This window comes from Neolamprologus multifasciatus, chromosome 23 (genome assembly GCF_963576455.1).
Source record: "Neolamprologus multifasciatus chromosome 23, fNeoMul1.2, whole genome shotgun sequence".
NCBI lineage: Eukaryota > Metazoa > Chordata > Actinopteri > Cichliformes > Cichlidae > Neolamprologus > Neolamprologus multifasciatus.
The window spans coordinates 18,869,949-18,942,037 of record NC_140460.1 but is presented as its reverse complement, the minus strand read 5'-3'; the positions used below and the strand labels follow the sequence as shown (position 1 = coordinate 18,942,037).

General features: G+C 38.9%; 3 protein-coding genes across 5 annotated transcripts; all 3 read right to left on the bottom strand.

Moving 5' to 3' along the window:
* Positions 1–29,336: 29,336 nt before the first annotated feature.
* LOC146491392 (uncharacterized) lies at positions 29,337–36,686 on the bottom strand. Of its 2 annotated transcripts, XM_085152863.1 has the most exons (4): positions 36,018–36,686; positions 35,096–35,200; positions 33,532–33,629; positions 29,337–32,110 (listed from the first exon to the last, which is right to left on the bottom strand). In XM_085152863.1, the coding sequence occupies exons 1-4, from the start codon at positions 36,364–36,366 to the stop codon at positions 32,012–32,014; spliced, it is 651 nt and encodes a 216-aa protein (XP_085008989.1). In that variant the 5' UTR covers positions 36,367–36,686; the 3' UTR covers positions 29,337–32,011. The 2 variants fall into 2 exon arrangements, with proteins under 2 accessions (XP_085008989.1, XP_085008988.1); XM_085152862.1 differs by lacking the exon at positions 29,337–32,110 and having other exon boundaries at positions 33,336–33,629.
* A 2,123-nt stretch (positions 36,687–38,809) lies between these two features.
* On the bottom strand, positions 38,810–54,765 carry LOC146491391 (uncharacterized). 2 transcript variants are annotated; one of them, XR_014872583.1, is made up of 5 exons: positions 54,126–54,765; positions 50,932–51,030; positions 49,921–50,018; positions 42,324–49,825; positions 38,810–41,817 (listed from the first exon to the last, which is right to left on the bottom strand). XR_014872583.1 is itself a non-coding variant. In XM_085152864.1 (4 exons), exons 1-4 carry the CDS (start codon positions 54,472–54,474, stop codon positions 49,727–49,729), a joined length of 645 nt encoding a protein of 214 aa, XP_085008990.1. In that variant the 5' UTR covers positions 54,475–54,765; the 3' UTR covers positions 38,810–49,726. The 2 variants fall into 2 exon arrangements, 1 of the variants encoding a protein (XP_085008990.1); XM_085152864.1 differs by having other exon boundaries at positions 38,810–49,825.
* A 9,277-nt stretch (positions 54,766–64,042) lies between these two features.
* Positions 64,043–69,846, bottom strand: LOC146491390 (uncharacterized). The gene is made up of 4 exons (XM_085152869.1): positions 69,278–69,846; positions 67,956–68,054; positions 67,654–67,760; positions 64,043–67,168 (listed from the first exon to the last, which is right to left on the bottom strand). Exons 1-4 carry the CDS (start codon positions 69,639–69,641, stop codon positions 67,130–67,132), a joined length of 609 nt encoding a protein of 202 aa, XP_085008995.1. The 5' UTR covers positions 69,642–69,846; the 3' UTR covers positions 64,043–67,129.
* Positions 69,847–72,089: the final 2,243 nt, after the last annotated feature.

Sequence of the window (72,089 nt, the reverse complement as noted above, 5' to 3'; positions counted from 1 at the left end):
TGGCCTAGTTAAAAATCGCTAAACGAAATGACTACTTCACATAACTGACAAGCCACTTGTAAAGGCAACCTACGGGGAGGATCACCCAAGAAGATGCCACCAATTACTCATCTCCCTTCAACAGGAGGAAGGTTGAAAATCTGGTGTCCTGGTGCAGCCACAACAACCTGGTGCTGAATGCCCAGAAGACAGTGGAGATTATTGTGGACTTCAGGAAGCACACAGCCCCACTCCCCCCCATCATCCTGACTGACACCCTCATCACCTCTGTGGACTCATTCCGCTTCCTGGGTACCACCATCACCCAGGACCTGAAGTGGGAGCCCACCATTACCTCCGTCATTAAGAAAGCCCAGCAGAGGATGTACTTCCTGGGGCAGCTGAAGAAATTCAACCTGCCAACACGGACGATGATGCAATTCTACACAGCAATCATCGAGTCCATCCTCACCTCCTCCATCACCGTGTGGTACGCTGAAGCCACTATCAGGGACAAACAGAGACTGCAGCGTGTTGTGCGCTCTGCTGAGAAGGTGATTGGCTGCAGTCTCCCATCTCTGCAGGACCTGTACACCTCCAGGACACTGGGGTGTGCAGCTCGGATCACAGCTGACCCTTCTCACCCTGGACACAGTCTGTCTGACCTGCTCCCCTCAGGCAGGAGGCTCCAGTCCATTCGCACCAGAACCTCTCGCCATAAGAACAGTTTCTTCCCCTCTGCAGTTGGACTCATGAACAATAACCATATGACTGTTTCCACCACTAACACATGACCCTACACAGTGTTCACTGCATCATTCCATGTTTGCACTGATCACCACCTACACTCATGTACAGTGGGGCAAAAAAGTATTTAGTCAGCCACCGATTGTGCAAGTTCCCCCACTTAAAATGATGACAGAGGTCAGTAATTTGCACCAGAGGTACACTTCAACTGTGAGAGACAGAATGTGAAAAAAAAATTCATGAATTCACATGGTAGGATTTGTAAAGAATTTATTCGTAAATCAGGGTGGAAAATAAGTATTTGGTCACCTCAAACAAGGAAAATCCCTGGCTCTCACAGACCTGTAACGTCTTCTGTAAGAAGCTTTTCTGTCCCCCACTCGTTACCTGTATGAATGGCACCTGTTTGACCTCATCATCTGTATAAAAGACACCTGTCCACAGCCTCAACCAGTCAGACTCCAAACTCCGCCATGGCCAAGACCAAAGAGCTTTCGAAGGACACCAGGAAAAGAATTGTAGACCTGCACCAGACTGGGAAGAGTGAATCTACAATAGGCAAGCAGCTTGGTGTGAAAAAATCAACTGTGGGAGCAATCATCAGAAAATGGAAGACATACAAGACCACTGATAATCTCCCTCGATCTGGGGCTCCACGCAAGATCTCATCCCGTGGGGTCAAAATGATCATGAGAACGGTGAGCAAAGATCCCAGAACCACACGGGGGGACCTGGTGAATGACCTGCAGAGAGCTGGGACCAAAGTAACAAAGGTCACCATCAGTAACACACTACAACGGCAGGGAATCAAATCCCGCAGTGCCAGACGTGTTCCGCTGCTGAAGCCAGTGCATGTCCAGGCCCGTCTGAAGTTTGCCAGAGAGCACATGGATGATACAGCAGAGGATTGGGAGAATGTCATGTGGTCAGATGAAACCAAAGTAGAACTTTTTGGTATAAACTCAACTCGTCGTGTTTGGAGGAAGAAGAATACTGAGTTGCATCCCAAGAACACCATACCTACTGTGAAGCATGGGGGTGGAAACATCATGCTATGGGGCTGTTTTTCTGCCAAGGGGACAGGACGACTGATCCGTGTTAAGGACAGAATGAATGGGGCCAAGTATCGTGAGATTTTGAGCCAAAACCTCCTTCCATCAGTGAGAACTTTGAAGATGAAACAAGGCTGGGTCTTCCAACATGACAATGATCCAAAACACACCGCCCGGGCAACAAAGGAGTGACTCCGTAAGAAGCATTTGAAAGTCCTGGAGTGGCCTAGCCAGTCTCCAGACCTCAACCCCATAGAAAATCTGTGGTGGGAGTTGAAAGTCCGTGTTGCTCGGCGACAGCCCCAAAACATCACTGCTCTTGAGAAGATCTGCATGGAGGAATGGGCCAAAATACCAGCTACTGTGTGTGCAAACCTGGTAAAGACCTATAGTAAACGTTTGACCTCTGTTATTGCCAACAAAGGTTATGTTACAAAGTATTGAGTTGTATTTTTGTTATTGACCAAATACTTATTTTCCACCCTGATTTACGAATAAATTCTTTACAAATCCTACCATGTGAATTCATGGATTTTTTTTTCACATTCTGTCTCTCACAGTTGAAGTGTACCTCTGGTGCAAATTACTGACCTCTGTCATCATTTTAAGTGGGGGAACTTGCACAATCGGTGGCTGACTAAATACTTTTTTGCCCCACTGTATATATCTATCTACTTAGCACTTTTAATTTTTATTTTTATGTTTATTTAAGCGTTATCTGACAGTATGTTTGCACTAAGTACCGCATCAATTTCCTAATGTTGTAAACCTGCTCAACATTTGGCAATAAAACCCTCTCTGATTCTGATTCTGATTCTGATTCTGATCTGTGACGGTTCATTGCAGCTTCAAATGGCGCTTTACACTTGTATCCTAGTGTTTACACACATGCATAAGTGGGAACCTCACCAAACAGGCATATCTTGGCAAGAAGCAGCCGTCTCTCTACTAAAACAAAATGACGTAAAAGAACTTTAAACAACCAATAAATAAAGAAACAGGGGGACCACTCAGTGAACAATATAAAAGCCATAGTGGATAAAACAAAATTACAAGCACTGTCATGGATGCCCAAGCTGGGCATTACCAAAATTGCAGCTTAGCAGATGCTCACACACTTGTGCGCGTGCACACACACACACACACACACACACACACACACACACACACACACACACACACACAGAGAGAGAGAGAGAGAGAGCCAGGCATAACAAGACAGCAGCAGGTGAGGCCTGTAAAAACAGAAAAGAACAGTTATTTGGGGTCCTCCCTACTATAAACCAAATCGCAGAGCTCATACTGTAATCCTACTCACTGCCCTTTAACAGTGAGTTAATAGTCGCCAGGGGGAATGAATCCATTCGAAAATCTAGAAAAGGAAAATCTTCTTTTTATATCTCATCTTCACAGCAGAGGGGGTTAATTTGTCCTTGTAGATTTTGTCATATAATGTTCTGAACACTTGAACTCAGTTTATACATAGATGACACTTCTATTTTACTGAGTGTTGACATTTTTCACAAGTTTAATTTATTGTAAGACGTCACACTGAGATAAAGTGAGGGTGTCAAAGGTTATTTGAAGTGTTTTAGATTTTTGTTCACCTAGAGATGAATTTATTCCTCTCACCACCTGACAACAACACAACTAGCATCAAACATCACTTTGAGCTGCAAGTAAACCTGAGAACACCGCTGCTGTTTTGTACAAGGTGCTCATTGGCCACAGCACATGATGATCACTTCCTGCAGTGTGAGGACTCCATTTTGGAGTCTTCAGAGAGAATGAAGCCAATGCAAATAAATAAAGGAACCCTTTTACAAAAGAAATAGGGGAGGGTACTTTAAGGAACTGACATAAGGCTCAGCAAAAAGGGAAATCAGTGATACAGCCTTCTTTGAAAAAGTCATGTAGGCAGGACTGTTCACTTTAGTTGTTCTGACAGCCTTTTTGAGCAGGCTTTGTCTGCAGACATGACATCTGTTGGTTTCAAAAACTGACTCAAAGATAAACAAAAAGAGAAAAATCTTAAGAACAACAAGAGTTTTCACAGGGTCTAGCTCACAATCCGTATCCAGAACCACTTCGGGATCAGATCCATGATCACAAAAAACCAGTCTGCAGATACAGTACAGCGCAATGAACAAAATAGTTCTTAACAGTTGTTTCTAAATAAAATGAGATCTCATTAAGTTTTCAAAATCAAATACACTGTTGTTTTAACATTGTTTCTGTTTCTATGAATTAAATTTGTATTGCTTTATAGCATTACAATCAAATATATTTATACATCCCTTTTAAAGGCACGTGTAATCAAATCATGAAATGTTTGTAACTTAATTAGTTTTAAACAACTTATTTAGATGAATTAACCTATAACTGAAATGACAAAGTGCAGAAAAGGCAATGACTACTGTAACTCACTCTTATCTGGCCTGCCACAAAAATTAATCAACAAGCTTCAACTTGTCCAGAACTCTGCTGCCTGTTTTATTACTAGGACTCCCTGTACTCACCACATCACCCCTATCCTGAAGCAGCTTCACTGGCTCCCGGTTCAACTCCTCATTAATTTTAAAATACTCCTCTACACATTTAAGGCTATTCATTGTCTCTCCCTACCATATCTCTCTGACTTGGTACAGATCTCCATCCCATCCCATGCCTCAGATCCTCCTCTTCTCTTCTTCTTTCTGTTCCTTCATTTCGTCTTATTACCATGGGGGGCCGGGCTTTTAGTTGCTCTGCCCCTCGACTGTGGAATTCCCTGCCCCCTGACCTCAGAAACATCAGTTCTTTCCCTCTTTTTAAGTCCACCCTCAAAACCCACCTGTTCAAGATAGCCTACTCTGAATAACTACTCCATGCTCTTACAGTTTGTTTTATTATTTCCTGTTTTTATGCTTATTTGTTCTGTAAAGTGTCCTTGAGTGGTTTTAGCTGTTTTAGACAATACAGAGTTCAGTAGTTACCACGTGTAAAATTAGCACAGGTTTTCCTGCTAACTTATCACTTTTAGTAACTCACTGGAGTTTCCAAGAAACAAACACACGCTCCACCTGGTTTGGTCGAGAACAAAACATATAAAATGCTCTGAAAAGTACATAACTTTAACTTAGCGACTGTTAAAGATACATTTTAACACTTATTTTATATTGTGTTTTATAACATTTTACATTACTGTGTAGCTTATTAATTGTTCTCCGTGTCCTGCTCCGTTTTGTCTAGCTTAATGCAGCAGCATGCTTATGTTGCATTCACGGAACTACGAAAAATCACAGTGTGTTCAAGGGGTGTCAAAAAAACAAACAAAAAACAAACAAACAAACTAGTAACAATGTCTATAGGGGTTACATGTTCATACTAAACATTACAAATAAATACTTAATCCACATTTTCTCTTTCAAACAAATGAATCACTAATGTAAGCTTACTTTCTGGCTGTCTTATATAACTACTTTGAATGCCTAAATCAAATATGAATGCAGTAATCCAACTGAAAATGTTCACAGTGTAGTTCCACAGATCAAATAATAATGATGTCACAATAAGTAGAAATAGCTTTTACACATATGTAAGTAACATGACTCTAATCTCAAAGAGCTTGGAAGCTGTTTCAAATTTTAGTAAAATCAGAATGTAGTAATTTACAAAGTCCTTAAAGTCCAGATTTAAAAAAGCAACAGTCCACAGAGATCTGATCAAAAAGCTCTTTTAACCATCACTATGACTTGCAGAATTAAGGAGACTAGTTTGCCAGCCAAATTTTTCCCATTCTTGCTTTTAACAGACTCTTGTCATATTATGTCATATTATTGGTTTGTTTGTTTCAAGTGAGTGATTCAGGCAATTTTAGCCGATGAAATGTTTCCCTGTTGCAGAAATCTAAACACAAATAATCTGATAAAACCTTCCCTGAAACAGACATCATCTGAATTCCAGTATTTGTTACTCCTAAACCTCAAATATATTGTTTGACATTAATGGGGGTGTAACATGCCTGTGCCATGGACCCAGCTTGACATACACATACCAGCTTGCAGTCTGTTGTTGCAGAGAAGCAAATGTTTATTTACAGAGCCGTTACACATTTATGCTCTGCCCCGACAGTTTGATAGCCATCATGTCTCCACTTCTGCCCTCCCCTTCATGTCCTGGCATTACTGAAATAGGGAGAGTTTGATTAGCAGATCCACAGAACACATCCTACTGCTGGAGGACAGGATGTCAGCCACAACCACCTGTGCTATGTCTATGGACCACCTTGAACTTAAATGGCTGCAGGGATCCCGATGTTGACATCCTTCATGTGGTGGAGTCATTGCATGTTTTGAGCAGAGGGTTAACGGGAACCCTGGAGTTAATAATGGAGAGAGTAGACCACCCACCGGATTGCCAGACACTCATTCTCGATTGTGCTGTGTTGACCAGATCTGGAGCACCCTTTCGCGTGAGATCTGCCAGGGTGACTAGGCAGCTCTGCAAGGTACTAACCTGAACACACCATCACTCGAGGGTGCTTCTCAAAATGGGGCTGTATGAGATTGGTACGACTAGGTAGAGTGAAAACACTGTTGCAATGCAGCAACATCCACTCTCTGGGCCTGTGTGAGATGGTCATCACAATGGAGAGAGGTTTATGCTGCCACTGTTCTATTGAAATTTAAAGTGAATGTCCTCATATGTGGATCTCATTTCTCTCAGAAAAAAAAATCAGCTTAAAAAAAAAATCACATAATCCTTTGTTTTTACATTCATCAGGTCCCAATCAGCCCAAATAGAAAAGAGAAATGAAAAATACATGCCATGAAAGAGTTCAGGTCTTAGGAGGTTAAATTAAAGACTTTCAAAAATTAATTTTCTCACAGTCAACATTTGATATGTTGTCTTTTTCGTAGTTTCAGTTCTGTTTGGGATTTAATTGTAAATCTCTCCATTCTACCTATTTTCAGACTTTAATCATCATGTCGGCTTTTTTTCTTTTGGAAATGGGACTGTGTTTAAAATTTGTGTGTTCAGATCTGCATAAACAACTAAATAGCTCAAATATAGTAACTCAAACTGATAAAGAATACAGACAGAGAGGTGATGGGTTTGTAGCTTAAACCTATTCGCTGGAACGTTCAAGACAATTTAACTACACAGCAAAGAAAGACACGAGAAGGCAAAGTTCTTTATGTTTCTCGTGCACGGGAGAGAACTGGACAAACGGCGTTCCTTCGCTTGACCCCAGTTGCTCTCGTCTGCTCCCCCGTAACACTGCTCTTTTATTGAGGTTACATGAATATACATGGGTTCATTAACATATGACGTATACATACAAACAAAGAGTACCTTGCCTGTGTGTGTGTGTGTGTGTGTGTAGGTGTGTGTGTGTGTGTGTGTGTGTGTGTGTGTGTGTGTGTAAGTATGTGTGTGTGTGTGTGTGTGTGTGTGTGGGGGGGGGGGGGGGTGTCAGAGTGTGACCCCATAAATTACTTCCCTAAACCTGCTGGTCTGGAAGTCCAGCAGTTCATCTAAACAAAAGGCAATTAGTCTAAAACAGATATAGATATGTTTATCCTACCACAACAATAAAAGAAGGTACGACCTCTCCCATGCTCCCCGGCTGTGGGTGTGAATGCCCGAACACTCTGGAATGCACACAAAGTCTTTGCAGACTATTAAGGATTAAACCTCTACCAACATGACATTGATTATAAAACTCTAAGCATATATGAGTAGATATTTCTAAGCATAAATGACAATCCACTGTAAAAACCTGACAAGAGGATTCAAATAAATATGAAATGTTAGACTGTGTTTTTTTACAGGTTTTCACAGAAGCTTTGACTTGAGGCTTATCTGCCTTAAATCCTAAACCAACTTAAAGCAGGATAAACCTGGTTTAACCTTAAAGTTCACATTCATTTGAATCTGACTCAAATGATCTTACAGGATTTTCTTGATGTCCTGTTGTCCAAGAAACTAACACTTGACACGAAGAAAGAAATCCTCCCACGAGCAGAGGAGCAGGAAGTCCTCAGTCATCAGACTGACCTCTGTCCACAAAATCTGAATCCAGCAGGTATCATCCACCTGTACAGGTGTGTCCATCAGCTTTGAGGCAATGTGAAGGGAAGAAGCTGAACCTGAGAGTAAACACTCTCAGCAGGAGCAGATTGACGGAGGGACTGGATCTCCTCGTACTGAAACACAACAGCAGCACTGAGTACAGGACAAAGTAGCACTGAAGGAGAACAATGAACATGAGCTGCAGGGTCAACTAAACACTTTGAGTTACCTGTGGAGCCTCCAGCCTCCCACTGGTCCCAGCTGGAGGGAGGTTTGCCTGATACTTGCTGATTCTCCTCTTCAGAGACAGCGATACACAACTCAGACCTGCCAACAGACCATCAGAAGAATCACTTCACCTTAACACTCACATCAGCAATCATCACATTCGACACATTTCTCCAATGTGCAGAGAAACCTTTTAACATCTGGCACAACACCTGAACAGCAGAAGCACAGCTGAAACATCTGGCAGAACACAAAGAGAGGATAAACTGTGACTGGAAGCTGCTGCAGGTCTGAACTACACTCTGATCAGAAACAAGTATGAGCAACACTGATCTCTTTCCACACAAGCAACACCAGCTGCAACACAGCTTTGAAGGTGACACTCAAAATAAAAGACAAGAACTATATGCAAAAGTGAAACTTCACTAAAAAGATCCGGCTCCCAACCGGCTCTTCAGGTTGTTTTGTTGCTTTATTATTAACAACAATATAAAATTATGCACAAAAGGAATTACTAAAGTAAAAAAAACAACAACATGGTTTTATTCATATATATTTATATATAAATATATGCGGTGGCACCTAGAGACAAAGCACGTACAAATTCCAAAACACATTTCTAGCGTTAACTGAACTTCCAAAGCAGAGCTACCTAGATCACTTAAATTACACACTTGAAAGGATATGTGTATTGTTTGTGTATTTATACACAGGCACTCATATATATTCAAATAATAAAAAAAAAATGTTCGTTTACCTGTTACTACCACACACCAAATCCGGTAGTTGGTACTTGCTGGCTTCTGTAGCCACTAGGTAACAAAAGCTCAACACTGCCCCTAGCATCCTGGAGCACTTCTGTTGTCTTTTGTACGTGCTTTGGAGTTTGCAAGTGTTTTGGAGTTTGCAAGTGTTTTGGAGTTTGCAAGTGTTTTGGAGTTTGTATGTGTTTTGGAGTTCGTACGTGCTTTGTCTCTAGGGGCCACCATAAATATACAGGGTGGGCCATTTATATGGATACACCGTAATAAAATGGGAGTGGTTGGTGATATTAAAGTCCTGTTTGTGGCACATTGGCATATGTGAGGGGGCAAACTCCTCAAGATGGAGAAGGGTCTGGCTGCAGCCACTGGGGAGCGCCATATTGGGAACTCCACACTAACTGGAAACACGTGACCTCCACAGTAGGAGGAAATACGTTCTTCTTTTTTTTTTTGTCTCACTCCTGCATGGATCATTAACCTTGCAAATAGAAGGTTGGTACAGAGTCTTCCATGTATAAATTTGCCGTTAATAATCATATAATTCTATGAATCATCTAGTTTGCTTACACTGATTACGTTGGCACTTTGTTAGCGTTACAACAACGGTCATACCTCCGAGGTATCTAAATTTTAGTAAGGAATGTGTGTACTTTTAACACCTCTGGTTAGCATTTAGTGGTCAGTTTCAAACGTATTTGATTTTTGCTTGTTATTGAACAAATTCACTTCACTACTTTTCACTATCTGACATCAATGCACATTGTTCCATTTAGTGCATATTGCGTTTTATTCATGTCTCTCATTCCACCTGCATCAACATTGTAAAGTTTGTCAAAAAGAGGTTTATATATTTATAAATACTAATATTCTCTATTACATTATGTTCTGCTTTTTTATTGCCCACATTTTAGTCAGCAATTTTCTGTTATACATCAATAGATACGTATGTCACAAATAAAAGTGTCTTGTAAATTATGTTTTTTTAAAGGATTTTCTTCCCAAATCTCTTACATGCTAACTGTAACGTGTTATTTCTGCTAAAACCTGAATTTAAATGTGTATATGGTGTTTATCTGTTTTTCTCTCTGTTTTAGATGCACATATCAATTTGGAATTCTGCCTCCAAGCCAGAATTGCAGGAATGCAGCACGTGTTGGCTGTTTCACTGCCCTCTGTGCCCCACTTTCAGCCCTACTTTCAGGGCAAAGATTGAGGAGCATATAAATGGACACATTAAAATGCTTTGCCTTTCAAAGGTATGTTGGTATTAAATATACCTCATAGTTAAAGTTATAAATATGCACTTCTTTTCAGTACTTCTGCAGTCTCTTTGTTGACTTAAAAGTTGCTTTTCACATGGTACAGTTCAGCGTATTCATCAGCAAGAGAAAAAAGTGTGTTTTCATTAAATATTTTTTTCCTGTTCACCACATTTCTTGACAGCTCTTGTGATCTACACCATTTTGCTTTCATTATTGAGGATGGCTTGGATATTTTTGTTAATATGTACAATCTGATTGTTAGATAAACTGATTGAATTCTATACAGCTGCATTTAAATTACATGTTGTTGTTTTTTCTTTTTTTTCTCTCTTACAGACAAAATGATATGCCGGTGCACTTTCACTGCCCTGTCTGTAACATGACTGCTCACCGGTGCACTCTCCGTGGAGCCCCACCTCTCTCCCGCTGCACTCTTCGTGGAGCCCCATCTCCCTCTCGATGTCTTGTCTCCAGCATCTAAACCATTTTCTGAATCTTTGGTAGAACATTCATGTGCTCTACCATCTGTGCTAAATGAAACTGTGGCTTGTGGAAAGTCCGTGAAAATGAAATGCCCTCACTGTGGTCTTAGTCTTCTTACAAAAAACTTCAAGGCTCACACGATGAGGAGGCATTCAAACAGGTCAATAGATGTTTGCCTGCCTGTCATCTGCAGTGTTTTTGTGTAGAGGGACTTCCTCTTTGTTTTTCAGTTTGCAGAGGACATGGAGCTCTTTTTAAAAGCATGTGTTGACGAGCAGGGACTACGGGTCAATGCAATCTTTGACATTTAATGGACAGATGAAGGCACTGGCTGTTTGTTTGTGTTTTTCATGTGTTGTTGGATTTTTATTTCAGTGTAAAGAATGTTGTTCACTTGTTTCCATGTCCATACTTACAGTAAAAATTTTTAGTGTAAATGTAACAGCATTGTTTATACTTGTAACTTCAAAGTAAAAAGCTTACAGTTGCGATTAACATTAATGTATTACCCTGTAATAAATAATATTTTAATACTTTTTTTCGCATTAACCCTCTGGGCTCTATCCTGATTACTACACTGCAGTGGACCAAAAGAATGACACAGGTTTGATCTTAAGGATCTAATACTTGTGTGTGTTTGTGCATGACATTGCAATGCAAATATGTATTTGCAAGATAGACTGGAATAAATCATGATGCATCAAATATTACACAGGCTGCAGTGAATTTTTGTTGATACAGACTATTCAGCTTTGAGTTTTCCAGTCAAACTTAGCTTTGATCACATGCTAACACTGTTACTCTTCTATATATTTCATAACAAGACACCATAGCCAAAATATTAACAAAATATATATTAATAAAAGATTCAAAGCTGCAACACATACTGTTAGTAAATGTGTCCTGGACTTTATCCAGGTGCAGAAAGTGCTGCTGCTGTAAGTAAGACTAACAGCTTCCAGATCACTTATTTTTCTGGAAAGATGGCAAGAAGGGCATTACTGCTCATTTCTACAATCTCACAGATCTTAGAATACAATGCCTTTGGCCCATGAAAACCACTTCACAGTACTAGGAGTCCACTAAAACATACAAATGAAGAGAGATCCTGGATGAAATAGGGCCTACACTAGTGACAAGACAGCCTTGTCCCCGATGCTCAGATGAAAAAAAAAAATAGGAAGATTTATGAAACCATTAGGACTTTATCACCTTTTATCTGAAAAGTTACTGGTAACATATAGCCTAACTGGCATTTAAAGTGTAAAAAAAAGAATGTAGATAAAATTTTGTTTTTTTGATGAAAAGGACTGGAGCTAATTTAAAGAGTCAAGTCGGTAAAAGTAGATAAATGTTTTAATAAATATACATTTTACAGCATTTTGTGAACATACCATTTTTGGCAACGAACAAGCTGAAAGAGAGTTTTATATTTTTTGCTCTCCTTGAACAAAAATAACAGTGCATAATAATGTTGATGTTAATCAATTAGATGTCCCAGACTCTACTATTAATAATATTGTGGTCCCTCGTTTATCGCAGGAGTTACGTTCTAAAAATAACCAGTGGTAGGTGAAATACGCGAAGTAGCCAACTTTATTTTTTACAATTATTATAGATGTTTTAAGACTGTAAAACGCCTCACTTTATGCTTTATACACTTTTCTCAGACATGCATGAACATTTTCACACTTTTCTCTTTTGTTTAAACACTCTTAAAGTTCAACCCATCATAGAAACATAAGTCCAGTATTATAAAATGAAACCGTGCAAAACGTTTCGTGGGCAGATTTATATAAATTCGACAAGCTAAACGCATTCTGTACTGTATAGCAGTGGTCCCCAACCTTTTTTGCACCACGGTCCAGTTTAATGTCAGACAATATTTTCACGGACTGGCCTTTAAGGTGTTGCAGATAAATACAACAAAATAAAATGATATAAACAAAGACAAAAACGGTGGTATTTTGTAAATGCAATAATAAACGTGAATTTGGCTGTGTAATTGTGTAACTTTATGAGCAGCGTCCTCCTGAAATGCGCCAACAACATTGAGAGTAACATCCTCCTCTCAGCTTCTTGATGCTCTCTGGTCGCTATAGTAACGCGTAAATAGTTCTTTCAAAATAAGACACACGACGGGAAAAGACTCAGGGAAACCGACTCAATGGACCGGTACTGGTCCGTGGCCCTGTTGGGGGCCGCTGCTGTACAGGAGACACTGTACTAGGTTGATTGACAATGGTCTACAGCAATCACAACGCACAGCACAATGTACTGTAAAAAAAAAAAAAATAATTGAAACAGCCCACGAAAGGTGAACCGCGTTATAGCGAGGGACCACTGTACAATAATTTCCAGTAGCACTGCTGATATATGAAATGGTGAGTTTTGAGGTTGTCTTCAAACAAGTGCATTGTACTAGTAATGACGAGTTCATATATATGAAAAAACCTTTATGCAGTAAATGTAGCAAAGAAACAAAAACATAACACATGGACACTTTTGGCCACAAACAAGCTGAAGGGATGGTGATTTTTTTTAATAAACCCAGAGTGTTAAAACACTTAGAACAAAATTTATTTTGAAGTTACGTGTTTCCGGTTAGTGTGGAGGTTGCAATATGGCGCTCCCCAGTGGCTGCAGCCAGGTGCTCTTGTCAAGATGGGTGGTGACCATTTAGAAGTTGGCCATCTTGGATACAACTTTTGTTTTTTCAATAGGAAGAGGGCCATGTGACACATCAAACTTATTGGTAATGTCACAAGAAAAACAATGGTGTGCTTGGTTTCAACGTAACTTTATTCTTTCATGAGTTATTTACAAGTTTCTCTTTTTTCACAGCCATTGACATGTCGAAGAGGTTAACACGTGAGGAGCGGATCGAAATTGTGTTGATATCTGGTGAACGCAGTAACCAGGTCATTGCAGCAGATTTCAATGCAAGACACCCTACGAGACCACCCATCTCCCATGCTACAGTTAGCAAACTGCTTGCTAAGTTTCGTGAAACTGGTTCAGTGTTGGATTTGCCAAAATGTGGACGCAAGAAAACTGTCACTAATGAAGAAACATCAGTGGCTGTCCTAGCTTCATTCAGCAAGAGCCCACAGCGTAGCACTCGCTGCATGTCACTGGAGAGTGGCATTTGTCAAACATCCCTTCGGCGGATATTAGCTACTCACAAATGGCACCCTTACAAACTCCAGCTACTGCAGCATCTAAATGAGGATGACCCAGATCGGCGCACAGAATTTGCAGAATGGGCAAAACAAAAATTGGAACAGGACCCTCAGTTCACGCAGAAGATTTTGTTCAGTGATGAGGCAAACTTTTATGTGAATGGTGAAGTTAACAAACAAAACCTGACACTAACCCACATTGGATGGATCCCTCCAAGACTGTTGGAACAACAAAAGTGATGGTTTGGTGTGGTATATGGGGAACAACGATAGTGGGTCCATTCTTCATCAATGGAAACCTCAAGGCCACTGGATATTTGAAATTGCTACATGATCATGTGTTTCCCTCTTTATGCACTGAAGCTGGCACGTTCCCTGAGTTTTTCCAGCAAGATGGTGCACCACCACATTATGGCTGCCAGGTCCGAGCATTCCTAGATGAACAGTTTTCTGGAAAGTGGATTGGTCGTCGTGGGCCAGTTGAATGGCCCCCAAGGTCTCCCAATCTGACCCCCTTAGACTTTTATCTTTGGGGTTATCTGAAGGCAATTGTCTATGGTGTGAAGATACGAGATGTGCAGCACCTGAAACTACGGATACTGGATGCCTGTGCTGGCATTTCTCCTGCGGTGTTGCTATCAGTGTGTGAAGAGTGGGAGAAGAGGGTTGCATTGACAATCCAACACAATGGGCAGCACATTGAACCCATTTTATAAGTGGCCAGAAACTTGTAAATAACTCATGAAAGAATAAAGTTACGTTGAAACCAAGCACACCATTGTTTTTCTTGTGACACTACCAATAAGTTTGATGTGTCACATGGCCCTCTTCCTATTGAAAAAAGAAAAGTTGTATCCAAGATGGCCGACTTCTAAATGGCCACCATGGTCACCACCCATCTTGAGAAGTTTGCCCCTTCACATGTGCCACAAACAGAACTTTAATATCACCAACCATTCCCATTTATTACGGTGTAACCATATAAATGGCCCACCCTGTACTTTTATTTATTCACTCCACATAAAATGTAATAAATAAATCATATAATACAAACACCAACTATTTACATTTCAACTTTTAACTATTTAAATTTTCAGCTTTTTCCTTTTAAACAAATTTTAAGTGAAACAACACAAAACACTGCAAACCACAACACAATTAAATAAAAATTTAAATATGCAAAACAAAAAGAACATACATATTCTCTGTCATATGGGCCTGCATGAATAAACTTTCTGAATCCTTTATCATCTGCAACTGAAAATAGTTGTGGATGATTACTATACCTTTCTAATGTGATGTTGTTGTCCCTGACTCTCTTTCTTTCTCTTTCCCTCCTGCTCTGTTCCTGTGCTACTGCAAGTGTACCTGGCTGCTGTCATGTATTTAATATATATTAGTAATAGTTTGCAGGATTTCTATGTTATGTAAATTGTCCAAAAATAGTGTTAAGGCCGGATATATGCTACAACCAGAAAAACCAGGAGTCAATTTTTAGAGGAAACGAGTTAAACTATATAGAGACGGTTTCCCAAGATTAATAAGAGTAATATAGGACCTGTTATGAGGAAAAGTTAATTATATCTGTTTGGATTTTACCGTGACCAGTGAGGGAAGTCAGAAGTGGGTTTAAAGTGGGATTCTAGTTGAAAAGGGGGTAATACCTAAGGTAGGACAGTTCACAGCCCGGCGCAAACGTGAGGTGCTGTCTAAGAGCTTGATGTATGGGTTTGATTTATTTGTTGTGGATAGAAGTAATTATGCAAGAATAATAAGGGAACATTGAAAACATTCAAGCCGTTGAGGGGACTGATGACCTAAATGCTTGGGGAATAGAAAGGTTCTATTTTTCACAATGGTTTGTTTTGTTATATTTTAGCTATTATTGTCACATGGAAGTAAACTTAATGGGATAAATCAGGGAACTATGTCGTGTTTCCTGGGGAAACACGAAGAGGGGGAACTGTTGTGTATTTAATATATATTCTTAGTGCTTATTTGCTGATTATATTGTTTTATGTATAAGAGAGGGCCAGCGTTGAGTGTAAACTAGGTCGCAGGCTGACAGGAAATTGCATGCTTTTGCAGCGCATATGAGGTGCAGGCAGAAATTGAAACTAAGTAGAGTGTTTGATCGAAACTTAAAATGTGCGTGACGTCTAGAGGAAGTATATAAATAATCAGACTGCCTGCTGCTTCAGACTTGAGCTGATGTCTCTCTGCTCAGTCTCCGTTCCCAGGAATGTAAAATAAAGATAATTTTTTTGAGCTTTGACCACTTTGAGCCCAGTCTTTCTTTGCCGTTAAAAGAATACAAGAATTTAATACTGCTTTAATTAAAAGCAATGATTTGAAGTGCTATGGTTATGAGAAAGTTTTAGAACCTTTACTTCACAGTTCAGTGTGTGGTTGCAGTCAAGCTTGCTGCCTACAGTATTTGTAGCTTTGTAGCAAACTTCACAGGGTCATACATGTAGGTTTTGTGTTCCAGTTAAAACAGAATTCCAAACTACAGAGGTCAGAAGTGATGTATCAGAACTGAAAGCATCTGTGCAGATCATTTAAAAATTCTTGAGAAAAGTAAATTTTTACATTAATTCCATCTTTCCTTAAAATTAATGATTTTTGATCGTTAATCTTTTTTTTAGTTTGGTCTTGAAGATGTCAAAAATAGTGGCTAGTACTATTACATTACGTCTAAAAACATGTTCTGAGCAAATGTGACGATTTAGGACTGTGGATTTTCTTTTTAAGAGGAGTTGTGTTAAGTACTTGTTAATAGTCAAAATCTGACTCTAATTTGACGTTAGATCTCTGACAGGGAGACAAGCAAATCTAATGGCTACTCAGAAGGCAGCTGTAACAAAAATACATTTTTCATAGTGTAAAACAAGAGACCCCAAACATCCAGTCTGCATAACAATCTGGGATGCAATAGGTTTTGCATTCTTTAAGTGAAAGTTGTATGTCATTATGCCATAAGCATGAAAAAAAAAAAAGGTTTTTTTTTGTCATATCAGGAATACTTCCTGATTCTACACAATAACAGGTTGCTGACAGAAACTAAGTATTTATGAATACTGTTGTGGAAACTGGTGTGGAAATTTTAACAATACACCTTCAGCCCCATCCTTTCCCTTTCCCTTCTCCCTCACAGAGAGAATTTTGACCTTGTTTTCTGCTTGGCCGTCACCCAAGGACACATATACAAGAAGATACATCCCTGATAAGCAAAAGTAGTCTCACTATCTGTTTAACGTATTCCATGAACTACCAACAGCCTCACTGTGTGCGCATATATGTGTGATAGAGCATAAGGCCCATTTGTAGTGCACATGCATACGACTAAGTGAGAAAGTGATATTACTATTACTAAAGTGATTTAGCACACACATTTGAGATGATTTACATTCAAATGGGTTATTTTAGTATAGTTAGTAAGTTCGTAAAGTTTTTATTTTTTAGTATAACCTGAGTGATAATGTACATTTGGATAATTCAGTTTTTTGATTTCGAACAACTTAAAAGTTTGACTTTTAAAATTGAGTCAGAGGGATTTGAATTCTTTATTTGAAAGAAGCTGAATGATTTGAGTAAGATTGACTTAAATTTGTTAAGTCAAACAAACTTAATAATTTAACTTGGATAAACCTAATTTAATTACCTGTTACCAAATGAAGCATTAACTAATTAGTTGGATCAATTATTCTCTTTTTTCAGTGTACTAATTTTCAGAGCTGCATTTGTGAAATATTTATTTATTTATTTTAATATGAAACATACTGTAGACACCTGCATGCAGACACCACTGATTATGAGTGATGAGAAAAATAATCCAACTTAAAGTTTTGCAGATTTTTGACTTTACTTCCAAAATAGTTTTGTAACTACTCTGAAACCAATCCAATTTTTTTAGAGAGCACTTTAAAATACCCAGCACAGGACCAAAGTGCTGTACAAAAAATAAGTTAAAAACAATAGAATAACAGAAAAGAGCAAAAAAAATAAATAAATAAAACACATAATACATAAAAATTGTGTCAAAGGCCAGGGTAAAGAGATGGGTTTTCAAGAGTGACTTAAAAACAAGTAGGGAAGTGGCCTGTCTTATCTCTAAAGGAAGATCGTTCCACAGTTTTGGAGCTGCTACAGCAAAAGCACGATCTTTTACGCCCAGTCCTGAGTACATTCAGGAGCAGCTGATCTGCTGACCTGAGAGAGCGGGTGGGTGTCTAAAGCTGCACCATCAGAGAGATAAGATGGGGCTAGGCCATGGAGAGCTTTAAAAGCAAATAAAAGAATGTTAAAATGAATCCTAAAAGGAATGGGCAGCCAGTGAAGTGAAGCTAAAATAGGCGAAATGTGCTAAAACTTTCAAGTGCCAGTTAAAAGACGAGCTGCAGCAATTTGCACCATCTGTAGATGAGTAATATATGATGCGCTGACCCCAATATAAAGTGCATTACAGTAATCCAGCCGAGTGCTAACAAAGGCGTGGATCACTGTCTCAAAGTGCTGCCGTGAAAGAATTGGCTTTATTTTTGCCAGCTGCCTGAGCTGAAAGAAGCCAGATTTTACCAATGCCTTAATTTGATTATCAAACTTCAGCTCACAGTGCACTTTGACCCCCAGGTTTGTAACAGTTGGCTTAACATACTGGGCAAAGGAATCTAAATACACACTGGGGGTTTCAGTGGGGCTACCAAAAACCATCACCTAGGTCTCTTTATCATTGAATTTTACAAAGCTAACAGACATCCAAGCCTTAATGTCATCAAGACACTGAAGTAATGGCTGTGTGAGGTATGTGCCATAGATCTGTAATCAGCATAAAAGTGGAAAGCAATGCCGTGCTTTCTCAGTACAGAATCGTGATCTGATGGTTACATCTATGCACCTCTAAATGCACCACGATGCTGCACACTGTGGAGGTGTGCTGATATTAATAAAACAGCAAACCACAATGTGAAAAAAGGACAGACTCACAGATTACCACAAAAACAAGTGCAGCATTCAAGCTCAGAGAGATAGAGACGACATGATCACTCTGCTGGTTTTTGCTCTTATGTTCAGCTCTTGGATCTGAAAGAAGAAAATGGACACAGGTTGAGAAATAGGTTAAAGAGTGTTTTTAAGAAACATGTCTTACATGTTTGAGGACTTTGGGGCTGATTCGTTGAGGAAGTTTGTGATCTACATTTCAAGAAAAGTTTGAGAATGAAGTTGTGAACTGGCCCAGCCGTCAACACTTTTTAACAAACTGGTTTCTTTGAAGCCTCAAAGTGTGGACGGCTGTCTGTTTCACAAAGGTACAAAGTTACTGTAAGAAGCTGCCTTCAGTTTAAGCATCTTAGACTTTTGAAGTCTGTTTATTTTCAAAGTTTTGGACCCTTGTGAGAGTGAAAATAGTTTTAGTTATAGCTGATTTAAATAAATAAGAAAAAAAGGTTTTAAGTTGCCTGTGAAACAGCAGAGTAGGACTAGAAAGCAACACTTAAAACTCAAAACAGCTGGAGGGTTACAAAGTAAATATAACAAAGGCTGGGGACATATTACCATTGCATATGGAAATGTCCTTTAATTACTAGATTTTATAAAAAATATTGCTATAGAGCTTCGGTCAATCTTTCACCAGACGATCCCACTGAACTCTGTGCTGTTTGTTCTGGGTCTATCTATAGTAGGCCTCTCTGTCTTTGTACAAATGCTTTTGTTATGTAAACCTTTACATTTAGGGAGGCGATGTGTACTGTTTCAGTGGATTCAGAGACAGCTCCCCACTGTTACACAATGGTACAGAGAAACATTTAAGGTGTTGCCAATGGAGCGCTTTAGTGCCATTATAAAGGGCAATTGTGATGCATTCTGGTGGATAAATCGATAAATCGAAGTCGATAAATCATTGTTATAAAAAAACATGACAAAAGCAAGGAACGAATAAAGTGACGCACAGAATCTAACTAGGAACACACAAAGAGAACACACTTTTTAAAGAAACTACATGATGTTTTCAGTTTGAGTCTCAAGACTTTTATGCTGTAAGCTGTTAGTTTTAACTGTACTAAATACAGCATGAGCATGACAGGGACACCCTGCCAACGGGTCACTGGTGGAAGAAAAGATGTTGCAGATAAGTGTTCATATCCAGAAACACAACAATAAGGTGGAACTAATGGCAATATAATGTAATGTGTCCATTCAGAACAGGGAGGTATTTGGTGTAGTCTTTGGTTTCCACCAGTGTGCTAAAACTAGAAGCTGTCTTTAACCACGAGGTCCCTGCCTGACGTGAACACCTCTAACAGCAGGACTCTGAGACCACATCCTATGCCGCAGACAGTGAGCTGTTATTAATACAATGATCCTGATCTGCACCAACATTTAACGACTTCTTCCTTTGACTGAAAACAGAACTTTGATGAAGCTGAACTTGTGAGATTTAGCTTTGGACACATTGATACATATACGTTAGTGCAAGCTTTTTTCCCAGAGTGCACTTGGGACCGCCAAACAAACAAGACTGAGTGGAAAAATAACATGCAAACCCCAAGGCTTCACTGAGGATTCACAGATAAAATAACTAAGAACATTTTTAACATTCATTTATTTAAGGTGGTATGATGGCTGTGAGGGGCCATGTTTCTGTAGTTTTCAGCATTAAAGTAAAAAACTTTCGACTTACCTGAGATGACGCGGAAAGTCTCCACAAACTGAATGCTACCACCTCTCTTGATGCCACAGAAGTAAAGCCTGCAGTCCTCTGCTGTCAAGTTTTTAATCACAAGTTTGTTTCCCAGGATTGAAAATTTGGTTTCAAAACCAGGAGAGCAGTAGGTAGAGCCTGCTGAAGAAAAACTGCGACCGATACATGCTCTGAACTGACTGTGGATCTCCATGTACCAGTGTGGGTCTGATGTCTGATTGGAGCAGGTTAGAGTGACATTGGTCCCCAGCTCTCCTCTGACCTCGGTCATGTTTTCGGCCTCTGCACAGAGAAGAACCACCAACAGGATCATCCACAGGAGAACCATGATCAGCTTCATCAACCACAACAAGACGGAGTTGTCTGAAAGCAGCTCAGCTCTGATGGACTCTGATAGAGAAGTGCTCTACACTTCCTACTTCAGGTGCTGTTGCTCACAAACCACTAATACCAAGTAACTCTACAGGAAGTTAAACTTGTGGGGAAGACAAAACACAAGGGGAATAAAATGTCATTCCAGTACAGCACATTTTAATTGAAATCCTAACAAAAAACAATAACAATTATATCAAAGTAAATAAGAAACCTGCTGTTGAATTAAACTGTAAAACAGAAAAGACACAGGGGTATAGCAGAGGCTAAACACCAGCAAACCATGCAACAACACACACACGCACACACACACACATACATACACACACACACACATACATACACACATACATATATTTATATATACATAAATTCTTTGCCAACATTAAGCATAATGCTAACATATCAAGAAACACAAAATAACTGAATAATCCATCAAACCAGCTGCAATCAAAGATGAACTCGAACATTGGAAATATCACACACATACACAACACACACACATAAATAAATGCATGAATGAATAATGAAGCTGAGTTATTGAACTCTACTGGCACATCATCCAAGATGTTCTCTGCAAACTGTGAATAAAATATGTAACAATGCAGTCATTATTTGAAGTAACATTTGGTTTTCCAAAAATTGCATTCATATTAAGTTTTTGACATTCATATTAAGTGTTGAGACACTGGAGGAGACGTAGTGGAGACTACAACCAAAAGAAAGTGGTTTTATTGAGGCTGGTAAACATGAACAAAACTCCAGCAAAGACAGAACAGGAGCGACAACTAAACTGGGAAAATACGTCTGTGAAGGTTCTCAGTCATCCAGGTCATCGTAGTCAAAGGAGCTTGCAAAGAAAAGCGTCTGGACTTCTTTAAAGAAGTCCAGACGCTTTTCTTTGCAAGCTCCTAAACTGGGAAACTAATTATGAAAATGTTATGAAACTATGATAATTCTGAACCAATTAAGATGACTATCACGACTATGATGACTACAATGACTGTTTTGATGAGACGTGAAGGTAAAATACACAGATGACCTGACAGCAAACAAAGGACGACAGAGGTCTTAAATACAGACACGAGGTGATCGGGGAAAGTGGAAACACATGGGCAAACAGCTAACTTAAATGAACAAAATGACATCACAGGAGAAGAGTAAAATTAAAGACTTTGAACAAAGAAGCACAAGGTTTTCAAAATAGAACAGCAAACATGACAACATGGCATGGCATGAACTAACAAGGGAGGCTCAACAACATGAAACACACAGACAAGAAACACATATCACACTGACTCGGAGGACAAGAACTGGCTTACACAAGGGGACATAGATGAAAACCTAAAGTAAAATAACTTAGAATACCAACACAAGACTCAACATATTATCAATATAATTAGAAATCGAAAATACAAAATTAATTCAAAATTCTGGGTCACAGACACAGCCCCTGACAGAGCTATATGCTGAATGTTCACACATCATCTTAACTGACATACGTATATACAGTCACTGTACACTTTATCAGTTACACTAAAAATCTGCTTGTTAACACAAATATCTAATCATGTTCCAATCACATGGCAGACGTGCATTGCTATGTAGACAAAATGACCTTCTAAGGTTCTCACTGAGCATCAGAATGGGGAAAAAATTGATTGAATTGACTTTGTTGTTGGGGCCAGACGAGCTGGTCTGAGCATTTGTGGAACTAATGATCTACTGAGATTTTCACAGAAATATCTCATAACAGAATGGTCCCAAAGACATAAAACATTCAAAGAGTGGGAGCTGTTTGGGAAACTTCTCTTGATGATACATACCAGAGAATGCCCAGAGTGCTACAACTGACAGGAGGACTACATAAACACAACATAACTAACCATTTACAACCAGGGACGGCAAAAGAGCATCTCTCACCAAGAACTGAGGCACTTCACAAGGAAAATGGAAGTCCAGTATGTTGCTATGAAGAATTACCTCTTAAAGTGGCTGTGAGTATAGCTTATATAATGGATGACATTAATTTAAAAAACAAAACATATATTTTTTTTATATATATATATAATGATTTGGCACATCCAATTTGCTATTGTCATGGTCCAAGAGCTTGTTTTTAGTGCTGGAGATTCTAAGTGTGTTTTATTCAAATGCTTAGAATATGTTTATTTCAGTTATGCGCTCACCCACCTCCAATACATAGGCCCCACATGAAGTTGCATCCTGTTGTTTAGGATGAATCAGTGTGTCGCATACCCATCTTGAAGGATTAAGCCGTATGTGTCTCATGAAAAACCTGAGAGAGATATTGTCATGGCTGTGTGAAGGCAGGCAGGAAATGGTGGACCCAAAAGCAGGATTCACGGAGGCAGATGTAAAGTCAAAACACACGGCTTTATTGTTGGATAGCAACCGAACTAACTAAACTGAGAATACAAAACAAAACAAACCAAACAAGCGAGCTAGCAAGGTGTTCAAATTTGCTTTATGAACAATAAAAACGAAAAAAGTGGTGAAACAATACAAGTGTAAGAGGGTTTGGATGGTGAATATACTAAGCAAAGGATGATGAGGATGGAGCTGAAAGGCAGAAGAAAAAGAAAAAGATGTATGGATGTAATGATGCAGGACATGCAGAGGGTTGGTGTGAAATATGTAGGGATAAGGTGAGATATAGGCAGATGATCCAATGTGTTGACCTCCACATGAAGCAGCTGAAAGAATAACATGATATAAATTAGTGCTTTAACACATGAAATTTACTACCAAATAATATCATTAAAATGTAAAGCATCAACTGTTATATCGAATGTTGAAATACTGCAAATGTTGAAAGAAAGCATGACATTTGAGAAGAAGAAAATAACAACTTACACATGTAATTACATAAGTCATTTTTGAAATAATGTACACACAGAAGATGCAGTGCTGCGAAACAAAAAGAAAAGCTAATTTTTGTAATTGACAGATTTGTGATCTGTAAGCAAGACTGTTGGATACAGTAAAGTAACACGCATAGAAATGAATTTTTTTAAATACATTTTCTAAAATTGATTGTGTGATTGGCTTGTGAAACTCCGAAATGCCAGACGAGGATGCACAAGGTTATTCTAAATATCATTGCAACTACTACAGTTTTATGCTAACTTTAAATTTAAATGTCTGAGTTGGCAATGTTTTTGTGCTACAATGCTACAACTTTACCTTGTAATGTCCTGACAGTGTTTGATGTTCTTTTTCCTGTCACACAGTGGGTTTAGAAAAACACTTCTCTTCTCACCAGGTATGATCACCTAAATCTTGAAGTACTAGAGTTTAGAGTTACAAATAATCGTATAGGGGCCAAGGTCATTTGGATCTAACTTGCTCACTTTCCTCTGCTGGCTCCTCATGTTGAGCCTCCACACTTTTATGTCCACTTGAAAATTTGGAGTAGGTCTGCCTTTTGTTTTTTTATGATATTTTGATCGTGTTGTTTTGCTATTTGATATAGCAGCCTGAAGCACTTCATCAAGCTTCAGAATTTCCTCTGTTACCAGACGAAATTCCCTTAACTTCAACGTATGCTGCTCGGTTGTTTGTTAATTGTCCCTTGGGGATAAATAAAGTTTTCTGATTCTGATTCTGAAATGTCCTCCACACTACTGTCCACCTGTAAAATGTAGAAAATGATGAGTTATTATATGAAAACCTAAAAAAAAGTTTTCAAGGTAAGAAATTTAAAATCTTATTTATTTATCATCTTATTTATTTAATCCAACATTGGTTTTGAAAATAACTCACTCTGTATTCATCTGGAATTTGAGTGGGTTACCTCTCTACCAAACATTAAAAAAAATGGTGAATACTTCGTGGTCATATGGTGCTTGGTTCAGCATCCAAATGTTGTCCCTTTCCTCTGGCTTTTCATTCACTAACTTGGACAGTGCTCTACAAAATTAAATAACAAAGCAGTTATTAGGATATGATAGAAAAGTAAATTAAAAATATAAACATATGAAATGCTTAAATAACATTATATCTCTGTATGGTCCCATTCATCCTCTCTACCCATTTGTCTGTGGGTGGCCACAGAGACTCCTTTGAATGTTTAGGATTTTGCCAACATTTCTATTGAGCTGTATTCAGAAAAAAATAATCATGTGACACTGGTAAAACAAGATGACACTGTCAGTTAATTCAATTATACCTTAGTTACCTATACTGTAAGTAGCATATTTGCATTTTAGTAGGTTCTTACTTCATTCACAAACTCCTTCCCTTGGTCTGTCAGAATGGGCTTCAGTGCTTCAAACTGAAAGAGGAATTTCAGAATGCATTGTGTTACCTCATCAGTACACATATCTACTGGTTTCCATTTGAAGTCATTTTTAGTGGACCATTCAGATCCATCCCCAAAATCACAAATGGATGGGTGACCTTTCAAACACAGAAAGCATTAGCAATTCCTTATTATCAATATAGTATTTAAGATTTTAATAAATGTTTGTCTTATGTCAAGAAAAAAGTTACAGGAAAAAATATGTTTACTGTTTACTGTGGCGGAGGTGTGGTTCCTGGCTCGGCTGCAGGGGAGGAGTGGTGCAGTGAGCTCAATGGGGCGATGCTGGGGAAGGAGGTGAGAACACAGCTTTGGACTGATGACAGGTTTCTTTCCCCTTTTTTAGTGAGGTGGGAGTCAAGAGGGTAGGTGAAGGAAGCTGAGACAGACGCTAACCAGGCTGTGAACTGTCACACAAAAAAGTCAGATATAAACGTCACATCTATCTGCATTAAACTGTGTGTGTGTGGAGTGCATTCAACATTTAGCTGTATTGGTTTGTACTCCACCTCCTTTTTAATTATGACACTACTAGCTTGGCATGCCACACACAGTGTGAACCACCACTGCTGGCATGAAAGTCAAGGAACACGTCATTGGCTTCGTTGGGCCCACACAGCACTTTTTTCTTAATGCAGAAGCATTTGTACCTTATGTAGTACAACTCGCCATCTGTAAGAAATCAAAGAAATGCATGAGTAGTTTTAATCAGCTATAATATACTCGTAATTGTGGCATTATTCTAGCACTGTAACATGGTCAAAAACATACAATGTGTATGTTTGAATAGAAATTTTATTCCCATATAAAAGGCTCTGGAGGGTGATTGACATGACTAGGGATGGGTACCGGTATCCGGTGCCATGATGGCACCGGTTCTGACATAAACGGTAGTAACCAGACCGAAAAGCAGCGCACATTTCGGTGCTTTATTTCGGTGCTTTTTTTCCTGAGCTGTGATACACTTTCTTCTTCCTTACATTTGTATTGGTGGTTGGCAAACAACTGAAAGGTGCATTACCGCCACCAACTGGTATGGAATGATACACTTTAGATTCTAGCCAATCATTTTAAGTTTCCGAGAATAGTAGGCGGGTCCAGGTACGTACATTCTTTTAGAGCAGAGCTACAGATTAAAAATGTCCAAGGCGAAGCGGTCAAAAGTCTGGCTGTACTTCACAGCAAAAGATGCAAACTCAGCAGCTGCAACAAGTGCTTTAAGCTGATACTGTGATACTGTCAAAGAAGGTAACACCTCAAATCTGATGAAACACCTGGCGACGCATAGTGTTTTTTTTTAAAGCCGAGAAATGCGCCGTATTTGATAGCTTGCTGCGAGACCTCACACCGAGCACATCTAATGCTTGTGGGTTGCCTGTTATCGGACCCGGAATTAGCAACATCCACCAAAAATCCGAAGAGGAGAGTCCTGGCCCCTAGCCCTGCCAGTGTAGCAGAAATGATGAGGATGATGATGCAGCAGCAGCCGTTCTTCTTTGCGTGAGTAGCTTAATGTTGTTCGTGTGTAATTTACGTTGAGTAGGCTAACCACGTTATTACATTAATGCATGTAAGGTGAACAGCAAACACCATCATAGCTACATGCAGCTGTCTTCTTGTTTGATGGCAGATACTCCCTTCACCCTGGCCAAAAAGGCTAAAATGACCAAAGAAAAAGTGGAAAACAGTTAAACATGAGAGGTTTTTGGACAAAGTTTGTGTTTTTTTCCATTGTTTAAGCACTGCTTCCAGCCAAGAATGATACCATATATGCCCCATAGCTGCAGAAAAGGCTAACATTGTTATCTTTTTACAAAAAAACAGCTGAACATGAGAGGTTTTTGGACCACTTTTGTGTTTTCCATTCTTTAAGCACCGGTTTGAGCACCGTGTAAGCACCGGCACCGTTTCAAAAGTACCGGTTTGGCACCGGTATCGGATAAAACCTAAACGATACCCATCCCTAGACATGACATTGGCCAATCAGATCAAAGGAAGAAAAACAGGGTCAAAATTTGTACTTGTAACTTGAGTGCAGAGTTTCACACGTATTTTTTGGCTAAGTCCACACACAAATCTTTTTTACGCATACAAATCGTACAAATACAAATCCTGATTTACAAGTACAAAATATTTATGACCACAATTTGAGCCCATGGGCAGGCTGAACACAAAACTGAGCAGGTGACTGAGTTAAAGCCTGGGCCGGTGCCTGTAGTGACAGAAATAAAAAATATAAATAAAGTTGATGTTGAGGTTATAATTTCAGGACCATGGACAACACATGCAGGTTTCACCATGATCTCATGAGCTGTGCCTTGACAGGTTTTTAATGGTGGGCCTTCACAAAATCAGCTGCTGGCTGATTTCACCTTCAGCCAGAAATCTGCATCAGAAATTTTACACAGTAACTCTAAAAGCAGGAAGTTTGACCGTTACACTTAGACCACAGTGATGTCTTTAAAGTACAGAGGAGCAGAGAATGTACTGACTAATGATCATGTAGTACTAGTAGTAAATGTTTCAGTAGAAATAAAAAAACAGGATTCAAATAGTTGAAATAAATCAAAAGCATGACCAAAGAGCATCCTCACTTTAACATGTCTGAGCTGAAAACGTGGCTCCATCTTGTGTCTCTAACCAGTTACTGCAGAGAAAAAAAACTTCAACATGACTAGAATGCGTACTTTTATACTGCAGTCTGTACTACAGATACTTCTTATTCTCTCTCTAACAGCGGTGAAGCTTCAACTACAGTATGTAGCAGTAGCCTGTGTACTACTACATGACTGCAACATGCACTACACCCTGTACCATGACAGTACTGCTTTTATTACAACTGTTTCTCCTTCATTTGCACTACAGCTGTCATCTATATTAGTTTATACTTCTCTGTTTCCTTTTACTTTATTTTCTACTGTACGTTCTAGTTTTCTATTGTTCTACCGTAAAACAATGGGTAATAACTTTTGTTATGAGCAGAATTACTTACCCATTACTGCCCCTACTGTCAGCACTGATTCTGCAAACTTAACACTGAAACTGGGTCAGGCTGTCTGTCCTTGACTTCAGCCTGGAGATGGTTTCAGTTCTAACACTGTTAGTGAATCTCTCTGTCACCTGATCTGATGGTGTTTAATTGCTGGTTTGTGCTGCTACTCTCAGTCTGATCACTGTGGTCATTATTATTTCAAATATCTTGATAGTTCTCATGTTTTATGCTCAGTAACTTTGCTTTCTGTTGTTTGGTCACCTGCCAACTGCCTGTGTGAAACACCTGAATTATTTTTTCATGTATAATGTTATAAGTGTAATACATGTATGTGGAACAAAAGGGTAAAAAAGGAAGCAGCTTTTATTGCTGTTACACAACACTCCAAACAAAAACAGAAAAATCATAAAGAAACAAACAAAAACTAGAAACTAGGATTGGAAAACAAATGAACAAACATACTATGACGCTATGATGGAAAACATGGAAACACAGCCTATAGGGACAACACGACAACAAGCAGGGGAGATGAGGACAAAAATGCACACAGATTAACCAGAGGCTGGACAATAGGTGGGGACACAGCTGAAACTAATTACTCACAAAAGGGACAGAGGAAGCAAAAGTGAAGTCAAAGCAAACAGGACAAGAGATTTACAAAATAAAAAAGGAAGCTACACACACACACACTGAGACTCACCCCAAGACACATGAGCTTGACACAAGGACAGGGGAAACAAGACAAACTAGAGAGACAGTGGGATGAGGGACCAGACATGGACACAAGACAGACTAGGGAGACAAGGAGCAAAACACAGAGATGAACATGTGAACAGGGACAGAGACAGACACGGTATGACCGAGAGACTGAAAGAATAAGAGAAAACACAGAGATGAGGAGACGAGGACAGAGTGGACATGCAGCGACATGAACAACATATATAGAGCTAAAAATGCAAATAATAAAAAGTCAGTAGGAAATACAAAACTAAAGACCGGCTAATACAGAACTAGAATATGAAAATCTCCTAAATCCAAAAGAACGAGTCACAAAACCAAAATCAACTTTAAAACTGGATCCGAAATATTACAAAATATCTCTAATATATAAATATTGTGATATTTAACAGAAAAATAAAATATATATGAATAAAGTTGGAATTGAGGTTACAATTTCAGGACCATGGAAAGTGCATGGAGTTTTTGTCTCAAACACATTTTTAGTGTTGGACCTGCACTAATTCAGCTGCCTGCACTTTAACAATGTTTTATTTTTTAAACAAACACAGCAAAGTGCTACTGTTAACACCATCAGGCATTTTATGCCTTGCAGTCCACAAAACTAACCACACTTGCAGTCTTATTTGGACACTGCTATTTTGTCCTTTTTAGTAGATATAGTCATATTTGCATACACAAAGGAACGTAAACCTGACAGTTACAGCATTGCTAACACAGGTGAGAGTAGAAATATGTAACAACCTCTGAATTTTCTAAACCAAAAATGAATGAATCAAACTGAAAATGTGCACAAACATGGATTGCATGTACTTTAAAGGGTAGTACACGAGTACGGTTTTGCTTTACCTGCAGAAAAAATAAGACTTCCCTGAAACTGACATTTTCTGGAGGACGTGTTTCTAAACCTGTAGATGTTCAGGATTCCTCTGCTGTGTGCACTAATGTCCCACATTATTCAAGACTCTGGCTTTGAACTGTCTGCTGATAGTAACTCAGCATACAAGTGTGTGTGCCAAATGTCTTTGCCCCACATTTCATGCTGGTGCTGTGGGTCTGTCCACTGTGGGGAAACCACACGGTTTGCTGTGGACATATCCAAGAAGACACAACATCCATGACTTCCAAAGAATCTCACACTGTGATTGGCCGGAGCATTCAGGGATAGCTCAGTAGGTAGTGTGGTCGCCCCATGATCAGAAGGTTGGGGGTTTGAATCCACTGAATGGTTACCCTGAGGTACCCCTGAACAAGGTGCCATCCCTACACACTGCTCCCTGGTGCGCCTGTTTAGTGGCTGCCCACTGCTTCACTGAGTGAACGGGTCAAATGCAGAGAGAGTAATTTCAGTGAAGTATACATCATTATTATTATTCGACAGGTTTGCACTTGTACTCATCTTAACAAACTCCGGGTGCTTTGTCAGTGTTTCTGTCTCTCTGTTTGTTTTTTCATGGTAGAGTTTGAGCTTTGTGTGTGTGCAGTGATTATCCACAGAATTAGGTTTGTTTTTAATGCCGTGCTGCCTGAAAACCTCCAGCATCCAAGCTCTGCAGTCTGATGCTGATTGCACAGGTTTGTCTGGATTCTTTGAACCTTCTCATGAAATCATGAACATAGATGATGTAGTTCACTTATTTCTTTTATTATTTTTACTTCTTAAATTGTTTAAACTATTTGTTAGTGATGGGCAGTACTGTGCCGAGGCTTCAAAGCTCATAACAAGAAATCCAGAAAGTCTTTAATGAAGTGACGTCATTGATGAAACTGAAGCCTCGCTGGTTCAGAAAGTGGTTCAAGTGTTGATGTGATTTATGTGCATATACAAAACTCAATGTATGCCCACATAATTTACGTGTGTGTTGGAGACATCACGTGAAAGTTTTTTCTCCAAAGCTAGAGAGCTCATTACTAAAAATCTAACTGACCAAGTCCAAAATATTTTTAGAAAATGTAAATGAAGTCACCATCAGCTGAATATTTGTAAGCACAATCATTGTCCCATCACTGGAAAGCAGTGCAACACTTAATGTCTCATGTCCTGTTTATTTAAACACTGACTGAAATCATATTGATGAGGATTTTTCCACATTGATGGACTTTTATTATCCTTATAAAAACAGATGAAATTAATTAACTACACAAAGTCATATTAAGGTGTTTTTATGTTTTTATTTCTATTCTTTGATTATCTCCATGCTGACACTGTTGGAACACAGCCACAAGGCCATAACAAATAGTTGAAATGAGCACATGAAACCTTGAGAAAGGAACTTTTTTTTAACCCCTTGGAAGGAAAGTTTCAAGGCTTCACTACTATTTACCCTTGCAGACTTTCACAGAGCATTAAATCCTTGTATCTCTTCAAAAGAGATGATGTCACCTATTTTCTTGTAATTTCTCACGTTAACATGTTGGTTTTTTGTCGTTTCAGTTCTGTTTAAGCTCTGAATGTAAATCAGCGTATTCTGTTTTTGCACACACACATTGTCACACAGTAACAAAAGCACAACATGACACATTACGCTGTCTCGTTATTTATTTAACAAAAGCTAAACCAACTGTTAAGCCCAGCCTTACTGTTTCCGTAGGAATAAACAGGATTTGTAGCACCCAGGTGCACATCAGTAACTGATCATCAGTGAGCATGAGCAGCTCTATAAAAGCAGCATTGTTGGCAGGTTGCAGGTCTGGTGTGTTCAGGTGTTTGTTAACACAACGCAATGATCTTCTAAATTCACTCCAACGTCAGATGGTCTTGAATTGAAAAAAAGAAGAAAAAAAAGAAAAACTACATCTCACACTCTACTTGATCTATTTTTGACTTTTTGAAATGTAGTTTTCAGTCTCTGGTAGTTTTACAATTTATATTGTTTTTTTTTTTTTTTTAAATCTCAAGATTTTCAGACACGGCCTTTTTTTGTCCAACATGTTTCATTGTAACATTCACACTGTGTTCACTATAATGTGATGAATGAAAGTGAACTGTACACATATTTACAGGTTTTTACAGCAGCCTCTGGGTCTGGTTTATCCATCTGAAGTTCTGAACCACTTTAAAAAAGGTTTGGCAAAAAGTTGTGAAATCTGAATCCAGCAGGTATCATACACCTGTCCAGGTGTGTCTGTCAGCTTTGAGGCAATGTGAAGCAAGGCAGGTGAAGTTTGTAGTAAATGCCCTCTGATGGAGGAGCAGCAGATCGAGGCGGGGGCTGGATCTCCTTCTTCTGAAACACAACAGCAGCACTGAGTACAAACAAAGTAGCACAGAAGGAGAACAATGGGCATGAGCTGCAGGGTCACCTGTACACGTTAGGGCCTTTCCCACTACTAACACTCGGCTTGGCTTGACTCAACTAGGTTTTTAGGTACATAATTTTCCATTAGGTGGTAGTACCTGGTATCAGGTATCAAAAAAAGTAGCTGGTTCCAGTTCCTTGTTTTAGAACCTGCTCAGCCAGAGTTTCAAGCGATCTGAGGCGACATGCAACATCAACAGTGTTGGGGAGTAACGGAATACATGTACCGCCGTTACGTATTTAAAATACAAAATATGAGTAACTGTATTCCGTTACAGTTACCGTTTAAAAAGGTGGTATTTAGAATACAGTTACTTTGTTGAAATAAATGGATTACACGGCGGTACTTCCCTGTTTCATATTGTGGCGGGTCAGGATTGTTTGGGTTTGTTTGACAGCTACGTTCTGTTGTTCCAGGCAGCAGCGTTACGGTTGCCATGGTTACAGGGTGACGCTCTCTCTGCGTGTTTCCTGGGTGAGAGAGCGCCTTTTTGTTGTTGTTGTGCTAAGCTAATAGGCAGAATGCTACAGGTATAGCTCTAAAGAATGTAGCATCATAGGCAGTGTAGTCCGTGCTGCAGGGAGAATGGACTGCCATACCCGTTATGTGTCTGTGAGCGAGGAGGGAGAAAAAGGAAAAGTACGAGCTGTCATCGAGCAAAAACAGGAGCTGGAAGCATGTAAATATACTAATAACCACTGCAGCCAAGAAGAGTGCCTGACGAGCCCAGTTGTAAGTAAGCTATTAAGACTCGACTGTACACCGTGTTCGTGTTTTCCTCCAAAAACAATAAGTTCTGTTGGAGCAGCTTTTCAACGCCTCTCTCTGTCTCTCGCAAGCAAAGTTGACCCACACAACAAAGTAAAGCTATTTTTCGGCTACGAGCCGACACAGAACCCACCGTATTAGCCAGAGGTCCCTTTACTACGGTTCGGAGCCGCGGACCTTCAGTAACAGTAATAAATCACAGCAATAGTACATTCATGTAGTTGTAAACAGCATGATAATATATTAAGTAATCCAAAGTATTCAGAATACGTTACTCTCATTGAGTAACGTAACGGAATACGTTACAGAATACATTTTGGGGCATGTAATCTGTAATCTGTAATGGAATACATTTTAAAAGTAACCTTCCCAACACTGAACATCAATAGACTCCATGCCATCGATTGGCTAGTTAGTGGCATCATTAAACAAGTAATGAGAGTGAATTCTTCAAAAACTAAACAGCATTTTTGTGTGACTATTGCATACAAGTGATGTCACAGGATTTGCTACTCAATTGTACCAAACTGACCCAAATTGGGTCGAGTTGTGTAGATACTGGTAGAAAAGGCTGAGTTACCTGTGGAGCCTCCAGCCTCTTACTGATCCCAGCTGGAGGGAGGTTTGCCTGATACTTGCTGATTCTCCTCTTCAGAGACAACGATACACAACTCAGACCTGCCAACAGACCATCAGAGGTGTCACTTCACCTTCACACTTACATCAGCACTCATCACATACAACACATTTCAGGAAGCACAGTCAGCTGCTCCTCCCCAAATATGTGACACCAAATGAGTGCATAAAGGTTCCTTCCTCTCACTCCTTCCAGCAGAGCTTTGTATCATTCACAGTTCAAACTAATCCTTCTGTATCTCATCCTGGACAATAACGCACTCTGAAAATGTTTTTGTTTTTCCTAACAAACTGCTGACTTTAACTAATTAAATTACATGTAAATTATCTTTATAATTGTGTTATACAAGTGCAATGTAAAACATTTCATGTAATGGGAACTGGTAAAACTGATATACAGGTTTTTACAAAGCACTTTTTTCATTAAAGTCAACTATTTGAATAAATAAACCTTTGATTTGACATATGTTACTTAAACTTATTGCTTCATGTTTAGTGAAGGTGAAAAATAATTTTTCTGAGTTCAGCTTCTTAGTTTAGTTTTTGTCCTGATCCTGAGTGTGACCCAGTGTTTAATTTATATTTGGTGATTGTTGTTATTCATGGTTTTAGTTCTTTTGAGGTTATATTTTGTTGTTCTGGTTTCTATTTTCAGTTTCTTTACATTCTCTGTGTCCCACATCTGGTTACTTGTTGTCTGTGTCTCATTCCCTCGTTATCACTCTGTGTATTTAAGCCCTGTGTTCCTTTTTGCCAGTGTTGCATTGTGCCCTCACTGTGCTGGACCTCCTCCTCCACCTCCGCCGCCACCTCCTCCTCCACCTCCGCCGCCACCTCCTCCTCCTCCCTACCATGCTTCCTGGTATCTTTGTCTCTAGTTTTCTAGCTTTCCAGTGTTTAGTTATTAATTTCCAGTTTCCATGTTGTAGTTTGCATTTTTTTTCCACTATAGAACAATAAAGCTGCCTCTTTAAGTTTTCATTCTGTGACACACAGCCGAACCATGACAGTTTAGCTCCGCCCCCTTTAAGAGGACCCTAAAAATTGCACCTGCTGAGCGACAACACCCGTGCTGTCTGTGTTTGGACATGCTGCACTTTCAGTTTACACTGATCATTTTACAAAGGTTTACATCATTCATTAAAATGTTCACGTTTACTGTGAACATCTGGTCTTCGTGCAGCAAAAGCAGAATTTAAGACCCTTTTAATGGACTTATCTCAACAAAAACTAACAAAAGAACAAATTAAAATTCTTGAAGTAATCTTGAGAGCTGCATTTGTACAACTCAGATTTTATTCTGTAAAACTTTATAAAATTTAGTTAAGATGTTTGCATCCAAACAAGTTTTACTCAAATTAAACAAATAAATAAAAACAGCTTCATTAATGAGCAGGTGGTTTGATTGCTGTTCTGTAACATGATCTAATGGTTGCACACTGTGGAGACATGGTGGTATTAGCAGAAGAGCAGAGACACCAAAGCTTCAGACAAAGTAACAGACTCACAGATCACCACAAGAACGAGTGCAGCGTTCAGGCTCAGAGAGCTCAGGATGAAAAGCTCACTCTGCTGGTTGCTGTCAGTGAGTGCGACAGGTATTTGAGTTACATCTGAAAAGAAAAGGGAGACAGATTTATGAACAAGTGTGTGAAACATGTTTTACATGTCTGAGGACTTTTCAGCTGATAGTTTAAGAAGTTTGTGATCTAAATTTTAAGAAAGGTTTGAGAATGTTGTGAACTGGCCAAGCTGTGAATACTTTTTAACCTTTTTTTTTAACCTTTATAACCCTCACTTTAACTTTTGAATTTACGACCCCTCTGTAAGAAAAATGCACTGGTGGTCGCTTTAATCACTTGTCTCAAAACTGACATCAGACAAAGCTCGCAACCCGCCCACTTCACTTCACTAAAGGTTAGTGTATCTGTTGCTCCTACAAGAGGGTGTATTTTGCTGACATTCATTGGCCTCTGGTTTCCACATCACTGCTGGTTTCCTACTGTATCATTTTGAGGCATTAGACAGCTATTTCATAGAAATTCACAGCAATCAAATTGAGGGTTACATAAAGGTTGTGTTTTATACAATTTTAAACAAGGTGGATGTTCATTGTTCCATTAGCCTACTCCTGTGTTACTTATAGAGTTACTTCAAGCTCAGCTGAGTTCATTGATACCCATGTAGTCTGAGACTGTTTGGACCTTTATTTTGTTATGTTACTCTTCAGACTAGTCTAGTCTTTTTTTACACTTTAAATAGGAAATGTGCTGCATTTCTCTGTCAGACTCACATCAGAGGTGTAAAAAGAACAAAACCACAATGTTACTGCCAGACCTATATACCTTTGACATATTTAACTGACGGTGGGGCATTCTGACACTACATCTTCTAAAAAAGTCAATGCAAAAATGTTAACTAGTCAGTTACCTGAAATAAGATGGAAAGTTTCCACAAACTGAGTGCTGCCATCTCTCTTGATGCCACAGAAGTAAAGCCTGCAGTCCTCTGCTGTCAAGTTTTTAATCACGAGTTTGTTTCCCAGGATTGAAAATTTGGTTTCAAAACCAGGAGAGCAGTAGGTAGAGTCTGCTGAAGAAAAACTGCGACCGATACATGCTCTGAACTGACTGTGGATCTCCATGTACCAGTGTGGGTCTGATGTCTGATTGGAGCAGGTTAGAGTGACATTGGTCCCCAGCTCTCCTCTGACCTCGGTCACGTTCGCGGCGTCTGCACAGAGAAGAACCACCAACAGGATCATCCACAGGAGAACCATGATCAGCTTCAGTGTCCACAACAAGACGGAGTCGTCTGAAAGCAGCTCAGCTCTGATGGACTCTGATACAGAAGTGCTCTACACTTCCTACTTCAGGCACTGATTATGTTGTGTGCAACACCTTCAGTCAAACCACAAATACCAAGAAACTCTACAGGAAGTGAAACTCCTTCACATCCAGCCTAACGTCTGCAGCACAGCGCTGGCATTGCCCTTTACTGTATGATTAATTCAGCAACAACAACACAAGTACAATCACCATTTCAGGTATTAAATTGATCTGGCCTAACTATACAGTTACAATGCGCGTATATATTTGGAGTGTGCACAGCAAATTCAAAAGTGTTAAATGCTTTGGTGTTAGTAGTCTTAGAGTTAATTTTACTCTAAGTAGAGTCACATTCTTTTAATGTAACTCTGAGGTGTAAAATGATAGTAGTTAAAATCGAGTGTTAAAAATGAGTGTTTCTATTTCAAATCTGGAGGTGTTACAATGGAAACATTAACTCTTGACCTCTTAACTCTGAACTCCTACAGGGGCTATGACACCAATAGAGTAAATTCACAGACTCCGCCCCCAGCACGGCTCCAATCGAAGCTGAAGTGAAGCCGTTTCAGAACATTTTGCTCTACATATTTGAGTTGTTTGCCATGCTTGGTAAGTCATGTTTTCAAAGATTGTTTCAATTATTGTTATTAGCTTTTACTTCTGTGGCTCTTTGGAGTTGAGACAAAGCTGTGTGAAAGGCATTAGCCATGTTGCTCGCTGATAGCATAATATTCTGTTTTAGCTAGCTGAAAGGTATTGTTTGCGGGCAAATACCACAGCCTTGAAAAAAAGCTTGCATGTGAATTTTCAGTCAAATTTCTTGGTCAAATGTTGATATAATGGTGCTAATTGAAGCCTGAAAACGATCTCCCATAAAAAACGAGCAAACAGCAGTAGCAGACGTCCCGAGTCCCGACTGAGTTCTACGTTAGCACTTAGATTCCTCCAGAGTTTTGTGCACACGGTTTAGGTAAAAATGAAAAAGGCTGAGGTTTTACATTTAGTTCAGTATTACCTGTTGTCTGTGTCCTTGTCTTTTGGGAAAATACTTTACACAAGTAATCGCTCAAAAAGGATTCCTTTTTTTTTTTTTACTGTGCTGCAATTGATTTGTGCCATTAATTAGTGTCAACTAATTTTTATTCAATCTCCACATAGGATATGCTTGTGAAGATGGAATATGGGGGAGAGCAGAAGTGCGTTGAAGTTCCACAAAGTGATGACTGAAGGACATGCATATTGTATTTTGTATTTATTGAAATAAGTGATGAGAATGCTGTTATTTGCATTTACCAGCTCACCTATGTCAGACCTTTTGATAAACGAAATTCTAATGAAAGTGAGAACATGTACACTGTTACATCTTTCAGAAAATGTTTTGAAATTGTGGTGCACAGTTCAGAATAAATGTTTTTCAAAAACCATTGCGTCTTTTTAGTAAATGTTTATTTCCAAAAGAAATTTCTAGAAGTTCAGAACAGTAAAATTCCCGCTTTTTAGAATTAATTAGAATATAACTCTTACGTAGTTAAACTAAAATACTCTTTGAGAGTTAATATATAAACTCTTAACACCAAGTGTTAAATTATCAACTCCAGAGAGATTTGGTGTTTAACACTAAATCAGAGTTAACATACCAACTCTCCAAAAAGAGTTAAATTAACACTCTCTGGTGTGGACCCATATAGACACTTTAAAAGTGTTGAAATCAAATCTGACAGTGTTAATTTGGACATGCTGGATTTGCTGTGTGGTGGGGTGCAGCTTAGCGAGGTAGCTGTGTGTTATGAAGAGATAAAGAGTCTAATTAATCCTGCTGCCCTGACCTCTAAAGGTAGTACTAGTAATACATGTTTTAGCAGAAGTAACAGCAGAAGCTACATCAATGTAAATTCTGAAACACTGAACAGCAGAGCTGATGGTCATCACTGGTCGAGCATGTTGAGGAGCTGATCAGGTGGCTCCATCTTGTGTCTTCAAGCTGTTATAGCAGAAAAACACAAATATTTAAATATTTAGCACTCTCATAGTACTCAAATTAAAAATCCAACTCTATTCTATATTAGTGCAGATACAACAAACTTCTACTACAGTTCAAAATTCACCAAAAGTTTGAAAATCTAACATCTTTAGCTTAGATTTATAACAAGGCTCAGCTGATAGATTTCTGGGAACTGGAACTTAATGATCTTGAGCTTGAGTATATGGACACATATGATCCACGCACATATATTACATGTAGGTGCAAGACCATTTAAGCCTATACTCTAATTCTCTAATTCTTTTCAGGGCAGTGCAATGGTTAGCACTTTTACCTCACAGGAAGAAAGTCTTGAATTCAATTCCACCATCACGCAAAGATCTTTCTATTTGGTGTTTGCATTTTTTTTCCCCTGTATCTGCGTGTGTTGTTCCCGGGTACTCCGGCTTCCTCCTCCAGTCAAAAGACGTGCAGTTTGGAGATATTCTGAGCTGCAAGATACTCTTGACCACAGGATTGCTGTGCTTTAACAGAATAATTAAAAATGATGTTTATAATAATTTGACTTAGAGGGAGGAAAGAAAACAACAACAACAAAACTACCAGCTCCAACATCGACCTCTGTGGGACCCCAAATGTCATCACTGCATCAACAGTGATGACTGTTGCAGTTCCAGTTCCTCATCACTGCATCAACAGTGATGACATCTGCAGTGTCTTCCAGTGTTAACTGAGAATGTCTGAATTTAAGAAAATATTTACACCAGTTAATGGTTTGTGTTTATACACAAGCACTCATATATATTCAAATAATTTTTTTAAAAAAAAGTTAATTTACCTGTTACTACCACACACCAAATCTGGTCGTTGGTACTTCCTGGCTTGTGTAGCCATTGGGTAACAAAAGCTCAACACTGCGCCTAGCATCCTGGAGCTAGCACAGGATGCTAGCCCCCCCTCGAAGCGCAAAGCACAAGGCTTGCGTGCAGAGTGAAGCGGAAAAAAAAGTGCGAGAGAGAGGGTGAGAGAGTCGTTCACTTCAAAGAGTCGGCTCTAAGAGCCGTGTCGTTCGCAACCAACACATCACTAATGAGAAGGATGAGACCAGTAATGAGGAAGGCTGAGCAGTATATGATGTTGAGCTGATGATCTGGTGTGGAGCTGTTCTGCTGCTGATGGTCTGACTCAGTGGAAGGAGAGATATGTGGAAAAAATGTAGTAAAAAAACACAAAAAAGCATCAAGAAATTTGTGACCTGTTTGTATTCACACTTTTAAAAATGATGCTGCTGAGTTTCTTGTAACAAGAAAAAAGTGATGAAATTAAAAATAAGGTAATGACTTTGTTGCGGGGCAAGGACGGTGGCGCGGCTGTGGCGAGGTGGTCTCACCTGAGCAGCATCAATGATCATGCTGCACCTGCTTTAATTGTTGTTGTTGTTGTGCAGGTGCGAGCTGGAAAACTGCAGCTGGTTGTGTGTAATTGACAGCAACGGAGAGTTATAAAAGAATGCTGAAAAACATAGAAATGTGATCACCTTTGCCATGTGGTTATTACAGACCAGTTTTTTCTTCTTCTTGGAAGCTCACATCTCTGAATGTTTTCTGTCCACTGCTCCCAGCTCTGCTGATATGTTTAGAAGTTGTCTTCTGACCGCTTGGACCTGTTTGCTGGATCTCCTTGCTCTAAGTAGAACTAGGTGAGCTGGGCTGGTGGTGCTCAAGATTTCTCAAAGCCAAAGTACCTGATAGTAAAAAGTGGGGTTGATGATCTGATCCTGGGGATTGAAATAAAGGTTTCTTGATCCTGGTCGCTACCTTGAGGTTTGGAAACTGCAGACTTTGACAGTTGCTGACTGGTCTCTGAGTCATAGTCATTATCATAATGATGCTCCATGTGATACAGAAGTTGATGTTTGTTCTCTGCACAGGTTTGACAACTGTGGTGAAAACATAGATGCATAAATACAAGTATTCAGAACACACCGCTCCTCCTCTGGATGTTTTGCACCTCATCTTTGAAGAAGAGCAAAGAGCCCTTTAAATTAGGTGTTAAATATATTTTGATCGCCCACTGTGTGGTAATGTGTCTCACATTCACATGAGGTATTTTAATCTAAACTTATATATGCTTTAACAAGATGAGCTAACGTCTTGATTTTTGGTCAGGCTTTTATTAGAGACCCACAACCCCACCAGGAAAACCAGCAGCTGTTTATGAGGAAGTGATTCAAACCTTTGTGATATTTTCAGTTGTGATGTTTTCTAATGTTTATAATAAACGTTGTTTGTGAGAAAAAAAATTGTAAACATGGAAGAGAATTAATAGAAAAGTGCAAGTTTTATGAATAATTGTCCATTTTTATAGTTTGGCTCTACGTATTATCTGATTTATACATGAGTCAAAGCCAGAGATGAATATGGCATAAAACAAAAGCTAAAGTTTGTTATCTGCACAAATTCTGATTAATTGTACGGTAACATTGTATGGTAATGTGTCACATGTTCCCACCTGATCCAATGACCAGTTCAAGTCTTGGTTTTAGTTAAAATAAAGTTTTTATAGACACAATGTCACAACACAACAATCAGATGTTTCATTTTAGTCTCAGTTAAGGAGGGTGTTAAAGGTTAGAGGGTATGAAAGGGATTCACTGGGGAACAAACATACAGTAGGTCTGCATTTAGTTAGACAACAAGCGAGTCAAGTGACAGTCTGTCCATGTGACTGTGCCACAGCTGTTGCAACAAAATAAACACTCCTGATGACGATTCGCCAGGAATCAGTTTCAAGTTGACGTCTCTGACTTTTGGGTTTAAAAGGAAACATGAGTTCTCTTGCCTCATGACTATGACAACATCAAAAACCCACCGACTCATGCATCCAAACACAAACAGAATATTACTCTTTAGCTTTGAATTTTAGGCCACTTTGAAGGATTTAGACTCAAGACAAACTTGCATTAAGTAAAGAATGACTGAATACACCTTAACGATAGAGATTAGTGCCAACTTTGACGGGTTTACAACAGACGTCTTCGCATATCATCTCTCCTGTAGCCTCCTTCAGGGCTGAGAGGGAAAGAGGATGTGGTTTCAGAGTTTTTTTCTTGTCAAGTCACACTCGGTTCTCTGTCAGACATTTTTTTTATGTGAACATCCCTGCAGTGACAAAGACTTCTGCAAAGCTGCTGAAGCCTGTTCATGCCTTAGAAATAATAATAAAATGACCTTCACTCATGCAGATCCCGACTGACTTCTAGCACTAACTAAATATCTGCAAATGCTGCTTCTAGTGTGTCAAATTCCTTATTGCCAAATATAATCTTCTATTACTGCACAGTGCAGACATACACACACACACACACACACACACACACACACACACACACACACACACACACACACACTTACAGCTACTTCTAACACCTACTCTAGCTATAATACAACTGTTATACAACTTGTACTGTACTGTTACCACTAATACTATTACTATCATCACTAATTATATCTAATATATTAGATATCTAATATCTTTAATATCTTAGCAACAGAGAGGGTTTATTTATCCTCATAAATTTTGTTGTATAATGTGTTAAACACATGTAGTTGGTTTATACACAGATGACTCTGCTCTTTAACTGGGTGTTGATATTCTTCACAAGTTGGGTTTAAAATATGTTTTGTGACAACTTTACACCAGAAATAAGGACGGGTTAGGAGAACTTTAAGGAACTCAAATAAGGGTCAGTTAAAAGGGAAATCAGTGACCCAGAAAAAGTGAAAGGTTCCCAAATCACAGCATTTTTGTGTATTTACAGTAATGTTTCTTTCAAATTTGTACACAACACTACAACAATAACTTGGTAACAAATCTAAAAAGTTATTATTAACTAATGACAAGTTTTGAGTGGGTGAATCAGGGCACATATGCCAAATGTCACCATAGTAACCGTCTCTAATTTTAAAAAAAAGTTGAAAATTCTGTTTGTTTGCTTCCATATATTGTCTATTTTGAAGTATGTTTCATATAATAAATCCCCAACCCTACACAAAAACAATAGTGTAACAGACACATGTCTTTCCAAAAAGACTGTTCCACTTTAGCTGTCTTGTTGAAAGTTTCTTTAGAAGTCTTAAGCAATGCTGTTTTTTAAGATGGTGTCAGATATCTGAGTCTAAAATTAATCACAATTCCAATGAGCTCTGCTTAGCTGGTAATGGTCAGTCATACTGTGCTCGAGTTGGTATAAAGTTCACAGTAAATATGTAAATGCATATAAATATAACTGCTGACCCTTAGAACAGTTTAGCAAACAAGCTTCCCTCTTGTGAAATGCAGAAGTGTCTACACTGGCATGTTTCCCATAGCTACTGTAGCAGAGTGAATATTATATTTAAAAAATTGCATTAATCACATTGTATGGTACAAGTATAAATAGTAGCTGCCATCTGAGCATCCCTCACTGGCTCGCTTGTTGCTGTATATATCGGCGCCTTTGGTTATCTTACTTCTATAGCTGTTACAGGTAGGAGTCGCGTGCATGTTGCTGCTGCCTCAGTTTGAATTGGCCACATTTTTGTTGATTGGTGCTACTCGTATTTTTGTAGAGATCACCTGCGCATTATTTCCTCAGAAGCCATCAATCGATTGCTGGTATGTTTTTATTTTGTACCGTACATTTAATTATTTCACCTGGTAGTAAACAGGTGTTTTTATATATTTTGCTTTGTCTTTTTGTTTTTGCCTGCCTGCTATATATGGAAGCCTGTTAGTGTGAATTTATTGTGTTAAATTGTTTAATCAGAGCAGATGACAGTTCTCTCTGTGTGTGTGTGTGTGTGTGTGTGTGAAACTGAGCTGCAGGTCCTCACCTGGCATTACATTCACCTGCTGGTAACCCACAGCTCTGAATTTACAGTAAATGTACAATTGAATCCTTATTTTACTTTGATATGTTTTGATTGGCTGTCATTACATTGTTGTTTCACACTGAAGCATGTTTCTGTCCCAAGTATAACAGATTTAAGAGCTGATAATTAGCATAGTTTCAAACTAAATATTCTCTAGGTGAAATTGCCGGCTTTTTCTCTTTCTTTGTAAAAGCTTTTGAGCTTTCTATTGCTGCTCTGCCATTGTGTTGTGTGTGTGTGACATCACTAGTTCCTTGCGTTCTTCCTCATTATTCTCCCACACAAAGAAATGATAAGAATCATATGTTGTTTTTACACCACTTTCTCTTCGTCTTTATGTTCTTTATGTTACTTGCGGGTCCCTTTGTGTATCTACTGAAGTTCCTCTTTTGACTGACTTGCCTCTCAGTTCCTAAACATTTTGAGATTGGCTAATTGTTTAAAAGGTTTCTATTCTGAGCTCAATAAGTTCTTAAGGGGAAATTTCTGAACTACCATCATAACTAAAAAAAAAAAAAAAAGACTCAGCACAAATGCAGGCTGTGCTTAATGCGCTTTATTCTTCAAAGACAAACGTGAATAAGGCTCAAAGTAAACTCTATGAACAACATGTGAATGTGATCCTGTAGGATTATGCTAGGAGAAAATATTTGGTATCTTTTGGTTATGTAGATAAATAAATGTGTGTTTTGCTTTGCGTTTGCTTTTTGTTTTCTTTCTAAACCAACTGATACAAATTCATGATCATTGTCGTTATTCTGTGTGGTTTAAAGTACATATACAGTGATGATAAACTTGTGGCTAAGGTTGCTGCAGAAACAGGAACTAGAGCTCTGCATGTTGATGCTAAAAATGACAGCCTCAACATGGCATTTAATCTGTTGTCAGACTCAATTGGTTTCTCTCAAAATGTAAAAGAACCCACCCACCACTTTAATCACACTCTAGATCTTGTTTTAACATATGGCATAGAAACTGAACATTTAACAGTGTTTCCTGAAAACCCTCTCCTGTCTGATCATTTCTTGATAACATTTACATTTACAATAATTGATTATGCAGCAGTGGAGAGTGGACTTTATCAAAGTAGATGTCTTTCTGAAAGCGCTGTAACTAAGTTTAAGAATATAATCCAGCCACTGTTATCATCGTCAATGCCCTGTACCAACACAGAGCAGAGCAGCTATCTGAACGCTACCCCAACAGAGGTCGATTATCTTGTTAATAATTTCACCTCCTCACTACGTACGACTCTGGATACTGTAGCTCCAGTGAAAACTAAGGTCTCTAATCAGAAGTACCTGACCCCGTGGTATAATTCTCAAACACGTACCCTAAAGCAGATGACTCGTAATCTGGAGAGGAAATGGCATGTCACAAATTTAGAGGATCATCATTTAGCCTGGAGAAATAGTTTGTTGCTTTATAAGAAAGCCCTCCGCAAAGCCAGAACAGCTTACTACTCATCACTGACTGAAGAAAATAAGAACAACCCCAGGTTTCTCTTCAGCACTGTAGCCAGGCTGACAAAAATTCAGAGCTCTTTTGAGCCAACCATCCCTTTAACGTTAACTAGTGATGACTTCATGAACTTCTTCACAAATAAAATTTTTATCATTAGAGAAAAAATTACCAATAATCATCCCACAGATGTAATATTATCTACAGCTACTCTTAGTACCATTGATGTTAAGTTAGACTCTTTTTCTCCAATCGATCTTTTTGAGTTAACTTAAATAATTACTTCCTCCAAACCATCAACGTGTCTTTTAGACCCCATTCCTACAAAACTGCTCAAAGAAGTCCTGCCATTGATTAATTCTTCGATCTTATATATGATCAACCTATCTCTAATAATCGGCTATGTACCACAGGCCTTCAAGGTGGCTGCAGTTAAACCTTTACTCAAAAAGCCATCTCTAGACCCAGCAGTCTTAGCTAATTATAGGCCAATCTCCAACCTTCCTTTCATATCAAAAATCCTTGAAAGAGTAGTTGTCAAACAGCTAACAGATCATCTGCAGAGGAATGGTTTATTTGAAGAGTTTCAGTCAGGTTTCAGAGTTCATCACAGCACAGAAACAGCTTTATTGAAGGTTACAAATGATCTTCTTATGGCCTCTGACAGTGGACTCATCTCTGTGCTTGTCCTTCTTGACCTTAGTGCAGCATTCGATACTGTTGACCATAATATCCTATTAGAGCGATTAGAACATGCTGTAGGTATTACAGGTACTGTGCTGCAGTGGTTTGTATCATATCTATCTAATAGACTCCAATTTGTGCATGTAAATGGAGAGTCCTCTTCACACACTGAGGTTAATTATGGAGTTCCACAGGGTTCAGTGCTAGGACCAATTCTGTTTACATTATACATGCTTCCCCTAGGCAGCATCATTAGAAGACATAGCATACATTTTCACTGCTATGCAGATGACATCCAGCTCTATCTGTCCATGAAGCCAGATAACACACACCAATTAGTTAAACTGCAGGAATGTCTTAAAGACATAAAGACTTGGATGGCCACTAACTTTCTGCTTCTTAACTCAGATAAAACTGAGGTCATTGTACTCGGCGCTGAAAAGCTTAGAAATATGGTATCTAACCAGATTCTTACTCTGGATGGCATTACCTTGGCCTCCAGTAACACTGTGAGGAACCTTGGAGTCATTTTTGACCAGGATATGTCCTTCAACGCACATATTAAACAAATATGTAAGACTGCGTTCTTCCATTTGCGCAACATCTCTAAAATTAGAAATATCCTGTCTCAGAGTGACGCTGAAAAACTAGTTCATGCATTTATTACTTCCAGGCTGGACTACTGCAATTCATTATTATCAGGATGTCCAAAAAACTCACTGAAAAGCCTTCAGTTAATCCAAATGCTGCAGCAAGAGTACTGACAGGGACTAGAAAGAGAGAGCATATTTCTCCTGTTTTGGCTTCCCTTCATTGGCTTCCTGTTAAATCCAGAATTGAATTCAAAATCCTGCTCCTCACATACAAGGTCTTAAATAATCAGGCCCCATCTTATCTTAATGACCTTGTAGTACCATATCACCCTATTAGAGCACTTCGCTCCCGCTCTGCAGGCCTACTTGTTGTTCCTAGAGTATTTAAAAGTAGAATGGGAGGGAGAGCCTTCAGTTTTCAGGCCCCTCTTCTGTGGAACCAGCTTCCAGTTTGGATTCGGGAGACAGACACTATCTCTACTTTTAAGATTAGGCTTAAAACTTTCCTTTTTGCTAAAGCATATAGTTAGGGCTGACCAGGTGACCCTGAATCCTTCCTTAGTTATGCTGCAATAGATGTAGGCTGCCGGGGAATTCCCATGATGCATTGAGTTTTTCCTTTCCAGTCACCTTTCTCGCTCACTATGTATTAACAGACCTCTCTGTGTTGAATCATATCTGTTATTAACCTCTGTCTCTCTTCCACACCATGTCTTTTATCCTGTCTTCCTTCTCTCACCCCAACCGGTCACAGCAGATGGCCGCCCCTCCCTGAGCCTGGTTCTGCCGGAGGTTTCTTCCTGTTAAAAGGGAGTTTTTCCTTCCCATTGTCGCCAAAGTGCTTGCTCATAGGGGGTCATATGATTGTTGGGTTTTTCTCTGTATCTATGAAGCGCCTTGAGGCGACTTTTGTTGTGATTTGGCGCTATATAAATAAAATTGAATTGAATTGAATTGAATTGAATTGAATTGAATTGAATTGAATGCTGCAAAAATTCAACCCCACAAACTTATGTGGCACAGGTAACTTTAAACACTCCACTAGACATGAGGCCTTATTTATGAAAGTAATGAAGAGGCCACTCTAAAAAGAACATGCCAACAAGGGTTAAAGTGAAGATGCGTTAAAACAAGCTACAAAACATCTAAATTAATGCCCTTTGGACATACAGTATAAGACAAAAGTGGCTATGTTCAGCGATAGTGCATATAGTGATAGAGAGGTGATGATTTGGGATTGTTTTGCAGTCATGAGACCTGGGGACCTTAGAGTCATTGAGTTGACCATGAACTCCTCTGCATGCCCATGCAAGTATTCTAGAGCCAAATATTGATGCTACCTATCTGACAGCTAAAGCTCAGCCGCAGCTCAGGCGTGCAGCAAATCTCCAACAGAACGGCTAAAAAAGAAAAGAATCAAGTTCAGCAATGGGCCAATCAAAGGTCAGAACTCAACCTGATTGAAATACTGTGGTGGGCCCTTCAGAGAGCCGCGTATAAACGAATGCCTCCAAGTCCCAATCAAAGGAACTTTGTAAAGAAGAGTGACCCAGAATTCAATGTGAGAGATCATTAAACTCAGTTTTTCTACACGCTGTTTCTGAATTTGGGCTTTGTTTGTGTGTGTGTTCTTGTTCATCTCAGGTTGTGATGGATTAATTTTAGGACATGATAAAGACTTTTTATCACTGGTGTAAGTCACACAAATCCAATGATTTCCAAATTCAGATTAACAAATATCATCATTCTTGATCTGCCATCTAGACGTGTTTTTACCCCATCGTCTCACATCCCTATAATTTGCAATCATGTTTTTCCTGATTTTGTCAGCTTCCTGCCTGCCTGTGTTTCTGTTTACAAGTTCAGTTACTTCCTGCTTTATTTTGTTTGGTGTTTTGTCTCTTGTCTCGTATTTAGTTTCACACCCCTTCTCTTATTTTCTTAGTTAGTAAAACTACCCTCCCAGGTATCTCCTGTTTGCCCTCATCATCTTGTTTATTTATTCCTTCAGCTTTATTCAGTTTTTGTTGTGTTTTTCCTCATTACATTTGTGTGTGTCTCATTTCTGTATAGTTTTTGAATTCCACCTTCCTGGGCAACATTTTCATTGGAATTTACCATTAAAGCTGCCTTTTAAATGTATTTCCTGTCTCCTGGGTCCTACATTTGGGTCCAAATCCTGCCTACCAGACATGACACTTGACCTGTTTGTACTGGTTGGAGCAGGATGGGGCCCAACATAGTCAGAATACATGGAAACAGGAAGCTGGCATTCTACCGAGAAGCAACAACTGAAATTGTTTTCACAGGTTGTCACTTGCTGTTGTTTTCAGAACGTGTGATGAAAGCGCTGAATAGTTTCCTGTGAAATCTGACCAACAAACACTCACATGGCCTTGAGGAAAGAGGAACATTGTGAAGCTCTTTTTTAAATAATATCATCCAGATTTGTTTCTGTCCCTTGTTGTTCTCAAATGTTTAATGGGTTCATATTAAACATTACAAAGAAATACTTCAAACCACATTTTCTCTTTCAAACAAACAAATCACTGGTGTGAACTCAAGTTCTATTTGTGTTAAATAACTACACGAATGCCTAAACCCAAAATAAATGCTGTAATCAAACTGAAAATGATCGCAGTGTTTTTTCACAGAACAAAAGAATAATGCCACAGATATGTAGAAAGTTCTTTTACATATTCTTATACTAACACAAACCTATTATGCAATAATTTGCAAAGACCATATAATCTTAGATTTTAAAACAACAGCCCACAGAGAACAAATGTTCAAACTGAGATTATTAATGTGGATGAATTAGTTATCTGTGAACAAAGTCTTTCTGGAGAACTTCAGTGTTTACCAGGGATGCTTTTAAAAAAACACATTTAATTTTGTTACATGTTATTGTGACAAACTGGTGAGCTGTCCAGCGTGTACCCCTCCTTTAGCCCTATGACAGCTGGTATAGACTCCTGCATACTTAAAATGGATAAGCAGAGGAAAATTGATGGTTCAGTAATTTTGACAGCTTTTGTTGCCCTTCTCACAACATTATTTTTAAATTTGATGCTGCAACAAATTAAAAAAAATATGTCTTTCAAAAGTCAATTTTCTCACAGTCAACATGTGATATTTTGTCTTTGTCCTGGTTTCACTTCTGTTTGACATTTAATTGTAAAATGCAGCTTTCTGTTGTCATACTTAATCATCATGCTGACTTTTTAGGAAATGAGACTGTGTTTAAAATCTGCTTTCAAAACAGCATAAACAACAAAACAGCTGAAACAAAACAACAAAAACTGATAAACAGATACAAACTATAAGAGAAAAATAAATATTAAATGTTGGAGTTTCATATTTACAGGTTTTCACAGCAGCATTGAGTTATGGTGTTAAATCCTGAAGCACCTTAAAGCAGGTTTGGCTAAAGGTTGTCACATTCTTGGGTCCTTCTCAGCTCAGAAGCAGAGCAGATTGTCTCTGACTAAAATTAATCTTGCAGCACTTTCGTCAAGTTTGTGGAAATTTTTGATTCAGAACTTTACATTCTTTTGGTCCAACAACTCAAACCAGAGAGGAAGAAATAAATCCTCCTACGAGCGGATGAGCAGCAAGTCTTCAGTTATCAGACTGACCTCTGTCCAGCAGGTATCATCCACCTGTACAGGTGTGTCCTTCAGCTTTGAGGTAGTGTGGAGCGAGGAAGCTGAATTTTGTAATAAACACACTCTTGAAGCGGAGCAGCAGAGGGAGGGGGGAACTGGATCTCCTCATACTGAAACACAACAGCAGCACTGAGTACAGGACAAAGTAGCACTGAAGGATAACAATGAGCATGAGCTGCAGGGTCACCTGAACACTTTGAGTTACCTGTGGAGCCTCCAGCCTCTCACTGGTCCCAGCTGGAGGGAGGTTTGCCTGATACTTGCTGATTCTCCTCTTCCGACACAGCCATACACAACTCAGACCTGCCAACAGACCATCAGGGGAGTGACATCACCTTCACACTCACATCAGCACTCATCACATACAACACATTTCTCCACTGCGCAGAGAAACCTTTCAACATCTGGCACAACACCTGGACAGCAGAAGCACAGCTGAAGCCTGCTGGGGGGCAGTGAGCAGTACGTTTGTGCTGTACTGTCTGTACAGCGTTGTCTTTCAGCCCCCATGGATTACATCTACGTACTTTGGTAATATGTGAGTAGCATTAAGAATGTTGTGGGCCAACTTTAAAAATACTTATTTCCACAAATGTACAACTATAAAACCACCTCACATACTTGCAGCTTATGTGTAAAAGTTACAGTATGAAACCTGCACTTGTAAATGTTTTATAAGGTGGATGAATATAAACTACAGATGCCTGAATCCACATAGTAAGAAGCACTGCTGGAAGGAGAGGGTTACAAGATGAGTTGACATCTATTATAAAAATAGAAGGTTGGTGTGGTGGGGCGTGGCCTGCGGTGCCGTGCAGGGAAGGCGGACGCACCTGCACGGCATCTGCAATCACGCCCCGCCGACTTAAATATTGTAATGGGTGCTGTGTTTGGGGATTGTTGTGGTGATGATGTTGAGCGGGCAGCGGGAGAGCTGCAGCTCTGGGAGCATTGTGAACAGCAACCGTGAAAGTGCTAATAAAGTATGCTGAAGAGCATGAATTTGCACCCGGGTCTGCCGTGGTCGTTTACAGTTGGTCTAAAGCAAGCTTGACTAAAAATTACTGTGGCTGAGCTGGTTGCATTACGTACTGCTGCATGAGTTAGTGGTAGCATTTCTGCATATCTACATATGCAACATGTTGCTGTGGAGGGGTCCTGGTATTAATAGAAGAGCAGACAGACCACAGAGGTTTAGACAAAATGACAGACTCACAGAGTACTAAAAAGAGCACAAAGTTCAGGATCACTGAGCTGACGAGGAAAGTCTGCCTCTGCAACACTCCACTCTCAGGGTCAGTGGTTGGACAGATATCTGGAAGAAGAAAAGTTACACATATTGAACTAGAAATTATAGTGTTTCATAAAACCATAAGACATTAACAGTGTTTTCATGTCTGAGGCCCAGCTGACTACACTTTAACAAATACTTCATCTAGTCGACCCAAGTTACTGTTTTATATTACAGGAACTTTCAAAAGCTGAAAAAAAAACAGAAGTCCAGACGCTTTTCTTTGCAAGCTCCTTTGACTATTTATTATAATATTATAAGTACTATTGTTTATTATTTTAACCTTTGACCATCTATGAGTTGCAGTTTTGAGGGTGAGTGGTAACTGATTAGTGAGCGATTAGTCTGTTGTAACTTTAGAGACCAACACAATGGTGGAAAACAAATGTTTCCAAGATTAGGTGAGTTGTCAGGTTGTTTTAGCAGCTGTTAGGATGATGTCTTTTTATGTTCTCAGTCACCCAAGTCAGGGAAGTCTAAGTAGCTTTGAAAGAAAGCGACTGTACTTGAAAGAAACTTTTAGTCCAGTCGCTTTCTTTCAAAGCTCCTTGGAGCTTTTTATATTTCAAATTGGCAACCTGTTGAGGATTATGTCGTATTTGAGCAGTTGTCTTTAGAAATGAATGATGTCATCTTTTAGGTAAAGCCTCAAATTTTGTTTTGACTGTTCTTCTATTGTACAGTAAAGAGGTCACACTTCAAAGAAATAAGGTGGATATTGCCAGAGATAGGCAGTAACACGTTACTGTAATCCAATAACTTTTTTTAAGTAACGAGTAAAGTGAGGGATTACTATTGCAAAAAAGGTAATTAGATTACTGTTACTTTCCCATAAGCACGCTGCGTTACTGCGTTACTAAACCGTGATTTTGTTTGCGAGAGTGTCTCATGACAGTGACGTAAGTGAGTGCGACGTTCGTGGCAACAGCTGTGTGCAGATCAACAATGGATAATATATCGAGTGGGGAGAGAGTATGAGCGTGCAGCGTTTAAAGCGTGGAAGTACTGACCTTACTTTGAAATTGATTCCATCAAAAGTGACAAAAACATTAGTGTCCTCTGTTCACTGCGTAGGAAGAAAACTTCTTTTTACAGTGAAAACACCCTTAACTTCCGAGCAAGCTGCCACGGGAATGTGAAATTCACAAATCCTTCGACACACTGCGGCACACCTGGACCAGGGCAAACCTCCGCCTACCCCACTCCTGCTTTACAGGTGAAAATAGAGCAACAGGACCGCTAGTCTTTGATTTTATTTATTTTCTGCTGTGTTTTACTTGCATCTATTTGAAAGACTTTGTGTAAACACACAAAAAAAAATATTTCATGTGCTCAAATGTGCAGAAAATAGGTTTAAATGTTAAACAAATTTCCTCCAGTCAGAGAATGTTGCATATAATTTAATTTTTGCTGGATGCATAAAGTTAAAAGATTAAAACTAATAAAACAAGTTTTAAAAGGGACTTTTCCATTTTATTACATTTTGTATGATGGATTATGCAGAAAAAGTAGAATTGGGCTGAAAGATCTATCACTTTATCACCTATTCAGGTTGTAAATCATGTTTTTAAAAAGTAACTAAGTAACTGATTACTTTTGCAAATAAGTAATCAGTAAATTAGCAGGATTACTCTTGGGGGGAAATAATCAGTAATTAGTTACTGATTACTTTTTTCAAGTAACTCGACCAACACTGGATATTACTGAAGATCTACTTTACCTCTAAATAGGACACTGTTACAATAATGACTATTTGCAGAGAACTTTTAAAACACACAGTCACAAATTTCTTTACTGATTTGATAAAAACGAGCAAAATATAAGTTTACATTTCCACGCAGACAAACATGCAGTCTTACATTCAGTCATCATGTTGACTAAATGAACTATAGTCAAAATAACTGGGTAAAGATTAAGGAAAAGCTAACCTACAAAAGTTTTCAGATAATTCAAAGCAATCATTAAACTGACCAAATAAGAAAAACTGCTTTCATGCAATGGCCATCTCTGGATATGAAAAAGTTCCACTTCCAGTTCCAAGACACTCACAAAATGATCAGAGGGACCAACTACTGGAATGAAGTCTTAGCAGATCTGCTATATTGCCACATACCTGATCATGTAGGGAAATATATATGCTCCAAATAAAGTTTATAAATTCTAAATTTCTAGCAGCCAAGCTGCTGGAATAATTAGAGATTAGCTGAAGGTCTGAGCAATGCATGGGAATACTGAATCAGAACAATCAAGATGGGAAGAAGTTAAAGTGTGTGCTAATGGTTCCTCCGCTTGAGTGAGCCAGTGATGTTTTGATTTTTGCAATGTTTCTAGATGAAAGAAACAAGACTGGGTGAGCTTTGTGACGTAAAAGTTAAATATCAAGATTCAAATGCTGATGAAGAACAACACCAAAGTTGTGATGGAGGAAATTTCATCAAAATTACATCAAACTAGTAACAGCTATGAAGTAATCACTGTGGTAGGAGGTAATAAATCTTCTATCAGTGATAAATTCAGGAACATTTTTTTTTATCTCTAGAGACAAGCCTATCACTGCATTAGTCACAACAGGGAGCTTCACCTATTACAGTCTGTGGTTTCCAACATTATACAAAAAAGCAACCATGAATGCACTGCACCACATAAATACCTCTGGTGCACTGCAGGGAAACTGTCACCACAGCCACCAAAGCCTGTGAGCTAAAGAACAATGCAATTTTAAACAGCATGATACAGATCTGCATGAAAGCGTAATGAGTTTTTGACTAAGAAATAGCTTCACTAAAGCGTACCAGTGAAACTGTGTACAAACAATTATTTATAAATGTAGTTTTAGTTATCAAATACAACTCTTTTTTTAAATATATTTTTTTATTTTCTTTTTTTCCATTGTGCACTTTGGCCCTTAGAAAACACAACATGCAAGATACTGAGAGCTCACTGAAGTTACACATTTAAGTTATCTTTATTAATCCTTTATATCCAGGTAAAACTCTCATTGAGGTTAAACATTTATTTTCCAAGAGAGACCTGGCATCATGGCAGGTCTCTCAAGTAAATCAATAGTAATATGTACTTCTGTTATTATCAGCATTAAATTTAATAAACTTTGTACTTACCTGAGACGAGGCTGAAAGTCTCCACAAACTGAATGCTGCTATCTCTCTTGATGCCACAGAAGTAAAGCCTGCAGTCCTCTGCTGTCAAGCTTTTAATCACAAGTTTGTTTCCCAGGATTGAAAATTTGGTTTCAAATCCAGGAGAGTAGTAGGTAGAGCCTGCTGAGGAAAAACTGCGACCGATACCTGCTCTGAGCTGACTGTGGATCTCCATGTACCAGTGTGGGTCTGATGTCTGATTGGAGCAGGTTAGAGTGACATTGGTCCCCAGCTCTCCTCTGACCTCGGTCACGTTCTCGGCCTCTGCACAGAGCAGAACCACCAACAGGATCATCCACAGGAGAACCATGATCAGCTTCAGCAACCACAACAAGACGGAGTCGTCTGAAAGCAGCTCAGCTCTGATGTACTCTGACACAGAAGTGCTCTACACTTCCTACTTCAGGCAGTGATTATGTCGTGTGCGACGTCTGCTGATAAACCACAAATACCAAGTAACTCTCACAGGAAGTGAAACCTTCTTTTTACCTCCAGCCCGACTTCTGTAGCAGGAATCTGACACAGAGCTTTCAGACTCAGTTTTTCTGGAACTGAATTTTCACTTTACGAATGGTACTGTAGGAGTAATAACAACAACACAAGCAAGGGGGAGTTTAAAACACTGTCCTCTCAGCATGAGAGGACAGTGTTTGATTTAAAGTACAAAGCACAGGTAGAAAAACTAGCAGTAGTAGCATATGTTTTAGTAGAAAATAAACAGACATGCAGATACAATGAATGAATCCAAAACTATCCAGATTTTAACATGTCTGAACTGACTCAGTCCTGTATCTCTGTAAATAAAAAAAATCTTCATCTAGAACTTCAACTGTTACTCCAGTGAAACACACCTCAAGTCAAATCAGACAGTAAATTAAAGGACAGTATATTTAACCCCTTCAAACATGGCTTCGCGTCTGTTACACCACAGCGCCTCCAGTTGTATCCAAATATTACTGCAATACAAACCCACTGAATTCCTATTATAAATACTTCTATAACCTCTACTGCAAAAGCAGGTATTAAACTCTTTACACTCAATATTCTCACTGAAACTTTAACTACTGTAATTACAGTGTATTGCATTCAAAGTGTATTAGAATGACTACTTTCACTACTACACTCTGTACTACAAATATTACTCAATCTGATTAATCTAATTCAAATATGAAACTGCTGCCTTTATCATAGCAGCAGTGAAGCATGATGTGAGTAGCATTTGGCTACATGTACATCTGCATAACTGCAACAATAACCACTACACACTCTGACAGTGCATTTTACTAATGCTCATCAAATCACCTTCTGCCCACAGCCCTGGTTTTAGTGCCTGTTATTACAAATTAAAACTATGACAAAGTTGCTCCTCCATTTGCAGCACTACTATCATCTATGTTCTGTTTATCCGTCTGTGACTGTTTAGTGTTACCGTGTTACTGCGAAATGATCAGTTATAACTTCTGTTAATGACAGATATCAGCCTGTTACTACCTGTGCAGTTAAAATTGATCACTGAACTGGATCAGACTTCCTTGAATTCAGCCTGAAGATGGTTCCAGTTAAGAAACTGTTAGCTGACATAAAATGTACTTTACTATATACATGACTGATGTCTTTAAAGGATATCTAAAACACAACAGCAAACACTTAAAATATATTTGAACTTGCATGCATGTATAGATGGTGCATTAACACTGATGTAGTTTAAAGTTAATCAATATATATGAGGCCAAAACTACTTAAAAATATTTGACCAGAATTGAACTTTTCATTCATTTGGGAGCTGTGAGCCTGTTGTGAACCTTATGTTGGAGCACATACGCAATTCTGAAAAAGTTGTTACACCGTAAAACATTTTGAAGACAATTGTTTTGAGACATTCTTCTTCCATCAAATTTAAACTACATAAATATTTTTTTTCCAAATTGTACTTTTCCTTAGTGCTATTGTGAATTAAATATGGGTTGATGAGATGATGAGTAAAATTATTAACAACACCTGAGATGAGTGATACCTTTAAAGTAACACACAGGGACAGCACCAGCAGTACATGTTTAATGGAAGTAACAACAGCCATAATATGGTTTGAATTTATAAATGTCAGAGCCAAGATCATCATTAGTTCAACACATGCGAGCAGATCAGCTGTTTTCATCTTCTGTCTCCAAACTGTTGCTGCAAAGAAACTCAAACATGAACACAATCTGAAAACAGTGAAAAGGTCAAAGCAGACAAGCTAACACAGGTGGTACATTTTCTAATACTGTAACATTTCTAAAACATGACATTAATCATACATGAGTAGAAAAATGCGTCTTCAGCATCACTTCAAGTGTAGGCTGTGTACAGGCAGGATAGGAGGACCCAAAGTGTAGACTCAAACTCAAACTCAGCTTTTATTGCTGGATGGCAGAGCAGAACAGTAAACTAAATAAACTGAGAATGAAGAGAACTAAATTGGCAGGCAGGCAGGCAGGCAGAACACACAGCAAGGGATGATAGAGATTACAACACAGACAAAGGAAAACACAGGGCTTAAATACACAAGCTGTGCCCTAAAATGTTGGCTGCATCCTTCGGAGGACCTGTCCTTCGCGGTCTACGTGGGCCGGGTCCTTCGAAGACCGAGAAGGCGGGAAGAGCGAGGCTGTAAAATGGGACGGTCTAGCCTTCAGATTAAATGGTAAATGGCCTGTATTTGTATAGCGTTTTTACTAGTCCCGCCGATAGACCCCAAAGCGCTTTTACACACCCAGTGATCCACCCATTCACGCACACATTCACACACTGGTGGAGGCAAGCTACAGTTGTAGCCACAGCTGCCCTGGGGCAGACTGACAGAAGCGAGGCTGCCATATCGCACCATCGGCCCTTCTGGCCAACACCAGTAGGCGGTAGGTAGGTGAAGTGTCTTGCCCAAGGACACAACAACTGAGACTGTTCGAGCCGGGGCTCGAACCGGCAACCTTCCGATTACAAGGCGAACTCCTAACTCTTGAGCCAGATTAGCGCTGCCGTCACCGCTGTCTCGGTGGAGTTTAATAAACTCAGCCGTCTGCTCCTTGCTATCTAAAACATAACAGCACACTGGCGTAAATTCTTGACCGTCTCACACTTCTGTTTAATCAGTTTTCTGTTTGACGTTTGTTCAGCTGTGTGAAAATACCGGAGGAACCCTCCTGATGGATTAATAAAATTTTATTCAATGTAATCTAAGTGAATAACTTTGATCTCAGCCAAACCAATTTACTCCGGAACAAATAAAACACAGAAAAAAGCCAAACAATTACATTTTTAAGTTATCAGAGTGACTTATATATCATGTTTAACCTGTGTAGCGAAAGACAGCGGGGGTCTGAAAACGATGAAGCCGGGAGTCCGCTGTTCTCGCCGGCTGGAGTGACCACTGAAACCCCTGGCTTGATCTCGAGCTGGTGGTTAGCAGACGTCTCAGAAAACGTTGGCGCACTTTTGCAAATATGTGATGTCTTGATAAACCAAGCAGATATTTAAAGTTTACACAGCTACATTCTCACCTAAAAATATGTTAAAAGTTTATTTTGTGACCCAGAAAGAGTAATAAGAGTAATATTAAAACTTAGTAGTGCCCGCCATTGTTGGAAACTGGAATTGGCTGGGCCACACTATGAATTCTGGGATATGGTGAGCCACAAAGGACACACCTGACCCATCCTTCAAATTTGGGGAAATAAAGGATGCATTTGTTGGACACATTTGAAGGAGTCGATGAATTGGGACAGCCTTCGTCGCCTGGCTGTGGCGTAATCGGCCTTCAAATGCGGCCTCCGGAGGATGCAGCTTACGTTTTGGGACACAGCTACAGAGGGAGCAATCAGGGAATGGGAACAGGAGACACAGACCTTCAAAGTAAAACAGGAAACAACGACTGAACTTACAGACTCACAAGCAGACGCTGCAACAGAGGGAACAGGGACGTGAGACCAGGGCAGACACAAACACAGACTGGACACAGAACAGAGGGAGTTTGGAAACCAAAACCTAAGAACTACAAAATCTCACACCAAGAAGAGCTGAGGAAAATAGAAATAGAAAACAGAAAGCAAAACCTTCACAGTAATAAACTGAGATGAGAACACAAAGGTACAAAACTGAAAACGCTGGGTCAACAACACAGGTACCCTAACACACTTCAGTACATGGAGGGTTGGAGTGGATCTCATCCTGAAACAGAGAGCACAAATAATCAGTACTCTGTGATTGTACCATTGATATTGGTAGTAAAGTTAACAGCAGCAGGAAAAAATGGCATTAGAGACACTAAATCCACACACAGAGTGGGTTAAAGCAGTGGTGAGTCATGGTTTAAGACTAGTAGCTAACTTCAAAGTGGCTGCATCCATCTTAGCTTTAGCATTTTAGTAACATTAGCAGCAGTAGCGCCTTGAGGTGAATGTTGTGGTGATTTGACGCTCTGTAAATGAAATGAAAAGTAGTAATAATTACAACTGATATTAGCATTAATGTCATTTTAAAAAATACAGCTTACATGTAAATATGTACATGTGTACTGTATAACAGTAGCTCTAGATCAGATGAGCACTCACACTAATGTTAGTGTTAGCAGCTCCAGCAGTGGTTTGTTTACCTGGGTGCTCTGTAGAGTCTCTGTATTCTAGCTGGTCACAGGCTGAGGGCTGCGCACCTGGAGAGATTTTGTCTTCACCCACAGAGATGTAAAAAGCACAACTACCAGCAGAGCAATAAACAGAGAGAGTTAATATTAAAGCTGCAGAGAGACTCATAAACATGTGAACATGACTTTTTGTTAAAAGTAAATAATAGTAATGATGACATGAACATGAATATTAATAAGTTACATTAAAAAATAGGTTTAGTATTTTATTTTTGAATTTGAAGTAGAACGTAATCCTGATAAACACCAGAGTTTGTCATAGTGGCCCTGAGAGGTCAAACGAGATTCAGTTTAAGGTAACACCAGCAAAGAAAAACACTGCAAAAGCATACGAAACACAATGGAAACAAAAAAAGACAACAAAAGTTGAAGAAAACACAGCTGAAATAGAAAAAAAAATCAGGAAAGACAATAAACATGTTTCTCATGACCAGTGTTGGGGAGTAACGGAATACATGTACCGCCGTTACGTATTTAAAATTCAAAATATGAGTAACTGTATTCTGTTACAGTTACCATTTAAAAAGGTGGTATTTAGAATACAGTTACTTTGCTGAAATAAATGGATTACACGGCGGTATTTTCCTGTTTTATATTGTGGCGGGTCAGGACTGTTTGGGTTTTGTTTGACAGCTACTTTCTGTTGTTCCAGGCAGCAGCGTTACGGTTGCCATGGTTACAGGGCAACACTCTCTGCGACTGTGTGTTTCCTGGGTGAGAGAGCGCCTTTTTGTTGTTGTTGTGCAATGCTAATAGGCAGAATGCTACAGGCATAGCTCTAAAGAATGTAGCATCATGGGTAGTGTAGTCCGTGCTGCAGGGAGAATGGACTGCCATACTCATGTGTCTGTAAGCGCGAGGAGGGAGAAAAAGGAGAGTGGAAAACGGGAGCTGGAAGCATGTAAATGTAATAATAACCACTGCAGCCAAGAAGAGTTGCTGACGAGCCCAGTTGTAAGTAAGCTATTAAGACTCGACTGTACACTGTGTTTGTGTTTTCCTCCGAAACAATAAGTTCTGTTGGAGCAGCCTTTCAACGCCTCTCTCTGTCTCTCGCTAGCAAAGTTGACCCAGACAACAAAGTAAAGCTATTTTTTGGCTACGAGCCCGACACAGAACCCAACATATTAGCCAGAGGTCCCTTTACTACGGTTCGGAGCCGCGGACCTTCAGTGACAGTAATAAATCACACAGCAATAGTACATTCATGTAGTTGTAAAAAGCATGATAATATATTAAGTAATCCAAAGTATTCAGAGTACTTTACTCTCATTGAGTAACTTAACGGAATACATTACAAAATACATGTTGGGGCATGTATTCTGTAGAATACATTTTAAAAGTAACCTTCCCAACACTGCTCATGACTAACCCTAACCTGTCGCAGTGTGGATAGCGAAAACGGAGACTTTCTGAAACGATGACGCATAGTCATATGATGCAGTCATGTGACCAATTAAACTAAAATAGCGGAGGGCATTATACAGCAGTTTTTTTGTTTGCTCTAAATTTTGACAGCCCTATTAAAGATTAATATCAGTCTGTACATGCTCCAGATAGCTTTTCTTCAAATTCTTTAACTCTCACTCGCTTTTGCAACTTTGTACTTTTGTGTTACTCGCAGCAACTCCACCTCATTAGTCCATTTAAAAAACTCGGTGCTTTTCCTCAACATTCTGCTGCAACGTTTCAAAGAGCCGGAAAGTCAGAAATGAGGCAGGTCGAATCTTCTTGCGTTTCACGCATGCGCAGTACTGGAACGTAAGTGTTTTCAGCCGTTTCAATGTGGACGCACAACTCTGTGAAAACGACTAAAAATGCTATTGTGGACGCGGAGCGTTTTAAGACAAAAATGCCGTTTTCAAATCTATCCAGGCTAGTGTGGATGTAGCCGGGGACATTTTCAAAAGAAGCCCAGGGTTCATCTGTGTTGTGAGTGAGAAAAGATGCAGGGCAATGTGTGTTTGAATCACATGATTAATATAATACTGTACACATGTTTGCTGTTAGCTGATAACAGTTAGCTTGCCTCTTCTCCTGCTGTTCCATATTTTTTCCCCCAGAAACACTTCAGTTTTCTTTCGTGATTTATTTCTTCAGGTCTTTTTTGTTTTGTTTTGCTTGACTCTTTTTTGGGGTATTTTTGCTGAGTTGTTTTAGGCTTCAATTAGCTTTATTGTCATTCGCATCACATGTTTAGATGAGGTGGAATGAAATTATGTACACACGGTCCCGAAATGAAAAGAAACAGAATAACGAAGAAACAGATTTTTTTTAAAGTAATAAATAACCGTTTTAAAAAAACAACAACAAAAAAACAACAGAATAACATGTAATAAAATAATACGATAAATAGAGTGCAACAACGTGACCAGTAGAGAGTATGGATATAGAATGTAGGTATAAATACTTTACCAGCAAAAGGGTATGTTAACTGTTTTTCCATCTGTTTTCTTGTATTTTCAACCTCAGGCTCACCGTACTTAGAGGGTTTTTTTGTTGTTGTTTTTGCTGCAATATGTTTTATTACATTTAGCTCGCCTACATTGGTAATACAAATATTGATCAGTGCTAAAGTAACAGCTGTCAAATAAAAGCCTCACCCAGTATGAGAAGGATGAGGGCGGTAAGGAAGAAGGCTGAGCGGTAAATGATGACCAGCTGATACTCTGATACTGATATGGAGCTGTTCTGCTGCTGATGACCTGAAACAGAGGATGGAGGGAAATGTGGAAAAGATGAAGATGAACTGAGAATCTAAAACATGCAAAAAAACACACAGAGAAGTTAAATTCAGAAACTTTCATGAAGCCAGGAAGAGATGATACTAGCAGGCTGTTCCAGTCACTTTCTTAAATAATCATGTGAATATCCAACAAGAATCACTTCGGAATTTCATCAAATTATTTTTGCAAGTCTTTCTTAGAAAAGCAAACTTTACAATTTTTTTTAATAAGAAAAAACTTCTGCTTACATGACACAACATGGAACGTGCTGATAAAATGAATGTCCTTTTTTCTGATGCCACAGAAGTAAAGCCTGCAGTCCTCTGCAGTCAAGTTTTTAATCACAAGTTTTTTTCCCAGGATTGAAAATTTGGTTTCAAAACCAGGAGAGTATATAGGAGGGCCATTTGAAGAATGACTGCGTCCAATATATCCTTTGAATTGGGTGTAGATCTCCATGTACCAGTATATGTCTGGGGACTGATTGGAGCAGGTTAGAGTGACATTGGTCCCCAGCTCTCCTCTGACCTCGGTCACCTTCTCGGCCTCTGCACAGAGCAGAGCCACCAACAGGATCATCCACAGGAGAACCATGATCAGCTTCAGCATCCACAACAAGACGGAGCCGTCTGAAAGCAGCTCAGCTCTGATGGACTCTGACGTCCTCTACACTTCCTGTCCCAAATGCTGACTTCAGCCGATATGACACCTGATAAAATACCACAAGTACCAAGTACCTCACAGGAAGTCCAACTTGTGCACCTTTACTTTGAACGCTGCTGGATGGGTTAATATGAGAGACTTTCTGCTGATTTCTGATTAATTAATTTTTTAAATTAATACAGAGCAAAGTATGCAATGTATACAATAAATCTGTTTTTGCAAAGAACTACTTTTATTGGAATTTTATTAAATATCTCAGCAGTGACCCCTACAGGCAGGAGAAGGCAGTGTGTGAGTGTATGGATAGAGCATATCATTTTCCCATATGATGGAACAAATAAATAAACTGTGATAGTAGATAATAATATTTATTTATATTTAGTACAGGAATTACAAGTTTTTGTGTTGTGATTTCCACAGCTTGTTTGAAAGACAATCTCTTTTTGTTTTTGCATCATTTTGATTGTGTGATATTAATTTCAGAAGCATGAATCCATGATACCTCCCAGTTCAGTACTGGGCATGTGCAGATGTTTTCTTCTTCTTCTGTTTGGTTAAATGGCCGTTTACTCCCCAGTGTACGAGGATATCGCCACCTGCTGACCGAAGGAATGAGCCCTATTGTAAACTGAATTAGCGTCATTACAAATATGTGTTAAATTTGATTTAGTGATAGTCGAGTGTGTTTATGCTTGTCTGTGTGGAGAGGACTGTTGGAACAGTGATGATGATGCCCGCTATCACTGTCATTTGCCAGTAAACACTTAATCTGGTTGATGATGATAAACGTGTTGTAGTTCTCCAGAGGCCTGGTAATGAACTAATCATTTGATTCAGGTGTGTTGACCCAGGGTGAGATCTAAAACCTGCTCTAATGTATTTAGTAAACAATATTACACAGCAGTATTATAATTTGAATTAATAAACATCAGAGTCAAATATGATCATCATGTTTATATTTATTGTTAATTTAGGGTTTTTTTGTGTTAGTGGAGGTTGTGTGAAAGCGTGCTATATAAATAAACGTTGACTTGTCTTCATCTTTGGTCTCCAAATGGTTACTGCAGAGAAAACTCAAACAAGAACCCACGCTGAACTCGAGCTTCTGTTTCACAGTGGAAGAAATCAAAGAAGACAAGTTAATGAAAAAGTAACAGTAGTCACACAAGAACAAAAAGCATCTGAATCCCTAACTTGAGCTTTGAGTTTCCCAGTCAAACCTAGCTTTGAAGCACATGTTAAAAGCACTTTTACTTATGTACTTTTTGTAAAAAGATACCATACCCAAAATATTAACTTGAAAAAAGAAATCATAGGACAGTCTGTGGAGTTCAACTCCACTTTGTTGTATAGGTTAGTTTAGTCTGTACAACACAACAGTAAGCATTTATGTTTACAGAAAGGCTTAAATAAACTTGACGTTATAAAGGTGAGTCAGCTTTGATGTACTGGTGGGACTTACACCCTAAAGTTTGAATTCCTGGACTTTGAAAGGTTATTTTGCATTCTGTTTGGGTTTTAGTTTTATTGGTAACTTGTTTTCTCATGTCCTTCATATTACCTTGTTTATTTAGTTCCTAAGTTCAGTGCCTGTTAATTTCCATCAGTATTTTGTTCAGGGTTTATTAAGGGTTCTTGCTTATATTGTTTTCCTTCCCTCTTGTGTGTCACGATTGGTTGCAGGGACTCAAACGCAGATCAGGTTGTCAGTTCCAAACACAGAGTTTATTTACAACACCAAGTGCAGAATATATACAGTGGGGGGAAAATCGGGGGTTCCAAGGGTCCAAGACAAGGTCCAGGGAAAAACGAGAGCAATCTGTGAAAAAAGAACAACAAAATGATCTGACAGACAGATGGTGTATATATAGATACGTGTGTATATTTCCCACATGAAATAACTTCCTTTATTTATTCCTTTATTGATACAGTCTGATACAGTTAGTTACCATAAACATATGTCAGTGTTTTTCTTCTTTTTCTTTGCTTTTGTAGTTTTCAGCATTAAAGTAAAAAGCCTTGTCTTTACCTGAGACGAGGCACAAGGTGTCCACAAAATGAATGAGGTCGATTCTCCAGCTGCCACAGAAGTAAAGCCTGCAGTCAAGTTTTTAATCATGAGTTTGTTTCCCAGGACTGAATATTTGGTTTCAAAACCAGCAGGGTAGTGGGTAAAATGACTCAGAATGACTGTGGCCGATACATGTTCTGATCTGACTGTAGATCTCCATGTACCAGTGTGTGTCTGGTGTCTGATATGAGCAGGTTAGAGTGACCTCTGACCCCAGCCCTGCTCTGACCTCGGTCACCTTTTCAGCCTCTGCACAGATCAGAACCACCAACAGGATCATCCACAGGAGAACCATGATCAGCCTCAGCATCCACAACAAGACGGAGTCGTCTGAAAGCAGCTCAGCTCTGATGGAGTCTGACGTCCTCTACACTTCCTGTCCCGAATGCTGACTTCAGCCGATATGACACCTGATAAAATACCACAAGTACCAAGTACCTCACAGGAAGTCCAACTTGTGCACCTTCACTGTGAACGCTGCTGGATGGGTTAATATGAGCGGATTTCTGTTGCTTTGTGATGAATTTTAATTATGGCACTGCCCGTACGGGACAATGTGTTGAATTTAACACTAACAAAGTCAATGTAGGTGTTATTAATTTTGAGCATTAATGGAACATTACTGGACGGTGGCAGCTTGTCCACTGAGACACAGAAAGAGGAACAAGTGGAAGAGAAAAATATTTTTAAGTCAGTTCAGTAGTCTTTGTCAAATATCAGAGGGATGTACGAAATAAACATCTGTTTGGAAAGAATGACTTATTATTTTTATTGGAATTCTATTAAAATGTCTCAGCAGTGACCCCTACAGACAAGTGTAGCTATAGAACATGTGTTCTTCCTGTATGTTGAAACAAATATATACAGTGTGATTGTAAATTAATTTACTCATTTATTTCAGGTATGTTCAGGTGTTGTCATTTGTACAGTTTGTTTGAAAGAAGATTTGTTTCTGGTTCTACATCTGTTTGATGGGGTGATTTTAATTCTGGAAGCATGAAGCTCTTTTCAATCACACCAAAGTCAAAACCTCCCAGTTAATAAATAATAGATGAATATTTAAATGACACAAAAGCATTTTTATATGTCACAAAAGCTGTGTAATTTTACAATCCACCCACTCAGAAAAGGGATCAATCAATTTCATTGATTTTAATTTAATCATATTTATCTAAATTGAATCCAGTTGCCTAAGTAACGATGTACAGTGGGATGCAAAAGTTTGGGCAACCTTGTTAATAGTCATTATTTTCCTGTATTAATCGTTGGTTGTTACAATAGAAAATGTCAGTTAAATATATCATATAGGAGACACACACAGTGATATTTGAGAAGTGAAATGAAGTTTATTGGATTTACAGAAAGTGTGCAATAGTTGTTTAAACAAAATCAGGCAGGTGCATAAATTTGGACACTGTTGTCATTTTATTGATTCCAAAACCTTTAGAACTAATTATTGGAACTCAAACTGTCTTGGTAAGCTCAGTGACCCCTGACCTACATACACAGGCGAATACAGTAATGAGAAATAGTATTTAAGGGGGTCAATTGTAAGTTTCCCTCCTCTTTTAATTTTCTCTGAAGAGTAGCTTCAGAGTAGCGTAGTTAGTAGAGTAGTTCAATATGATATATTTAACTGAAACTTTTCATTGTAACAATGAATGATTTATACAGGAAAATAATGACTATTAACAAGGTTGCCCAAACTTTTGCATCCCACTGTAAAGCATTTCCTCATATGTCACATGTCAATCTATTCTTTATTTCACTCTCATCTGTAATCATTTCACTCGCTAACTTTCAAATTAAACACCAGTTATTTTTGCTCATTCTTACTTGAACTGGTGGAAAGTTATTCATCACCTATTGCCACTGGCTGATGCATCACTTCCTGTGTGGACGCAGGAGAGATCAGCTACACAGACATCTTGAATCAGGATGTCTGATTGTGTGGTAGGTTGCTGGACAATGTGGGTAAAAGCAGATGAACAGTCAAAGCTGAATGATTCATGTATTCCAGTAATTATTCTTAAAAAGTCTGAAATGCTAATTTAACTGAGTTTCCAGGGAGTAACAGAAAAGGAGGAGGCCACTGGGTTTTAGAGCCGCCTCAGTGTGAGTAGTTGTTTCTCAGGAAAGTGTATAATTAACTCAGGAAATCCCTTCCTTTTTCACGCTTTATTTTTACACTTTTAGACAAGCGTTGGACAAAAGAAGTATTTGTGCTAACAGAATTGTTAGCTAACTTACAGATACATAATATTATACTGCTTTAAAAACTACAAATGCTACTTCAATTACCCACAAGCCTGTTTATTAGAGCTGCTTTTAGTACAACTGCAAAAATAGTCTTAAATGTATGTATTACTAAGCAGTTTACATGCAATTCTATACGTACTACTACAAATACAATATGCTGTTGACATTACTGTTGACATTGTATATGTTTGTACTTCAGTCACTATTGTTAGTCATGTGATACTGTTATAAATAGTGCTACCACATCCACTTAGTGCCAGTACAGTAACTGCAGCCCTTAAAGTTTCAGACATGCTTTCAATTTTTAGCTTAAAGGGTTTCAGACTCTCTTAAGCTGCACTTCACATGTTCAAAGGGTTCCATCTGACACTTGAAGCACGTCACATTTTTATATGAAGTTTTACATCATAAGTACGCAGCTGTTTTCTTACACTCCTGATAATACACAAAATGTCAATTTATGTCCTGCAGTAGACAAAAATGCATAAAAATGTGTTTTGGGGGTTAAATGTGAAACAATTCAAATTGTCCACAAAAGCAACATCTTTCAGCTTACAGGTAAAGAAGTCTTTCAGTGAGGTTTTGCCCGTTGGGACTGGATCACCTTGTTCTGAAATAAAACACAAGTAATGAGTACGGAGAAGAAGCAGTACAGTGGTGGAACTTTAAACAGTGGTAGTGTTGGTGCTGTAGTATTAGCAGTAGCAAACAATGTTATCACAGACACAGACACAATGTGTCTGTGATAACAGTTATCAGAGATTAGGGTGGATATGGCTCAGCTTATACAATACGTCATTAAACTGTCCACATATCAGAGTGTACACATTTCACTCAGGGTGTACATGTAACAATTACTAAGTGAGACAAAAAAATGCTGTATGAATATGTTTGAATGGAGAAACCCAGTGGTCTCAACTGTTAGCTTATCCTTTAAATGTTGATTTGTCCCATTTTGAAACCTTGAAGTGATTATTTTAACTCTTGTCTCTGTTTTTGTTTGTTTGTTTGTTTTTAATGGAGCTAGAAGTGATCACTGTAAACTCATCAGGCAAATGTTAACTGAGCTCAGAGATCAAGTGAGGAATAATTTACCTGCGCAGCCCTCATTGTGTCTGTGTTCTCATAGATGTGAAGTGAAACATTATTCTTCTGGATCCTTCTGGATTTCCTCTTCAAACATAACACTGCACAAACAGCACCTGCAACAGATCACTGAGTCACGTCACCATCAATCTCACAATTACACAAGATGTGTGGACTTTCTGATAAATGTTTCTCAGTCACTTTACTTTAGTGTGATTATGTTCATTAGAAAAATGACACATAATCACATAAACACTTATAGATTTGGCAGAGAGTCTGTTCAAGTGTCTTATCTATGATGGCTCACTTACCCAGTATTACAAAGACGACAACAGCAACAGAGGCACAGATGATGATGAGCTGACTGAGCCTGCAGTCGATTTGGGGGTCGGTGATGTTTAGGGTGACATCTAACAAAAAAAGAGGAAAGATGAGCTGAGAAACTATTAGATTCAGAAGTCATGACCTTTCTTTGCGTTTTCACTAGAGTAAAGCTCACACTTTAAACTGTTTTTGAACTTTATTATTATTTAGAAGTGATCAACTATAAGCGTCAATAGTTAACAAACAGTTTTGTAAAGCCGTGGATATGTACGTGTTATGTTTGTTTTTCTTGCTCATCAGGTTCAGATGATTGAGAGGTCTCATTGTCATTCTCACAGTGCACTGGAAGTTTTCATTTTTAAGTGTGCATGGTGAAGTGTTTTATTTTAAATCACCATCTTTTTTAAAGTTAAACAGGTTTTTAGTTATTTTGTAACCAGATGTAACCAGATAAAGTGCAAATGAAACTAACCAGTGAGATTCAAAGACAAAGCATCCAAACACGAGACAGCTTCTTGGCTGGTAAACTTGTTACGTTATTTATTATCTTCTGTCCTAATGTGGACTCAATCACCACCAACAACACCAAGGACACCTTGAGAGAATTTACTTTTTGTTTTTTAAAAGAGAGAAAATAGTTATGTGTACACATCGCATGCTAGACACTTCCTTGAATTTGTGGTGAAAGTGAGTGTCACCAAATCAAGTGTTAGACATGTTTAGATCAACTACTTTGACCTTTAAAGTGGAAAGCTTAGAAAAGACAAAAAGTAGTAGATGTGATAAAGTGTGGATTCAGAAAATTTCCAGATGAGTGAATTTTGTTTAATTTTAGGACTTACTAACACCCATACAGGTCGGAGAACAAATATTGATATTTAAAAATAACCTAACCACATAATGCAGTATTTCCATACACACAACAAGACCTCACATTCAACAGAAATAGAGGAAAATATTTCAGAAAGTGGCAAACAGAATGTTAACTCTGAGATGTGCTGATACAAAATGTAATGTACTGCAAAGAAATCCAGGCCTGGACACCAGCGAGACGCAAAGAAAGCTGTTCAAATAAAATTAAAATTGGTCAATTTAAAAAAAAAAAGCCCATGATGCGAGAATGAAGCTACTTCCAGGTGTTCCTCCATACAGGACGTAATGTAAAACAAAACAAAACAAAAACTTTGGCACTTACTTGACACGAGGCGGAAAGTGAGATGCTGTCAGGTTTTTCAAAATATGCTTTACCGCTAACGGATCATGAGGCCTGAACAATAAATAATAAAGTTAAATAAACTCTGGCACTTACCTGAGACGACGTGGAAAGTCTCCACAAACTGAATGCTGCCACCTCTCTTGATGCCACAGAAGTAAAGCCTGCAGTCCTCTGCAGTCAAGTTTTTAATCACGAGTTTGTTTCCCAGGATTGAAAATTTGGTTTCAAAACCAGGAGAGCAGTAGGTAGAGCCTGCTGAGGAAAAACTGCGGCCGATACATGCTCTGAGCTGACTGTAGATGTCCATGTACCAGTGTGGGTCTGATGTCTGATTGGAGCAGGTTAGAGTGACATTGGTCCCCAGGTCTCCTCTGACCTCGGTCACGTTCTCGGCCTCTGCACAGAGCAGAACCACCAACAGGATCATCCACAGGAGAACCATGATCAGCTTCAGCATCCACAACAAGACGGAGTCGTCTGAAAGCAGCTCAGCTCTGATGGGACAGACAAAGAAGTGCTCTGTACTTCCTACTTTACATGGTGAGTTTGGCTGATGTCACATCTGAATAAAAAAAAAAAGAAGAAAATAAAAACCACTGCCACCTCAGAGGTGTCACAGGAAATGAAACCTTTTCAACCTTCAGTGAGCACTGTGCAGTTCAGGTTAAAGTTAATCTGACTCTAACACCTCTGTGCTGCTTCCTTCTGCTGCTCCCACTGACAGCAGTAAAACTACTTCATTTACTTGTACTTGAGCAAGAAAACATTAAAGCAAGCAAAGCAAATGAACCAATCATAAAACTATCTTAATGACTGAGTCAGCTGTTGTCTGCTGTAGCCTGCTTTTCCTGTGATCAGTCTCTGTCTTGCACTCCCTTCCTGTTTATAAATGTTAGTGTTCTTAACAGATTTAGATTCTGACCATTACCTTATAATGATGATGAAGAAGATCATTTCTTTGTGAAACTAGTATCTTTGAAAATACTCCATTACAATTAGCACATCTGCCTCATTTAAGGATTTAACACCTCATTATATCTGAGAGAGAAATATGTGTGATATGCATTTATGGTAACTTAACATCCACTTGTGGTGTTTGGGCTTTGACTGCACCAGTGTCTACAGGCAGAGAGACAGACCTGCTTAAACGTGATGTGGTTATAGCGGTTATTCAGCATTCACAGGATTGGTGGTGTGATTCTACACTCATAGGTTTCCTACACAGCTGAGCTATGATGCATTCATTCAGTTGCACCTGAAAACTCTCCGACATGTATTTTTGTTCTTTATGGCAATAACTGATGATGTGGGAATTTCAGTGAAAGTATTCAGATGAATTACACAATATTACTGTCATTCTTATGCATTATTAAGATCTCAAATAGGAGCTGATAATGTGTGTTTGACTAAATCTCAAAAAAACTTAAAAAAACAAATAAAAATGCACTGATGTACAAAATTACACCAGGTGTTTTTTTCTGAAACAGAAAGAAAAAGGTACTGAACTCACAGCTTCAACCGCAAAAGCTAATTGGAGCTATGTGCATCTTTCATCATTAACATCACATAGGTTCATTATTAGTTTTGTTAGCAGATGTGATTTTAGCATTAGTAGCAGCACTTACAACTGTAAACAAGAAGAAATACTGTAATAGCATCCACACTAATGTCACTGCTTCTACATGGTTTGGTTTGGTTTTGTTAAACCAATAATGCCACAGTGTCATAAGTGATGTATTATTGTTCATCTTGGTTGTAGTTACTTAATTTTAATACCTTTAATTTTATTTTGTGCCGATATGTTAAATATTTGAATTCTAGAGGTTTTATTTTCTTTGTATCATAACTGCGAATGCTGCAAATATCTGTATTGGAGTAGCTGTTGACTTTATTAATGATATTACACCCACCCAGTATGAAAACAATGAGGGCGGTAATCAGGAAGGCTGGTCTTCTGCTGCTGCTGGTCTGAGTCAGTGCATGAAGTGATACCTGGAGACAGAACAACTGAGATAAGTTTAAGATGAACTGAAAATTTTAAATCATGAATAAAAGCAAGAAATTTCTGTCTCTAGCTGCCCTTTGACCTCGGTCACATCCTCGGCCTATGCTCAGAGCAGAACCATCCACAGGTGAACAATGATCAGCTTCAGCAACAACAACAAGTCTGAGTCGTAGCTCAGCTCTGTGTTCCACACTTCCTTCTTTACACGATTGCTTTGGCTTTTTTTGATAAAACAGCAAACCACAAATACCTACTTTGTGAAAACCATCTGCCCTTCCCTCTGCTGCCCTGCAGACACACTTACATAGGCTCATGGACTCCCTGCACGCACACTCACATCCAGTCACTGTACTCTACAGACTTCTCCATTTATCTTTTTTTAATCTTTTCATTTATCTTTTTTTATATTTACTTTATCACAGAGGGCACCACTGCAATTTTGTTATGTTATAGCAACATAATGACAATAAGTAAATATTGTTTAGCAGAACTAACAGCAGGTCTAATGGAGTGTGAAGTAAACTCTAAATAATCAAACACCAGAGCTGGTGGGTGTCAGCTGTTCAACAAAGATGATCTGATCAAGTGGCTCCATCTTGTGTCTCTAAGTTGCTATTGCAGAAAAAACTTCTGAAACTTTAAATAAAAATGATAGTTGACACACAATCTGTAGTGTGGTAGTTTTCTTAATCAGCACTAAATTTGGTGTACCACTCGGACTTTAGTCTGAGTCTATTTATAGAAAGATTTAAATCAAAATTTATGAAGTATTCGGTTCCACAGAAGGCCAAAAATGCATAAATGTAACCTGGAAACTGGAAGTCAGTTTTTAGTCCAAGGGAAGATGAACAGAAAATTATGCTCCTCATCCTTAAACACAGCACACAAGTACTCAGTACA

Excerpts from the sequence above, each read along its gene's own strand:
- LOC146491392 (XM_085152862.1), bottom strand. The coding sequence starts at position 36,366 with ATGGTTCTCCTGTGGATGATCCTGTTGGTGGTTCTTCTCTGTGCAGAC. Across the intron at positions 35,201-36,017 it reads AACTTTCCATCTTATTTCAG|ATGTAACTCAAATACCTGTC; the intron begins GTAACTGACTAG and ends TTTTCTTTTCAG. Across the intron at positions 33,630-35,095 it reads ACTCGTTCTTGTGGTGATCT|GTCTGAGTTGTGTATCGTTG; the intron begins GTGAGTCTGTTA and ends GTCTGTTGGCAG.
- LOC146491390 (XM_085152869.1), bottom strand. The coding sequence starts at position 69,641 with ATGCTGAAGCTGATCATGGTTCTCCTGTGGATGATCCTGTTGGTGGTT. Across the intron at positions 67,761-67,955 it reads TGTCGTCTTTGTAATACTGG|GTGCTGTTTGTGCAGTGTTA; the intron begins GTAAGTGAGCCA and ends GATCTGTTGCAG. Across the intron at positions 67,169-67,653 it reads ACACAATGAGGGCTGCGCAG|AACAAGGTGATCCAGTCCCA; the intron begins GTAAATTATTCC and ends GTTTTATTTCAG.
- LOC146491391 (XM_085152864.1), bottom strand. The coding sequence starts at position 54,474 with ATGGTTCTCCTGTGGATGATCCTGTTGGTGGTTCTGCTCTGTGCAGAG. Across the intron at positions 51,031-54,125 it reads GACTTTCAGCCTCGTCTCAG|ATATCTGTCCAACCACTGAC; the intron begins GTAAGTACAAAG and ends TTCTTCTTCCAG. Across the intron at positions 49,826-49,920 it reads AGAGGCTGGAGGCTCCACAG|TATGAGGAGATCCAGTTCCC; the intron begins GTAACTCAAAGT and ends GTTGTGTTTCAG.